Raw genomic sequence first — 68,929 nt, 5'->3', positions numbered from 1 at the left:
GCAGCTCGTGTCACCAGGGCAGCCATGAGGGAGGTCAAGTATTAGAACACGGGACTCTACGTTTTTTAAAAAAACTGTCGGAGGCAGCTGAATGTTCATTTGTTTTTTATTTATTTTTTTAAATTGAAATATAGTTGAATTACAGTACTGTATTAGTTTCTGGTATACAGCAACGTGATTCAGTTATATATGTGTATATCTTTTTCAGATTATTTTCCATTATAGGTTATTGGAAGATACTGAACATATCATGGTTTGGTTTACCACAATTTTCTAGAAGAGAACTCCCTGTGAGGCGAAACTGACAATAATTAAATAAAGAATTAAGACAATAATAGAGACTTCAATTTCTAACTTTCATAAATGGATAGGACCACTAGGCAGAAAAAGAAGGATATAACACTTGAATAACACTAAAAATCAACTAGACCTCAAAGACATCTATAGAACATGCTACTTAACAGAATACATAGTCTCCTCCATTCTGACATGCACATGAGACATTCTCCAAAAGAGACCATTTGCTAGGACATAAAACAAGCCTCAGTAGACTTCAGAGTAGAAAGCAACAACAGAAAAGAAACTGGGAAATTTACAAATATTTTAGAATTTTTTCTCATCATGGTTTATTACAAGCTATGAATATACTTTCCTATGCCATACAATACGACTGTGTTGCTTATCCATTCTATATATAAGAATCTGCATCTGCTAGTCACAGACTCCAGTCCACCCCCTCCTGCTCCTTGCCCCATCCCCTGGCCACCAGAAGTCAGTTCTCCATGTCTGTGAATCCAGAAAACTCACAAACTTATGGAAATTAAAGTACTCCTAAATCACCACAAGGAAAATTATAAAACACTTTGAGATAAATGAAAGAGAACACAACATACCAAAAGTTATGGGGAAAAGTCTTGCTTAGAAGGAAAATTATAGCAACACCTCTGAGCTGTCTTATTCACAACACCTCTGACACCAAATCCATGGGGGTTTTCCATACCATTTCTCCAACTCCAACTGGGTGTTTAAGGATTCAATTCAATTCTGACACCAGATATGTGGAATTAGCACCAGATCCCACAGGTTACAGGCTTGGTCTCACAAGACTGCCCCTACCTCAGGCATCAATTGAAGTCCCTTGCCTCCCATATTTCTGATAGCTGTAAATCTGGGATTCTCACAATTATTGATTCCTCTTCAGGTTCAATAAGTTGCTAGAACAGATCAGATAACTCAGGAAAAGAATTTACTTACTATTACCAATTTATTTTAAAGGCTATAACTCAGGAACAGCCCAGTGGAAGAAATGAAAAGGGTAGGGTATGCCAGGGGTGGAGGCTAAGGATGCAGAGGGTAAGAAGGATCCATGCCCTTGGTGGCACCATTCTCCTAGCATCTCAGATGTGTCCACTAACCCAGAAGCTCTCTGAACTGGTCATTTTGGAGTTTTTATGGATGTTTCCTCACATAGGCATGACTGACTGAATCACTGGCCATTGATGATTGGCCCAAACTCCAGCCCCCACCCCCCCGAAAAGTCAGGGTAGGGAAGTGAGAGGAGGAGGCTGGGAGTAACTGAAAATCCAACCTTCCAATCATCCCCTGATATTTCTGGTGACCAGCCCCTATTCTGAAGCTATCCAGGGGTCCCCAGCAACTGTCATTGTTCATCAGCATACATTAGCATCTCATTACTTCAGAGATTCCAAAAGTTTTAGGAGCTGCATGCCAAAGAATTGGGAACAAAGACAAAATACATATTTCTTATATTGTCACAACACACATAATAATAAAAAAGATCTCTATACATGTAACTGAATCACTCTGCTGTACCCCGAAACACTGTAAATCAACATTTCAATTATAAAATGAATTTTTTAAAAAAAGACCGTCAACCAATATCCTAACTTTATACTTCAAGGAACAAAAAGAAGAAAAGAAAACCCAAAAGTAGAAGGAAGACAATTAGAAAAAAAAGAGAGAGAGCAGAGATAAACTAACTGAAGAAGAAATAGAATAGCTGAAAAGACTTAAGAAAAAAAAAAAAAAACTTCCCCACAGGAAAAACAAAAAAAGCTAGGCTGAGATGGTGTCATAGGTTAATATTAACACAAAAATTAACGCCAATATTTCAGAAACTGTTCATAAAACAGAAGAGAAGAAGGGAACATTTCCCAATTCATCCATTGAAGCCAAAATTATCCTCATACTCAATCCAAATAAAGATACAAGAAAAGAAAATTGTACCACTGATAACTCATGAATATAGAAGATCAATTGCTGTAATACACCACATTAATAGAATAGAGGACAAATATCACATGTTCATTTCAATAGATATGGAAAAGCACTGTACAAAATCTAACAACTTTTCACAATAAATGCACTCAACAAGAGAACTTCCTCACCTGAATAGGGCATATGTAATAAACTTATAGCTAACATCATACTTATTAGTGAAAGACTGATGAGTGCTTTTCCTGTAAGAACTGGAACAAGGAAAGACGTCCACTCTTACAATTTATATCCAATAGCCAAGTTGGTTAGGCAAAGGAAGAAGTAAAAATATCTCTATTCACAGATGTCCTGACATCATAGAAAATACCAAACAAGCCACTGAAAGAGCTATTAGAACTAATAAATGAACTTGGCAAGGTTGCAGAGTACAAGATCTGTATAGGAAGATCAATTACATTTCTATACACTGCCGCTAAGTCGCTCCAGTCATGTCCGACTCTGTGCGACCCCAGAGACGGCAGCCCACCAGGCTCCCCCGTCCCTGGGATTCTCCAGGCAAGAACACTGGAGTGGGTTGCCATTTTCTTCTCCAGTGCATGAAAGTGAAAGTGAAGTTGCTCAGTCGTGTCTGACTCTTAGCGACCCCATGGACTGCAGCCTACCAGGCTCCTCCGTCCATGGGATTTTCCAGGCAAGAGTACTGGAGTAGGGTGCCATTGCCTTCTCCATTCTATACACTAGCAATGTATAATCTAAAATGAAATTAAGAAAAAATTCCATTTAAAAGAGCATTAAAAAAAAGATTAAAAGGGGGGGGAAGAGCATCAAAATGAATAAAATACTCAGAAATAAATTTAGCCTTGTATATTAAAAACACTGTTTAAAAAATTAGAGCTAGTGGGTTTCCCTGGTGGCTCAATGGTAAAAGAATCCATCTGCCAATGCAGGAGACAGGTTCAGTCTCTGGTCCGGGAAGATCCCACGTGCTATGGGGCAACTAAGCTCCTGAGCCGCAACTACTGAGCCTGTGCTCTAGAGCCTGGGAGCTGAAATTACTGAGCTCACTTGCTGCAACTTCTGAAGCCCATCTGCCCTACAGCCCACGCTCTGCGACGAGAGAAGCCACCTCAGTGCCTGCACATGGCAAGGAAGAGTGGCCCAACTGCCGCGACTAAAGAAAGCCCACCCGCAGCAACAAGATCCAGCACAGTCCAAAATAAATAAATACATAAAATTATTTTTAAAAAATATATGGAGCTAAATAAACAGAAATACATTCATGTTTATGGATTGAAAGATATTAAAGATGGCAGTCCTGGAATTTTCTGGAGATCTAGTGGTTAGGCCTTCACGCTTTCCCTGTCAAGGGCGCAGCTTCAATCCCTGATGGGTAACTAAAAGCCCACAAACCACTCAAAGCAGAAAAAAAAAAAAAAGTGGCTATCCTGCCCAAACTGATCTACTGATTTCAATTCATGGTTGACATCTGGCCCTATAAAATTTCTTTTGGAGGAGGAAGGCAAAACTCAGAGCACAGAGGGGCCAAAGCTTCAGCAAAGTCACACAGCCAGAAAGAGACAGAGCTGGGATTTGTTAGGCAAACTATAAACGTGTGAACCCCAAGCCCTACTCCAGGAGCCTGTGGGGCAACAGGTGTCAAAGCTGCCAATAGGGCTGCTCAGAGAGAGACAGGGAAGGGCACACAGACTCTGTGGGCTTTAGGATAAACAGAGCTTCCCATAGAGAAAAGGCAGAGGTGGTCTGTCTGCTGGGGAAAAGTGTGACTTACCTAGTGAGCCAATGAGTGCAAAGTTCTCCAGCATAACATCACGGTACAGGCTCCTCTGGGTCAAATTAAGGAGACCCCACTCCTCCCAGGAGAAATACACAGCTACATCCTCGAAAGTCACCGGGCCCTGTAATGATAAATTCCACTGAGTCTTAGGGTCAATAATGGGCAGAAAGACAACCAAAATATGGACAGAGAGGCACACCCACGCCCTTGACCCGTGCCTCAGGTCCCGCCACATCCCTCACTGCCGTCATGGTTCCCTGTGAGCCCCCACCACTCACAGGCCCTCATACCTCTCTCCTCTTAAGACCCCTGGCTCAGAGGATTCCCAGGGCCCCCAGTACCATTGGTGCCTCTCTCATCTTGTTGCTATTAAACTCTGCATCCAGCCCACAACAACAGGCTGCCATCGATGGACGCCTAGAAGCACACAGGTCCATCCTATTTCCTGCCAGTCAACTCCCTGTCTCCCAGGGATCACCATTCGGAAGCCACAAAACCCACGGTACCCTCTCTCTCTCAGGCCTGAGTACCATACTCCGAAGGCCCTCCACTTTGCCTTCCTGCACGCCTGGCACGTAACTGTACGGCAGCACGGTACAACCCCACACCCTCAGCACAGCCTCGCCAGTCCGCCCCACTGGCAGCTCTCGCATGCCACGGTGCACACTGGCGTCTCCCGGGTGCTACCACGGGGAGCAATTTCAAGTCCATCCTGCCTCGCCCCCCGCCCCGCCACACCTCCAACGGCCCACGGCCAAGGGTACCCCCCGGCTCTGCACAGAGGACCTCCTCACCCTGCAACCCTCTGTCGCCGGGAACCACACCACACACGTAGCTCCCAGATCCCCGTCCCTCCTCCGTCTCTGTCTCTGCAGACTGCCCTTCACCTGTCACAGCCTTCCTCACCTCTCACAGGCCATTCAGAGTCCAGGCCTGCTGGGTGGGGATTCGGGTGCTGAGAACTGGGGCGCACCTCCCACTCACCTGCGCCTCCTTGGCCATCGGAACCGAATGGCGGAGAGTTTCAGCAGGCTCAGCTGAGATCCGTACCCGCCAGCCCGCCCGAGCCCCCGGCCGACTGAAGACCAGGAGCCGCTTCAGGAGGTTCTCGGGGGACAACAGCAAGTCTCAGCGAAAGGGACTCCTGGCCGGGGTCACGGTGCGAGCAAAGGCGCGGTGACGGTCCCCGCGGTGAGAGCGCTGCCCTCAACGTGCCTCACAGCGCGGGGCCACGCCGGGAGCCCAGCCCCACTGCCCTCCCCGTGACGCAGGGACCGCCAGCGGAGGCAAAACGGACCCCCGACCCCAACGTCGCAAGGCCCGGCCGGCCGGCGCCGCCAGGTGGCACCTCCGTGTGCCTCCATTCGCTCGACCCCCGGGTCTCGCGTGGCCCGGCCTGGGGCGCGCGAACCACCTGTCGCGTAACTGACGTCGCCGGCTGCGTCTGGACCCGCGTAGCCGACGGAGCCCGACGAGGGGCGTTTCCGGGAGAGCGGCGGGGGCGGGCCCGGGACTTCCGGTTGGACGTTCGGACCTGGTCGCGGGCGGAGGACGGCTTTGTCCCACCCACCTGCCTTTCCGTTATTGGCAAATGTATTTGTTTGTTACAGACCAAAGAGTATAATTATACTGGTTTTGTCGCTTTTAAAGGAGGAAGTATGAATTTACGCTTTGTTGTACACGTCAGTCATTACAGGATACGACAGGATAGTTTGCTGCATGAAAAACCTCCTCGGATCCATCTGTTCACCCCTCCCTCCCCTCCCCTGAGACCTCGGCAATTTCACTCTCTCTAGTTGTGCCTTTCCCAAAATGTCATCAAGCTGGGATCATACAGCATGCACCTTTTTCAGCTGACTTTTTCACTTAGGAATACGCATTTAAGATTCCGCCATGCTTTCTTCGTGGCTCCAGAGCACAGTTCTTTTTACTGCTAAATAATACTCCATTGTGTGAATGTACCAATTTCCTTATTTATTTACCCATGGAAAAGCATCCGTTTGACTCCAGTTCTAAGCAATTACGGATAAATTGCTATAAACATTCCTGTTCCACTGTCTGTGTGGACATATTTTCAATACATTTGTGTAAATACCTAGGCGTGCGGTAGATGGATCACATAATAGGAGTGTATTTAAATTTATAAGAAACTACCAATTGTCTTCCTAGTTCAGTTCAGTTCAGTCACTCAGTCGTGTCCAACTCTTTGCGACCCCATGAATTGCCGCAGGCCAGGCCTCCCTGTCCATCACCAACTCCCGGAGCTCACTCGAACTCATGTTCATCGAGTCGGTGATGCTATCCAGCCATCTCATCCTCTGTCGTCCCCTTTTCCTCCTGCCCCCAATCCCTCCCAACATCAGAGTCTTTTCCAATGAGTCAACTCTTCGCATGAGGTGGCCAAAGTACTGGAGTTTCAGCTTCAGCATCATTCCTTGCAAAGAACACCCAGGGCTGATCTTTAAAATGGACTGGTTGGATCTCCTTGCAGTCCAAAGGACTCTCAAGAGTCTTCTCCAACAACACAGTTCAAAAGCATCAATTCTTCGGTGCTCAGCTTTCTTCACAGTCCAACTCTCATATCCATACATGACCACAGGAAAAACCATAGCCTTGACTAGACGGACCTTTGTTGGCAAAGTAATGTCTCTGCTTTTCAATATCTATCTAGGTTGGTCATAACTTTCCTTCCAAGGGCTATATAATTTTGCATTCTGGACAGCAGTAGAGTTCTGGTACAGCTTGTCAGTATTTTGGATTTTAGCCATTCTAATAGGTATGTAGTGATATTGTTTAAATTTGAAATTCCATAATGGCATATGATGTTCAGAATATTTTCATCTGCTTCTCTCTGCCATCTGTGCATCTTCTTTGGTGTAATATCCAAATCTCTTGTTTTCTCTTTCTTTGGCTGCACCATGTGGCATGTGGGAATCTTAGTTCCCAGCACCCAGTTCTAACCACTGGACCTCCAGGGAAGTTGATATTGCCCTTTGAAAATTGACATCAGAGCTTCCCTGGGGGTCTGTGCATGAGTGCTAAGTTGCTTCAGTTGCGTCCAACTCTGTGCAGCTGTATGGATTATAGCCTGCCAGGCTCCTCTGTCTATGGGATTCCCCAGGCAAGAATATGGGGTGGCTTGCCATGTCCTCTTCCAGGGGATCTTCCCAATCCAGGGATTGAACCCGTGTCTCTTATAGGTAAGTATGGTGTCATCTGCATATCTGAGGTTATTGATATTGCTCCTGGTAATCTTAATTCCAGCTTGTGCTTCATTCAGCCTGGCATTTCACATGATGTACTCTGCATATAAGTTAAATAAGCAGGGTGACAATCTACAGCCTTGATGTACTCTTTTCCCTATTTGGAACCAGTCTGTTGTCCTATGTCCAGTTCTAACTGTTGCTTCTTGACCTGCATACAGATTTCTCAGGAGGCAGGTCAGGTGGTCTGGTATTCCCATCTCTTTCAGAATTTTGCAGTTTGTTGTGATCTACACAGTCAAAGGCTTTGGCGTAGTCAATAAATCAGAAGTAGATGTTTTTCTGGAACTCTCTTGCTTTCTTGATGATCCAACAGATGTTGGCAATTTGATCTCTGATTCCTCTGCCTTTTCTAAATCCAGCTTGAACGTTTCATGTACTGTTCATGTACTCAGTTCACGTACTATTGAAGCCTGGCTTGGAGAATTTTCAGCACTACTTTGCTAGCATGTGAGATGAGTGCGATTGTGTGGTAGTTTGATCATTCTTTGGCATTGCCTTTCTTTGGGACTGGAATGAAAACTGACCTTTTCCAGTCCTGTGGCCACTGCTGAGTTTTGCAAATTTGCTGGCATATTGAGTGCAGCACTTCCACATCATCATCTTTTAGGATTTGAAACAGCTCAACTGGAATTCCATCACCTCCACTAGCTTTTTTCATAGTGATGCTTCCTAAGGCCCACTTGACTTTCCATTCCAGGATGTCTGGCTCTAGGTGAGTGATCACACCACTGGCATTACATGGGTCATGACGATCTTTTTTGCACAGTTCTTCTGTGTATTCTTGCCACCTCTTTTTAATATCTTCTGCTTCTTTTGGTCCATACGATTTCTGTCACTAATCGTGCCCATCTTTTCATGAAATGTTCCCTTGGTATCTCTAATTTTCTTGAAGAGATATCTAGTCTTTCCCATTCTATTGTTTTCCTCTATTTTTGCATTGATCACTGAGGAAGGCATTCTTCCTTCATTTTTTTCTTCCTCACTTTCTTCCTTCCACCACATGCTGGAGTCAAGATTGCTGGGAGAAATATCAATAACCTCAGATACGCAGATGACACCACCTTTATGGCAGAAAAAATGAAGAAAAACTAAAGAGCTTCTTGATGAAAGTGCAAGAGGAGAGTGAAAAAGTTGGCTTAAAGCTCAACATTCAGAAAACTAAGATTGTGGCATCTGGTCCCATCACTTTATGGCAAACAGATGGGGAAACAATGGAAACAGTGAGAGACCTTATTTTGGGGGGGCTCTAAAATCACTGCAGATGGTGACTGCAGCCATAAAATTAAAAGTCTTGTTCCTTGGAAGAAAAGCCATGGCCAAGCTAGATAGCATACTAGAAAAGCAGAGACATTACTTTGCCAACAAAGGTCCATCTAGTCTAAGCTATGTTTTTTCCAGTAGTCATGTATGGATGTGAGAGTTGGACTATAAAGAAAGCTGAACGCCAAAGAATTGATGCTTTTGAACTGTGGTTTTGGAGAAGACTCTTCAGAGTCCCTTGGTCTGCAAGGAGATCCAACCAATCCATCCTAAAGGAAATCAGTCCTGAATGTTCACTGGGAGGACTGATGCTGAGACTGACGTTCCAATACTTTGGCCACCTCATGCGAAGAACGGACTCACTGGAAAAGACCCTGATGCTGGGAGGGATTGAAGGTGGGAGGAGAAGGGGACACAGAGGATGAGATGGCTGGATGGCATCACCAATTTGATGGACATGAGTTTGAGCAAGCTCCTGGAGTTGGTGATGGACAGGGAAGCCTGGCGTGATGCAGTCCTTGGGGTAGCAAAGAGTCTGACACGACTGAGCTACTGGACTGCCTGCCTGCCTGACTCGTGGATCTTGCATTGGCAGGCATATTCTTTGCCACTAGCGCCACCTGGGAAGCAATGGTTTAGAATCCGCCTTGCAATGCAAGGAACACTGGTTTCATCCCCGGTCCAGGAAGATCCCATGTGCCTCAGGGCAGCTAAGCTCAAGTGCACCGCAATTACTGAGCCCAGGCACCTACAGCCTTGCTCTGCATCAAGAAGCCACCACAATGAGAAGCCTATGCACAACAGCAAAGTGTAGCCCCCGCTTACCACAACTAGAGAAAGCCCGCGTGCAGCAATGAAGAACCAACACAGCCAAAAAATAAAATAATCTTTTTTTTTTAGACCCAGCAGAGGCCCACAGTCCTCTCACAGCCCACGAGTACCCGAGAGCAGGGACCACAGCCTGTGTGAAGCCAGGCACACCCAAGGCCAAGTGTACCCCACCCCCACCATCCCCAAGTGAAGAGTGAGTTTCAGCAGGGCCAAGAGCAAGGCTATAATGGAAGCAGGATTCACACCCTCATCTCTTTGGCTCCAGAGTTCACATGCATGGCTGAGCTGGTTCCGCTGGCTGGGAAGAACAATCCACAGGCTGCTGTTCTAAAGGGTGGATTTCTGCTTATGTAGGATTTTATTCGTATGAAATGCCCACAATAGTAAATCCGTAGAGACAAAACAGTAGACATGGTTGCCAGGGATTACGGGGAAGGAGAAATGGGACATGACTTGAATCAGGATGGGGCTTCTTGAAAATGTTCTGGAATTAGTGGTGATGGTTGCATAACTATGTGATCATATTAACAACAAAATGAACTGCAGACTCTGGGCAAATTGTATGAATGTGTTTAGATTACATTTCAAGAAACCTATTATTAAAACTAAAAACAAGAAAATTTCTGGAAGATTCCTTGGAAAAGTCCCATATCCCATGTGGAGTTTAGCATGGCCACTAGAGTGGAAATACCCATGCCCAGTGAGCGGCACGCAGCTCTCAGGCCCCTCCTGGCTCCTCTGCCCCAGCCTCCGCAGAGACTGAGAGGGCAGAGAAAGCCACAGCGTAGGAGGACATGCCCAGCTGCCCTGCCAAGGAGTGTCCCTAGGGGAGACGCTCCCCATCCGAGCCTGCTTTCCCCTTGGGACGGAGGGTCCCAGCACTTCCCAGGTCGGCCAGGGGTTGGGGTTAGGGTTACGGAGAGCACATCTGAGTCACGCTCTTCCTTTATAATCTAATCTACCTGTGTTCGCATTAGTGTGCGTCAAAATTTATTAGATGAGCACTAGCTGAGCACCGAGGACCGCAAGGGCGGGGACGAGTCTGTCCAGAGCGCCGAGCCTCGCGCTCAGCGGAAGCGCCCCCGGTGTGATAAACCGGACCACTGCCTCCTCCAGCGGCCCCGCGGCCCCGCGGCCGGCTTGCCGAAAGCGCTCCGGAGGCCGTCTTGACAGCTTCGCTTCAGGTTCCCGCCCCTGACTGACGGCACAGCCGCCTCCCGCAGGCTCTCCCTCCTGAGCGCTGTGCGCGCTCGGGCCCGGGGGCGGGTAAAATCGCCAGCGACGGCCGCCGCGGGCGCCCCTCCGGCTGTCAGCGCGGGAGTGTCTCCTCCCTCCCACCGGCGCGGGGAGGCTGTGACGCACGCGCAGTCCCACGGAGCAGCGCGGCGAAGGCGGGCCAAGTTGCCAGGGCAACTGCGGTCACGCCCCCGGCCCGGAACGCGGCCTCCGATTGGTGCGCGTTGCTGACACCCCCTGAGCTTACCCCGCCTCGAACACCGCTGAGGTTCAGTTCAGTTCCATCGCTCAGTCCTTTCCGACTCTTTGCGACCCCAAGGACTGCAGCACGCCAGGCTTCCCTGTCCATCACCGGTTCCCGGAGCTTACTCAAACTCAAGGGAACATTTCATGCAAAGATGGGCTCGATAAAGGACAGAAATGGTATGGACCTAACAGAAGCAGAAGATATTAAGAACAGGTGGCAAGAATACACAGAAGAACTGTACAAAAAAGATCTTCACGACCCGGATAATCACGATGGTGTGATCACTCATCTAGAGCCAGACATCCTGGAATGTGAAGTCAAGTGGGCCTTAGAAAGCATCACTAGGAACAAAGCTAGTGGAGGTGATGGCATTCCAGTTGAGCTGTTTCAAATCCTGAAAGATGATGCTGTGAAAGTGCTTCACTCAATATGCCAGCACATTTGGAAAACTCAGCAGTGGCCACAGGACTGGAAAAGGTCAGTTTCCATTCCAATCCCAAAGAAAGGCAATGCCAAAGAATGCTCAAACTACCAAACAATTGCACTCATCTCACATGCTAGTAAAGTAATGCTCAAAATTCTCCAAGCCACGCTTCAGCAATACGTGAACCGTGAACTTCCAGTTGTTCAAGCTGGTTTTAGAAAAGGCAGAGGAATCAGAGATCAAATTGCCGACATCCACTGGATCATGGAAAAAGCAAGAGAATTCCAGAAAAACATATATTTCTGCTTTATTGACTATGCCAAAGCCTTTGACTGTGTGGATCACAATATACTGTGGAAAATTCTGAGAGAGATGGGAATACCAGACCACCTGACCTGCCTCTTGAGAAATCTGTATGCAGGTCAGGAAGCAACAGTTAGAACTGAACATGGAACAACAGACTGGTTCCAAATAGGAAAAGGAGTACATCAAGGCTGTATATTGTCACCTTACTTATTTAACTTCTATGCAGAGTACATCATGAGAAACGCTGGACTGGAAGAAACACAAGCTGGAATCAAGATTGCTGGGAGAAATATCAACAACCTCAGATATGTAGATAACACCACCCTTAGGGCAGAAAGTGAAGAGGAACTAAAAAGCCTTTTGATGAAAGTGAAAGAGGAAAGTGAAAAAGTTGGCTTAAAGCTCAACATTCAGAAAACGAAGATCATGGCATCCGGTCCCATCACTTCATGGGAAATAGATGGGGAAACTGGAAACAGTGTCAGACTTTATTTTGGGGGGGCTCCAAAATCACTGCAGATAATGATTGCAGCCATGAAATTAAAAGACGCTTACTCCTGGGAAGGAAAGTTATGACCAACCTAGACAGCATATTCAAAGAGACATTACTTTGCCAACAAAGGTCCGTCTAGTCAAGGCTATGGTTTTTCCAGTGGTCATGTATGGATGTGAGAGTTGGACTGTGAAGAAAGCTGAGCGCCAAAGAATTGATGCTTTTGAACTGTGGTGTTGGAGAAGACTCTTGAGAGTCCCTTGGACTGGGAAGAGATCCAAACAGTCCATCATAAAGGAGATCAGTCCTGGGTGTTCATTGGAAGGACTGATGCTAAAGCTGAAACTCCAGTACTTTGGCCACCTCATGTGAAGAGTTGACTCATTGGAAAAGACTCTGATGCTGGGAGGGATTGGGGGCAGGAGGAGAAGGGGACAACCGAGGATGAGATGGCTGGATGGCATCACGGACTCGAGGGACGTGAGTCTGAGTGAACTCCGGGAGTTGGTGATGAACAGGGAGGCCTGGGGTGCTGAGATTCATGGGGTCACAAGGAGTCGAACATGACTGAGCGACTGAACTGAACTGAACTCAAACTCAGGTCCATCAAGTGAGTGATGCCATCCAACCATCCTCCGTCGTCCCCTTCTCCTCCTGCCTTCAGTCTTTCCCAGCATCTGGGTCTTTTCCAATGAGTCCATTCTTCGCATCAGGTGGCTAAAGTACTGGAGCTTCAGCTTCAGCATCATTCCTTCCAAAGAAATCCCAGGGCTGATCTCCTCTAGAATGGACTGGTTGGATCTCCCTGCAGTCCAAGGGACTCTCAAGAGTCTTCTCCAACACCACAGTTCAAAAGCATCAATTCTTCGGCACTCAGCCTTCTTCACAGTCCAACTCTCACATCCATACAAGACCATTGGAAAAGCCATAGCTTTGACTAGATGGACCTTAGTCAGCAAAGTAATGTCTCTGCTTCCGATATGCAGTCTCGGTTGGTCATGGTGGCTCAGCTGGTAAAGAATCCGCCTGCAGTGAGGGAGACTTCCATCTCTGGGTTGCGAAGATCCTCTGGAGAAGGGAACAGCTACCCACTCCAATATTCTGGCCTGGAGAATTCCATGGACTACAGTCCATGGGGTCATAAAGCTTTGGACACAACTGAGCGGCTTCCACTTTCACTAGGTTGGTCGTAGCTTTTCTGCCGAGGATCAAGCATCCTCTAATTTCATGGCTGCAGTCACCATCTGCAGTGATTTTGGAGCCAAAGAAAATACAGTCTGTCACTATTTCCACTGTGTCCCCATCTATTTGCCATGATGTGATGGGACCGGATGCCATGATCTTCGTTTTCTGAATGTTGAGCTCTAAGCCAACTTTTCCACTCTCCTCTTGCACTTCCATCAAGAGGCTCTTTAGTTCTTCTTTGCTTTCTGCCATAATGGTGGTGTCATCTGCATATCTGAGGTAACTGATATTTCTTCTGGCAATCTGGATTCCAGCTTGTGTTTGTGTTTCATCCAGCCTGGCATTTCTCATGATGTGCTCTGCATATAAGTTAAATAAGCAGGGTGACAATATACAGCCTTGAGGTACTCCTTTCCATATTTTGAACCAGTCTGTTCCATGTCCTGTTCTAACTGTTGATTCTTGACCTGCATACAGATTTCTCAGGAGGCAGGTCAGGTGATCTGGTCCCATCTCTTGAAGAATTTTCCACAGTCTGTTTGATCCACCCAGTCAAAAGCTTTCATGTAGTCAATGAAGCAGAAGTAGATTTTTTTCTGGAATTCTCTTGCTTTTTCTATGATCCAACGGATGTTGGCAATTTGATCTCTGGTTCCTTTGCCTTTCCTAAATCCAGCTTGAACATCTGGAAGTTTTCAGTTCATGTACTGTGAGGCCTGGCTTGGAGAATTTTAAGCATTACTTTGCTAGCATGTGAGATGAGTGCAACTGTGCAATAGTGTGAGTATTCTTTGGCATTGCCCTTCTTTGGGATTGGAATGGAAACTGACCTTTTCCAGGCCTGTGGCCACTTAGGTCTGCGAGCAGGAAGGGTAAAGATGTTGGGAAACTGGCCTATGGAGGAGAGAGGTGCGGCTGCTGGGCCCCAGGAGGAAGGAAGAGTGAGGCTCTTCCTGGCGGAGCCAGGGAGTGGACTTGAAAGGAGCTGTTCTTCGGAAGGCTCTCTGGTCCCTGCTAGAGTCTATGCCCTGTCCTTCCCTCAGCCTGATTTCCCATCTCTAAGCTGGACACTTCTGCTCTCAGCGTACAGCGAGGGCCCCCCGTGGCCCTGTGCCCTCAACCTCAACATAAGAGGCTAACCCACAGCCGGAAACGGGTGTAGTGTGGCCAGAGGCCTCCTTGGCCCTCATGAAGAGAGGCCGGCTGGATCCTGGTGGTGTGGAGCGTCCTGCGCACCTTGTTTGCAAGGGGAGGAGACCTGGGAGGGCCTGGGAAAGGTTTGGGGAGTGGAGGGCCCAGTGGGCGTGCAGGGAGAGGTCGTGCGTCCAGGATGATGGCTGCCTCTCACCTTCTGGACACCAACTGCCCTGCCATGTCCCTAGTTCCGATGGCGCCTCCAGTGCGCCGGAAGTACAGAGCAGGCACTCAATAAACACTTGTGGAGAAATGAAAAATTCTTCCTGCAAGTTTACCATCTCCCGTTTTACAGAAGATAGAATAAAGTCTGATGGGTACAGGTCTCCCTGGCACCATGCCAGGCATTGAGATGCCCCCCCAACCATCACCCTCCACCCCGTGTTCACGGGCATCGGGACCATTAAGAGGAGGAGCAAGACTGGGGCAGGCGTGGAGGGTGCGCCCAGCAGGGATGGGGCGGGCCCGGGCAGGCCTGAAGAGCACAGCGCCAGGTGGCCACAGAGACTGCAGGTGTCCAGCAGTCCTGGCCCAGGTGGTGGTTTCAGGCAGTCCTTTTGTTCAAGAGGAGCGGGCGTGTGCACATCAAGGTAGTCATCAGCAAACAGGGCCGCTCAGCGACCCCTGAGCTCTGTCATCAGCTGCATTTACAGGAAGAGAGAACGAGGTTTCAGGCTCCCATCTGGGAGGGTAGAGAAGCAACCACTCCCCACCATTTGGAGGGGGAAGCAGGTTAGGACAAGTGTTACCAAAATGTGTGCGTGGGGGGTGTCTGGCTGCTCACCGCTCAAAAGCCAATAAGCAGGGCAGGTTGGTGGAAAGGAAAGTTTGCTTTATTTCAGATGCTGGCAAGTGGAGGAGAGGGTGGCAGCCATCTGTCCAAAGGCCAACTCAACCCTCTGACAAGCAGGCAGTGAGAGCTTTTATAGACAAAGTTGTCGGGGTGGGGGGACAACATGCAGAAACAGCACCATCATCTCTAACAGTCCGCTTCAAATTGGTCATCAGTGGTCTGACCAGCATCATCTTGGTTGTTTTAAGTACAGTTATTCCGTCCTGGGTGCACTTGTTCCCAATTCTTTGTGATCAATTCTCGGAACTGTGGCAGCTCAAGCCCTGGGTACAGTCTGGTCATCACGTACCTGGTGACCAACTTCTCCAGCTGGTGTGTTGGTGTCTGTAAGACAGCTCACAGGATATGGCTCAGAATGTTGTCTACAGCCCTTGAGAAAGAGCTGGAGGCCCTTGAATACACTTAATGACGGCATCACTATTATTTAGTCTCCTTAGACTGTTTTCCTTTGTTTCTCACTTCCCTGATTAAATTTCTTCTTGGACTAGACTTATCCACAGGCAAAGGGCAGGCAGATAACAAGGTCTGGGAGCAAGATCCTGCTCTGCTTCACAAGGAGGAGCCAGCCCTGCCAGCTGCCCTAAGCCACCAGCTCCCTCCCTCAGGTCCCCCTGCCTCAGTGCCAGATGACGCTCCCCTGAGCATTCTTTTTTTTTTTTAATTCATTTATTTGGCTGCACCAGGTCTTAGTTGCAGCATGTGGGATCTAGTTCCCTGACCAGGGATCGAACTTGGGCCCCCTGCATTGGGAGCTGAGAGTCTTAACCACCGGACCAGCAGGGAAGTCCCCTCCCCTGAGCATTCTTGAAGGTACTATTCCTCCAGGCAGCCTTCCTTGAGCACCTTCAGGCAGAAAGCATCATCTCTTTCTCTTCTGTGCACCTGACAGCCAAGGACCCCTTTCTGAGCACCCCCGGGGATGGGCCCACTTCTGCTCATTCTATGCCATCACCTCAACTCTTCCCAGCCTGTAGTGGAGGAGGTGAGGGATGAGGAGGTTGATATTTGAGACCCTATGAAAGCTGAATAATGGCCCCCGAATACCTAGAATGTGAATCTGTTACTTCACAGTAAAGATGGACTTTACAGAGGTGATGAAATGAAGGGTATGGAGTTGGAGATGTCCTCGCCTATCCGGGTGGGCTCACTGCAATCCTGGTGTCCTTTTCAGGAACAGTGCAGCAGGAAAGTGAGGAAGGGAACTACCATGTGCTGTTGGAAGGAACTGAGTCAGTGGTGATTTGTTGCAGCAGCTGGGCAAACCTATACAGACCACCAGTCAGCCCTGCTCCTGCCTGACCAGTCTCCTCCCTGTGGGCCTGCTGGGCCTGCTCTGTGACGCAGCACCCTGGCCCAGGCCCCTGCAGGCCTCATTGGCCCAGATGTTGGACAGGAACTGGTCCAGGGAGACACTCCCTCAGATGAAGCAGCAGATCCCATCGGAAGCAGCTCTGCTGACACACCTGGGTGAAGATGCCCAGAGCCAGGTGAACCGAGGTGCCCGCAGCAGTCCCTGCAGGGCTGTCCCTCCCTACAGGGCTATTCGGAACCCGTTGTGTGCCAGGTCCTGAGGACACACATGTAAACAATCAACCAGGCACCCCCATCCCCAAAGAAGTGACATTTCTCCCTGGAAAATGCTGGACGCCACTCTGCTGCACATCATGCCAGCGCTGGGTGATGTGAGGCAGACCGGGGCCCCAGGGCCTGCGGGGGAGACAGAAGGCCCTGGTCCAGTTTGTGTGGCGAGGGGCTGCCGTCTGCCCCACTGTGATAATTCAGGAAGGCTTCTGGGAGGAGGACCCCCTCCCTGCAAGCTGCCGTCCACAGGGAGGGCGGAGGCCCCTTGCCCTCTGTGCTGACGAGGTGCTGAAGGAGTCCTGGAGGAGGGCAGAGACTGACCCTGAGCATTCGGCGGGTGGAGATGCGGGGCTCATGGTGGAGAGAGGGGCCAGGAACTCTTGGGGCAGGCCAGGAATGTCGGGAGAGATCCCCACCGACACGGCCTGACCTGGAGGCAACCTTGGCTGCTCTGAGCCAGACCACAGCTGCCCTCACAAGAGGAGGCTTCTAGAGAACTCCAGAAGCCACCCCCCACAGGGGGAGCAAGGGCCCAGATGGGAGCCCATCTGGGAGGCCTGGGCCCCTCCCCGGCGGGCGCCAGCCCCAGCCCCAGCCAGGTGCCTAAGGCCGCCACGCAGGCCCTGCATGGAGACGGCTGGATCCCACCCAGGCCCAGCCTGCAGGCAGCAGAGTGGAAAACAAACTCCAGCCCAGGGACGAGCAGGGTGGTTGGTCCCAGCCACTCGCAGACGTGGCCAGGGACCCAGCGAAAGCCCAAAGGATGAGTCAAATCAGAGACCGCGGCCCCAGTGCCAGCCAGGGCTGAACATCCTCCTGGGGCGCTGATGACTCGGGGGACACTTCTGAGGCTCAGGGTTGGGGGGTGCCCCTAGCAGGGCCCTGAGGGATGCTGCCCAGGGGACTGGAGTCCCAGGAGAGATGGGGACCAAGGGCACCCCTGGCCGTTTCTGCCTCCCCGCGGGGCCTCGACACCCACGGGGCTTCTCCAGCAGTGGTCCATGGGGACTGCAGTCAGGGCTGCTCTTTGGGAGGGTCCCTGCCTTCTGAGGACGCCCGGAATGAGCCACTGGGCCTCGCTGGAGCAGGGCGCCCTTGCCCCGCGCCCGCCAAGGTCTCTGAGGGGATCAGGCGGAGCCTTGGGACTACCCCCGGGTCCCCACGCCCCGTGCCCGTGGAGTCCGGTCAGGGCCAGCCTCCGCCCCCCGCGCGCGCTCCGAGGGCCCAGCAAGTGTCTCTGTGTCCTTGGGGAGCCCCTCGGGCTCCAGCGCGTCCTCCGAAACCCCCGATGGGGCAGCGTCCGGGTCAGGACTCGAGTCCGGGTCGGGGGCCGCGGGGAGCGGCGTCCAGCCGGGGGTCCGGAGCGCCTGGGCGGTGGGCCGAGGCGGGAACCAGGAGAGGCCGGGGGCCGGAGCGAGCGCCACGAGCTGGGGCCGCGCGGGGTGGGAGGTGGTGGCGCGCGGGATGAGGAAGAAGATGTAGACGCCCGAAACCACGAGCCCCGCGGCCACCAGCACGGCCAGGACGACGGCCGCGTGGAAGAGCCAGGCCGAGCGCGCCAGCGACAGGCGGCGGGACAGCGGGCGGCCGAGGCGCAGCGGCGGCGGCGGCGGCGGCGCGCGGGCCTTGCGCGGCCCGGACCCGGGCGGCGGCGGCCGCAGGTAGAGCAGGCCGCGCCGGCGGTCGAAGCGCACGGAGCCCGGGGGCGCCGGCGGGGCGCGCGCGGGGCCGGGCAGCAGGCCAAGCTGCGTGGGCAGCGCGGGGAGCCCGCGGCGCGGGGCCAGGCGCGTGGGCGCGCGGCACACCGGGCAGGCCACCGCCGCGCCGCCGCCCGCCGTGGCCAGCGACAGGCGCGCCAGGCACTCGAGGCAGAAGACGTGGCCGCAGTCCAGGCTCTTGGGCAGCTTGAACACGCCGTCGAAGGGCGACACGCAGATGAGGCACTCCGCCGGGGAGGCGGGGGCCAGCATGGGGCCCGGGCTGCCGTCCGCTTCCTCCTCGCCGCCCTCGTCCTCATCCTGCCCCCTGCCGGGGGAGCGCGGGGTGCACGCGGAGCCCGCGGTGCTGGGGCCCGAGCCCCGGGGGGCCCGCGGGCGGCGGAGCCAGGGCGGCCGAGGGCAGGGCATCCGGGCCGGCCTGCGGGGAGAGGCGGTCAGCGGCCTGGCTCCGGAGGGACCACCGACACGGGGAAAGGCGGCAAGAGGATCAGAGCCGGGAGGAGGGTGCGGGGAGCGGCGGGGGATGTGGACCCGAGGCCGCCGGCGGGCGGGTGAGGTCTAGAGGCTGAGCACCGCGGCCTCAGAGCCACACTTGGGGACCCCCAGGCGCGAGCAGAGTGGACCTGAGGGACTTCAGAAAAGACCCGACGGGCTCCCAGGAGAGCTGGGCAGAGATAGACCCGGGGTGGGGGGACTACAGATCAAGGGAGGAGGGGAGGGAGAGGCCCCGAGCCTCAGGACGTCGGGCCGGCAGCCCACCAGGCCAGGAGGTTCCCCAAGCACAGACCCCAGCAGCCTCTTCCTGCCTACCTGGTGGCGCCTCCACCCTCGGGCTGACACTTCAGCGCGGGTTCTGACCCCATCCCTAGACCTGCCTGCAGGTGGACATTGCTCGCCCCGCCCTGTGGGCGGCGCCCGCCGTGGCGCCGCGCCCTCCAGGTTCCCACCAGACCTGTCCGACCGCCCCCAGGAAGGTCCCAACAGGACTGAGCGCACAGGCCTGACCTCAGCGGAGTGTCGCGGGTGGCTGGAGGCACAGGTTGACAAGGGCATGACAGTCCAGGGCCTGGGAGGGGGGCCCCTGCCACCTCCAGCCTTCCCCAGCTCCTGAACCTTCCACCCAGTCACTGTGGGATGAGAGCTATCAGGGGTACCAGTGCGTCCATGGGGGGAGACCTGGGTGGGGGACAGCATACCCAGAGCCACCTTCTGAGGTCCTGGGGGTTGAAGGCGGGCAGACCCCGCAGTGCACTGGACTGGGTCACTGCCATGCGGCCAGCAGACACGGGGAGACACTGTTGTAGTCCAGCACCCAGGCCCTGACCCTGGCTGCTCCCTGGCAACTCTCAGGGTGGGCTGCACCTCCCAAGTGCCAGCCCAGTGCCATCTCTGCCAGGACAACCCCACCCCTCTCATTTCCGACACCTGCCGGGACGGTCCAGGCAGCCAGGCCTGCAGCCCAGGGTGCCGCGGTTTCTGAGTCAGCGATGCTTCCCGAGCTGAGTCCTCCCTGGTGAATCCAGGTCCCCACAGGCCGAAGACACGCCAGGAATGAATGCGGCCAACTCCTCAGACACCAGGCTCAGCCCGCCCCTCACCCTCAGCTCCCACTTAGCTCCCGCCAAGGACAGACACGGGAGAAGGGGCCACCCCACAGGGCGAACACGTTTATTGTGGCCGCAGCCAGCGATCAGCGGTTGGACTTGGCCACGCGCTCCAGCTCGTCCTTCTTCTTGATGGCGTAGGAGTTGGAAGAGCCCTGAAGGGAGAGACGCTTGGCTCAACACGGACCCCCTTCCCCTTGGACCCCCGCCCCGCCCCCCTGCAGCGTCCTCGCCCACCTTAGCTGCGTTGATGAGTTCATCTGCCAGGCACTCGGCAATGGTCTTGATGTTCCGGAAGGCGGCCTCCCGGGCGCCAGTGCACAGCAGCCAGATGGCCTAGGGGCAGGGGGCCAGCTGAAAAGGTGCCCCCACACCAGGAGGGCCCACAGTTCTCGGGTACCGGGCCCCCTAACACACCCTGCCAACCACACTGCCACCCACAGGCCAACCAAGCACGGTAGTGGGAGCCCACGGTGCTGCCCAGAGCAGGCCGCTAGGGCTGGGATCAGAGAGAGGGCCACAGAAAAGGGTGTCAAAGGCTGAGGCCTGGGTCCCTGATGGCAGCAGATTTAAACCGGCTGAGACGGGGAAAGCAATGTGTGCTCCTGGCCCGGAAGCCTTGACTGGAAACAAACAACTACGAAGGGTGTGCTGGGGACAGCTCCACAAATTGGACCGGTGATGCAACGTAAACAGATTGCTGTTAAATTCCTTGCAGGTGACGGTGGGGACAGACTGAAGACACCCGCTGAAGTGGTAACAGAAAAACGGTCAGAACACCCGCAATGGGTGGGCTCCCACGCGGGCCAGGAAACTAGAAAACAACGTAAAATCAGACACCCAAATACAGCGGGCCCTTCAGCCACACGGTGACCAGAAGAGGCCGGGGCACGGGTGCACTCTGCGGGGAGGGAACCCTGGGAGGCTTCCTGGAGGAAATGACACTCAGGTAAAACATGCAGACAGAGGTGAACATCCCCAGTTGCTAGCCTCTGCCCCAGGCAGCATTCTGACCCAGCCTGGTGGCCGTTCCTGAGTGCCCACGTGTGCCCAAAGGCCCCAAGCCCACCTGATTCACACGGCGCAGTGGGGACACGTCCACGGCCTGCCGCCTCACTGTTCCAGCTCGCCCAATGCGGGTGGAGTCCTCCCGGGGGCCGCTGTTGATGATGGCATTCACCAGGACCTGCAGGGGGTTCTGGGGGGCGCAGGGGGACGTGCATGAGCCTGACGCCCAGCCCGCGTCCCTCCCCGTCCCTGGAGGGCCCCGGCATGCCTATGGCGGGGGTGCTGTTGGCGTCGGGTGCCTCAGGGTACTCTCCCCGCCTGGCCCTGGGCCCTACCTCGCCAGTGAGCAGGTGGATGATCTCGAAGGCGTGCTTGACGATGCGCACGGTCATGAGCTTCTTGCCATTGTTGCGGCCGTGCATCATCATGGAGTTGGTGAGGCGCTCCACGATGGGGCACTGCGCCTTGCGGAAGCGCTTGGCCGCATAGCGGCCCGCGCTGTGGGGCAGGTACTTGGCGTACTTCTCCTTGACAGCAATGTAATCCTGGGGCAGCGGAAGAGGGGACGGAGCGAGCTCACTCAAGAGCAGGAAGGACATCTGAGGGGAGCAGGAGGACCCAACACCCGCTTATGGGAGCCCCCACCCACCTGTGGGGCTTTGGAAGTGAGCCCCTGCCTGCCACAGAAATTAAAATCTAAGCAAGTGACCCTTGGAAGGAAAGCTGTGACAACCTAGACAGAGTATTAAAAAGAGACTTCACTTTGCCAACAAAGGCCTGTATAGTTAAAAGCTGTGGTTTCTCCAGTATGTACAGATGTGAGAGCTGGACCATAAAGAAGGCTGAGCGCTGAAGAACTGATGCTTTCGAACTGTGTGGTGCTGGAGAAGACTCTTGAGAGTCCCGTGGGCTGCAAGGAGAGCAAACCAGTCCATCCTAGAGGACGTCACCCCTGAATCTTCACTGGAAGGACTGATACTGAAACTCCAATCCTTTGGCCACCTGATGCGAAGAACCGACTAATTGGAAAAGACCCTGATGCTGGGAAAGATTGAAGGCGGGAGGAGAGGGGGAGGATAGAGGATGAGACAGCTGGATGGTATCACCGACTTAACGGACACGAATCTGAGCAAAGTCTGGGACACAGTGAAAGAGAGGGGAGCCTGGTGTGCTACAGTCCACGGAGTTGCCAAGAGTCAGATAAGAGTTAGCAACTGAACCACAAAGTGTCTTCACAAGGCCACCAGAAGAGTACTTTCCCGATAGTGGGAGGAAGGCCGTGGAGAACTAAGGAGATGGTAGCTCACAACTCCAGTTTTAAAAGTGCCTTCACTCTTCACGGACATTTGGTATCGAATGATTCTTCGCTGTGCTGTGCACTGTAGGGTATTTAGTAGCACTCACCACTGACACCCAAACATGTGCCCAGACATTGCCTAGTGTTCCCTAAGGGCTGATGGGGGATCCATCCCAGAGAACCACTGTTTTAAAAAAACCATTCAACAATCTCGCCTATGAATAGATACAGGCCCCAAGACAGTATCTAGTAAACACTAAATCACTGGCGGAGGGGCTGAGTCAGAGGACTCCATGTACCTGAAAAGGACTATTTCTGACCGATTTCCAGGGTGAACCCTACATTAAAAAGCCACTCTACCGCATACAAAGGAGAACATATACAAACAATGGTTTCTACAAAACCAAAGACTGACAGGAAAGAATAGGATTCCGACACAGGCATGACAGACTGGAGTCTCGTCTGGAGAACCATCTGCACAAACAAAACTATACAGAGGGGTGTGCAGGCAGGGACTTGTACAAACTGTGAATACCAAGCACCCCAGCAAGCAGCTGGTTAAGCTGCTGGGCCCCATGGTAGAGTCCAATACAGCTCTGTAGTGAGATTTTTTTTAAAAATATTTATTTATTTGGCTGCACAGGGTCGTAGTTGCAGCATGTGGCATCTAGTTCCCTGGCCAGGGATTGAACCTGGGCCCTCCACTGGGAGTGCAGTCTTAGCCACTGGACCACCAGGGAAGTCTGATAGTGAGAACTTTGATACCATGCTGACCTCTGCTTCCCCAGCCTCTTGGAGAACACCAGGGAAAAGTGGAAAATTGTTTTTACATTAGTAAAGTTTTGAACCAAAAAGGCAAGAAGGAAAAAAACAAACAAAGGCAAACACACGTGACAGGCCATCAAGCGACCCGCCAAGACTGAAACACGCACTGTCTGGCCATTTTAGGCTTGCAAACCTCCTCCCACAGACCCATGAAATAAAACAGCTCTAGAAGACACTCCGAGTAAAAAACAGGTTTGAATTTTCTGTTGGGCTCAGTGCCTAGGTACTGTAATATACATGAAAAGTGAAAGTTGCTCAGTTGTGTCAGACTTTTTGTGACGCCATGGAATTCTCCAGGCCAGAATACTGGAGTGAGTAACTTATCCCTTCTCCAGCAGATCTTCCCGATGCAGGAATCAAACCAGGGTTCCCTGCATTGCATAGAAGCAACAAATAGTAATGCTGGTTGGGTGGCATCACAGTGGACGTGAGTTTGAGGGAACTCCGAGAGACAGGGAAGGACAGGGAAGCCTGATATGCTGCAGTTCATGGGGTCACAAAGCATCAAACATGACTTAGCCCCTGAACAACAATACTAACGCAGTCACAAAACATAAATTTCTTTTTATAAAGGCCCCACAAATGTCCTAATGAGCCCAAGTGTAAAACAATGTGGGGGCCAACACTGCAGTGGAGAACTCACATTTACCAATTTCAAAACCTATTGCAAAGCTATAGTAATTAAAATTGTGATACTGGCAAAAAAAATAAAAGGCATAGAGACCAAGGAAAGAGTTCAGAACCCAGAAATAAACCCTTCCATCTCTGCTGAATCGATAGTCAACAACAGTGCCAAGACTATTCAATGTGATAAATAGTCCCTTCAACAAATGGTGCGGGATACATACATACACCATATAAATGAGACTCAAGTAACATTTTATGGCGTAAATTTGTTAAGATGCACAAAACTCCAAAAGACAAAAATCAAATGTGCTAGGACAACTGGATTTCCTCACACAAAATAATAATTTGGGGCTCGTACACTTAAAATACTTGTGCACATGGGGGGACGTGAGCACCTGAGGGTTTTGGTAAACTTAGGGCTCCTGGAACCAACATGCCCTCAGACACTGAGGGACAACTGGAAAGTGTTTAGATTTTCAGGCGTTTGAATCTTTGTAATGTGACTCTTCTCTCCAGGGCACAACTTCTGAACTTGATGAATAATGCCCATTTTTATTTAATTCTAAAATATATAATTCACATGTTATAGCCTGAACGAAATAGTATTGCCTTTGCCATTTTCAATACTTGAGTAAAATAAGAAGCACCTTTAAAAAACAAAACGTATAACACTGAAAACTAAGTTTTCTGTTTATTTCACTACAACACCAAAAAACTAAACCACCTGTGGGATGTGATAATTACTGTGGAAGAAACCATCTCCTGGGAAAAACTGTAGCAACCTCTAACAGGATACAAAGAAAAACAGATATGGTGGGTGTGGTGGTCCAGGAATCCCTCCTTTACCTGTCCCATCTTCAACTCTACTAGGGAGAAAGGCTACAAGTTTCAAGTGACCCCGCCCCCAGCTGGGGAACATAATCGTAACACCCTCCACACCTGCAGAGAAATGTCATTGATCTGCACGTCATCGGTGCTCCACTTTCCAAAGAGCTTGATGTCGGGGGTCTCTGCTACTGCAGGTGCAGCTGTTTCCCACTCCGTCATCCTAGGGATAAAAATCGTCAAAGCGCAGGCATACTTATCACTGACTCTGAGGCCAGCTTAGAGCACACCCTGAGAAGTGGGAAATTGCCAGCAACCAAATAACGCTGGGAATATCTGGGGCCACCGTGTTGAATCCTAGAAAAACCACTCATCTGTCAGCAAGCCACACCTGTCTCTTACCCAGAAATCCTGAGGCCCAGAGCTGACAGGCACCCCCTCAACAGTTGCAGGGCGGCCCAGGGATGGGCAGGTTGAGTCCAAATGCCCTGACGCTGCATCCGCTAGAATTCAAACCCCAACCATGTTCTTCCAGAGCTCTGTGAACCTACAGATCCACAACGCTCCTCTCGACTCAGCTCCCTCATCAGTCAAGCATAAGAGTTCCGTGTTTTACCCATACAAAAGTTGGAGTCCGACCCCGAGGGGATCATTAGGGGCTGTTATTTAGGAGGAAGCGTCGCCAAAGTGTTATTCTTGTATGTAAGGAATTTTATTACGTAAATAAAGTACAACTGCAGAGACCAAGGCAACCGCCAGCAACTTCTCCAGTACGCCGCGAGGCAAGGCTACGGCGGCGGCGGGGCTGAAGCGAGAGGGCGAGGGTAACTTTCCCCGCGCCTCCATCCGGTCACCCGCACGAGGAAAGCCCCCAGGCGCGGGGCGCACCCACAGCTTCCGGAAGACCCAGGATCGCCCCTCAGACCCCCTACTCCGCGGAAGCCTCACCTGAAGACACAGCCGAGGCGTCTCTAGCGCTCGGCGTTGACCACGCGCCGCTCAGGCACAGACAGGAAGAGGCCGCGCACCGCGGGCCGAGGCCTTTAACTGAGGCGAGAACTTCCGGGTCAGCGAAGGTGGCGCGTGCGCATACGGACACGGCCTAGTAATAGACCAATCCGGAACGAGCATGTAAACGCGCCCTTAAGGCCAGACGGAACACGTATACATTAGGCGCATGCGTTCTCGCAAAAGTGGGCCCAGAGCCAGTCTGGCGGAAGTCCTACTTCCAGCCCTTGAAAGCTCGTCGAGGAGCACTTGCACAGGCGCAGAGGTCTCTTTGAGGCCAACGCCGCCATGTCTAATGAGGTCAGAAGTCTGGCCCGCGGAGATCGCTACACCTACACGCACCCGTTGCAGGCCGGGTCGGCTGAGTGGTGCCGGGACGTCTCGACTGCGCTCCTCTGTGGTCCCGGCCCCGAGCGTGTGGCCAGGCTCCACTCGAGTGTCCGCCACCCCCACACTCCCGCGGGGTTGCTTGGGGCCTGAGCCTCCGAGAGGGGACCCCTCGCTTCACCCCCTGCCGGGGTCCTCCCCCCCGCCCCCACGGTGTCTCTCCTTAGTGCCCGCGTTTCCTGTCCCATTCCGCGTGCGGGAGGAGATCGGGGAGGGGTTCTGGGGGACAGCTCCCTCCCTTTCTGATTCAGCTAGGGCCTGTGCTGTTAAGGTCTCTAGTCGAGTGCATGGGCCGCACCGTGATGGGTGCCCTGTCCACTCTGCAGCTGCACTCAGTGACCCCGGCGATCGGCGTGGAGAGCACGTGCCAAGAGTCACACCCCCAGCCTAGACCCTGGAGCCGAGCTGGGAGGTGGACGCCTCCTCGGCGGGCTTCGCAGACGCAGCGACTACCAGTTGTACACCTGTGCTGGCTGCAGATGGCAGGAAGCGGCACCTGGCAGAACTGAGTCTCCTGAGCCTCCTCACCTCCAAGTGCCCATCTCAACCTCGAAGGGGCTCAGCCTCGTGACTCAGGCGGTCCTTCATTTATCTCCAGCAACCCCACTTGTCCACTGTTCCGGCATATGCATTGCGGGTGCTCAGTAGCTGCGATGTTTGTTGACTGACTGACTGACTACTGACTATAAAGACTCGCTCCCACCCCATCTCAATTCCTGAAGCTTTTCAGAAACTCTGGACTGTCTCAATCGCAGCTCATGTCTTTGTCCAGGGGGGACACAGGCCTTGAAGCTGGTCTGCGCAGGGAATCAGACCTCAGGCTCTGGGGGGTGGAAGTCTGGGAGCTGCGCCCAGAGGCCAAGCCCCCCCCCCCCACAACCCTGCAGCCTGTGGCCTTCCCCTGGCCTCTGCCCTGCTCTGTGCATAGCAGCAGTTGCGCTTCCCACCATGGTCTGTGGGGATGGGGAGGGGCTGAGTAGCCTCTGTCTGGTCCTGGGGGACGCAGCTGGGGAAGTGCTTCCCAGGGGAAAACAGGGAGCTAGGAGTAGGCACTGGGCACCCTCACTCAGCAGGATCCAGAGGCCCCCCCCCCAACCCTGCCTCTTTCTCCTCAAAAGCTGACAAGGGCCCACCCCTCTGAACCTGTTTCCCCTGTCTGTGAAAATGAGAACTAAATCAAACAAGGTGAGTGAGGAGTCTGTGGCCTGGCCATCAGTGGTCACTGATGATGGACATCTTTATAGCCCTGACAAGAGTGACCACCGTGCAGTGAAGAGCAGGTGGGAGGACCTGCAGTAAAGCCCTCTGTGGTGGGGGGTCGGGGGTCACCTTGCTTAGCTGAAGATCACACACTATTTGCCAGGGCTAGGGTAGTCCCCGGAGAAGGCATTGGCACCCCACTCCAGTACTCTTGCTTGGAAAATCCCATGGACGGAGGAGCCTGGTGGGCTGCATATCAGTCCATGGGATCTCGAAGTTGGACACAACTGAGCAACTTCACTTTCACTTTTCACTCTCGTGCATTGGAGAAGGAAATGGCAACCCACTCCAGTGTTCTTGCCTGGAGAATCCCAGGGACAGAACAGCCTGGTAGGCTGCCATCTCTGGGGTCGCACAGAGTCGGACACGACTGAAGCGACTTAGCAGCAGCAGCAGCAGGGTAGCCCCACCTCTCCAGGTCCCGACACAGGCACAAAGTCCGGAGTCTGATCCTGTAAGCCTCGGGATGCTGGTACTCTGTTCTCCAGGCTGGAGGGGGCAAGGCTCTGCAAACCCCACCCCGCCCCCAATTCCTGGTGCAGCATGTGCACTCTGGGCTGAGGAGCCCTGGCCATTCTCTGTGCCCTGGTCTTCCAGCTGCTCCGTGAGGGTGGAATGTAAGGCTTGTTCTCCGTGTATCCCGAGCTGGAAGTACAGCCTCTGCTCATAGTAACTGCTGGATAACGATGGATGGAAGGATGGGTGTGGCGCGTCCCCAGTCTCGCTGCTCCCACTGTGGGCAGACACCGAGTCACTGGGTCTCCTTCCTCCACGAGACACCAATTTCAGACCCACAGTCCTGTCCCCTGTGCAGAACACCGCCTCACCTGGTTCTGTCCCTCTTCCTGGCCACCTCTTTTAATTTTATGTGGCTACACCGGTTTCATTGTGGCATGTAGGATCTAGTTCCTTGGCCAGGGACCCAACCCTGGCCCCTGCCTTGGGAGCACAGAGTCTCAGCCACTGGAGCACCAGGGAAGCCCTCCTGGCCACCTCTTAATCGAGGTCGGCCTTGAGAAACCCCTTCCTAATCCCAGGTAGGCATTAGGAATCTAGGAATCAGACCATTTGCTCTTCAGAGCAACTTTATTAGGTAGTCATGGAGGCCCAGAGAGGTGCAGTAACTCACCCAGGGTCACACAGCAAAAGGGGGCAGAGCTGGAATTCTAAGATGGTTGCCCCAGAACCTGACCTCTCCTCCCTCAGCTGGCCTCTCCACTTCTCTGCATCGTGTCTCCCCCAGTGCCAGGGAGCTCAGTACCTACAAAGTGCCCAATAAATATGTGTCCAATGAACAAATGAGTCCAATCAACTCTAGGCCTTTCCACTGGATCTGGCATGATTCAGAGAGGGGCTCTTTCTGCCCCCTAAGCTCCTCCCTTATTAAAGAAAAGGTTCATGAACCAGTAACCGTATAATTACCAAGGAAGGATGGTCTCTGATTTCAAACGGGCTCAAAGGAACAAATGAATGTGAACAAACAAGCTTATTTATCCTTCCTGCCACCACCCCCCACCCCCGCACATACACAACAGCCACACCCATCTCCTTGGCAGAGAGCAAGTTGATCTTTCCCACTGCCCTGGCCACTGAGCATCAGTTTGGGCTCACAGGGATGGGTGGCTTGTCCAGGATGCTTGTTATAGGACTAGAGCTCAAGGCAAGGGAGGTGCCTGGGCCCGCTCACCTGCTAGGCGGGCTAGTCTAGGCCCATTCCCCGTCCTCAGTTTGCTTAGTTGTAAATCAGGACCACATGTTCAGGGTGGCTCTTCGGAATGAGGGCCAGAGGGGTCAACAGGACAGAAAATGCAGGGCTGGGGTAGCGATGCCGGAGCAGCTGCAGACCTGTCTCCTCACTTGGCAGCACTTAGGACAGGGTATTAATAGGGGCTCTCAGAGGCTTGGATTAAGGATAAATCCAGAAACACATTTCGAACTTCCAAATATCCAGGCTTAGAGGGTACAGGATCTCAAATTTTGGAGGCCAGATGTATGAATTCAGAAGTCTCACAGAGACAGACACTAGAGGCTGCGATCTGGAGATGCAGGGCACAAATTCGGAGAGAAAGGGGCACCGGGACTTCAGGAGGGGGAACCCAGCTCCTTAACTGGGTGAGAAACGGATACATGGATTTGGGGGGTGGGACCCAATGTTCAGGAACTGGGGTAGAATCTGGCATCCGGACTCGTCGGAACTAGAGGCGGGAACTTAAGTTAGGCCGGAGCAGGAGGACCCGACCGTGGGGATTTCGCAGGGTCGGGGGCGGGGGGGTCTAAGGGCACAGTTCAAACGTTCGGGGGAGCTCCGGCCTCCCTCTGTCCTGCTCATGGAACCGACTCACAGCTGGGACCCACACCGAAAGCCCCGCCCTCCCCTGGGCACGACCAATCACTAGCGTGGAAGTGATTGACAGCTGGGTGACGCCATGTGTCTCCAAGGCGATGGCGAATCGCAGGAAGGCTACAGCTTTACCCGGCCGCTGGAGTACCTACCGCCGCCTGCGGAGATGGGCTGGGGCGCGGAAAAGGTGGTGGTCGCCACGGTAACCCGGAGGCCTGGCCAAGCCCGGAGACGATCGCCGACTCCTCTCCCGCCGGGTGCTCAGCCGCTGAACGCCGAGAGGGAGGCGGTAGCGCGTGGGTGCTGCCCTGGGGTGGGGTGGGGGACGCGCCCTTACGCCCGCAGCGGATGGGGCGGGGCCACGGAGCTGGGGTGAGGGTTTGGGGCCGATCAGCCCCCGGTCGTGGGCCGTGGCTGCGTGTCTGGCTGCATGGGTCCAGCCCAGGATGCGTGGCTTTCTTGTCTGGGCCTCAGTTTTCCCATCTGTGAAGTGGGGATGTAACTGGTGATGGAAGTAAAATCCAATGCTGCAGAAAACAGTATTGCATAAGAACCTGGAATGTCAGGTCCATGAATCAAGGCAAATTGGAAGTGGTCAATGTTATACTCCGAGCCCGTATCTCCGAACCAACTGAGAGAACAAGTCCACCACAGTAATGCAAGGGCAAGAAGGGAGTTTATTTCTAGCGCGCTAGGGCCCAAGTCTCATCCAGCACACTGGAATCTGACAAGAGCCCCGAACAAAGGAGTATGGCGGCTTATATACAGGCAGCTCTTTGTCTGTTACAGGGGTAGCTGGCCTTACATGATTGGCCAGGCAGGATGAGCGCATGTCCTGTCTCTTTCTGGTTGGTGTGTACGGGAAGTCTTCCTAATTTGGTCAAGGAATGTTCTGTTAAGGAAACATAACTCAGGTCCTGGGCTTAGTGTACCTTGCTGAGCTTGTCATAGCCGGAATTTGGCCCCTAACATTCCCCCCGTCCTTAGATCATATCGAGGAATCTTCCTCTTGGTTTTGAGACACAGTTTGATATTGTTGCCGAAGCACCAACAGCTGTACTGTGTTTATACGTTCTTTTACAAAAGCTACAAGTCTATTGATAACACAGGAACCAAAAGCGAGCATCAGCAGAAGCACTAGCAGGGGCCCCAGCAACGTGGAGATTAGAGTGGTCAACCAAGGGGACCGTTGAAACCAGGACTTGAACCACCCTTGTTGGGCCTCACGTTCCCGTTTGCGTTGGGCTAGTCCCTCTCTCACTTTGGCCATAGATTCTCTGACTATTCCTGTGTGATCAGCATAGAAACAACATTCTTCTCCTAGGGCTGCACAGAGTCCCCCTTGTTGTAGAAAAAGCAGATCTAATCCTCTTCTATTTTGCAGAACTACTTCAGATAGGGAAGTTAAAGACGATTCCAAATGACTAATAGATTGCTCTATACAGGTGATGTCCTCATCTATGGCCGCTCTCAGGGAGTTGAATCCCTGGCTTTGCAGGGACAAGGCTGTTATTCCTGTTCTGGCCCCAGCTATTCCAAGACCGAACATAGTTGCTATGGTTATGGCAGTAATAGGCTCTCTCTTAACTCTGTAAGTTCTTTCCTGAGGACTTAAGGTCAGCCTTTGGGCCCAGTAATCATATATTGTTTCTTCTGGCCGGTACAGAATTTTTGGCACGACCGCTACCATAACACAGAATTCCTCTCTGGGGTCAAAGATTGAGCTGTGTAAGCATGGAGTCAGCCCCGTGTGTGAACAGACCCACCATCCTCCCATCCGTGGTATTAGCCACCTGGCTACGGGCAAGTCCGTAGGCTCAACGACATGCGCACACAGTGGAGACCTCCCTGATGATACCTTGCCCATACATAACCCTCTTCCCCACACCTCTCTCATTGTCAGGCCTACTTTTCGGTCTCCCCATCGACACTGGGGAGGATCGGTGCCGTTGGCCAGGTCGTAAGAGGCGTTGAGGCCTACTGCCTCGTAATAAGGGGGAATTAAGTTGTAACATAACCAACAGGATTTAGTTGCATTAGGATGGGTCTGATTTAAGGTAGCATAAGCTGCCTTTACCAATTTCCATAGTGGATCTGTATGTCCGAGTTTAACAAGGGGGCCCGCCTCTGGGTCTTTTGTTGGTCTCTGTAATGTAGGTAGGGAGGTTGTCGGGTAGGGAGTTACATGGACCTGTTCAACGGGGTTTGGACCGATACTATACATTTGTACTGGTTCTAAAACTTGACTCACAACAATGATCCCATTATAAGTAGTCAGGTCATTTCTGGTCTGAAGTCCCCATGATATCCTGTTGACCCAGGCCTTCTCTTTTTTTGCTTTGTCAATGTTAAACCTTATCTTTACCTGGGCAAAGTTATGATCCTTTTCCCAATCAGAGTACAGAGGTATGGGTCCAGCAAACGAGAAGTTAAGCAAGTCCCGATTTCCTACATCCCACCGTCTATACCCTGGAGCCTCCGACCCATCATTGGAAGTTACGCAGTCCCAAGATTTACAATAAGAGTCCTGTATCCCCCCACAGATCTTCCAGTTGTGCCTGGGTGCACCTGGACATGCCCAGAATGCATGATTCCGGAGGTAGCCCCTCTTCCAGGGTACATTTACCACCGGCTTAAGGTCAAAGTATAAGTCTGGCCACCAAGTATTTGGTGGATGTATTGTGGTGGTTGAGTTAAGCATCTCACGTGCTAGTCCATTTTGCAGTTTCCAGGTGATTCTGACGGGTTAGTGCGGGCTTACGTTAGCAGCTTCGGAGCAGAGTAACATGGTCATCCATAAGATGGTCCAGACGATTTGTCTTGGTCCTGTCAGTGACGGAGCTTCAGCTTCAGGGGGTTGGACGGGTGTAGAGATGCTTCCCATTCTTTCTTGGTGTTTTCTTGTTCTGCTGAGGTGGCTTGGCATACGTGGTTGCAATGCACCCAAGGCCCGATACCGTCGACCTTTAGGGCAGTTGGGGTGGTAAGAAGAACAACATAAGGACCCTTCCATCTGGGTTCTAGTGCCTTGGTTTGGTGCCTTTTGACCCATACCCAATCTCCTGGGCCAATGTTGTGTGAGGGGACAGTTCCCTTATTCTGACCCACATGTAGTTCCCGGAGCAGTTTCCAGACACGAGAGTGCCCCTTGCTTAAGGCCATCAAGGCCTCTTGGAATTGTCCCAACGTGGGAGGCAGTAGTTTTTTCCCTTCAAAGATTGGACATATAGGGGGAGGTCTCCCATACAGAATTTCAAATGGGGTCAGATTAAGTTGATAAGGAGTATTACGCGCACGGAAGAGGGCGAAGGGAAGGAGGGTCACCCAGTCCCCGCCAGTCTCTATAGCCAATTTAGTTAAAGTTTCTTTTAGGGTCCGATTCATTCTTTCAACTTGCCCTGAGCTCTGTGGACTGTATTCACAATGTAACTTCCATTTGGTCCCCAGGGCTAGGGCAAGGCTCTGAACTATTTGACTCACGAAAGCAGGTCCATTATCAGAGCCGATGGTCACTGGCAGGCCGAACCTGGGAACTATTTCTTCTAAAATCTTTTTCGCCACCATCATCGCGGTTTCTCCCTTTGTAGGAAAAGCCTCTGCCCACCCTGAGAAGGTATCCACCAACACTAACAAGTACCGGTAACCACACTTGCCTGGCCTTACCTCGGTGAAATCTATTTCCCAGTGTTGCCCTGGTCCTTCTCCCCGATACCTCAGTCCTGCGTGTTGTCCTTTCCCTGGTCTCATTTGTTGACATGCCTTACAAGCATGGACTATATTCTTCACAGTTGTCTGGTGCCGGGGGAATCGCAGGCGCGCAGTTTGAAAGAGCATCAGAGTCTTTTTTTCTCCCAGACGAGTAGTCAAGTGTAAATGTTCACATAGTTGCCGTCCCAAATGAGTGGGGAGTATCAAGTAGCCGTCTGAGTCTCGGTACCATCCATCTTCACCTTTTTGAGGGTTGGTGTTTTCCCGAATCCAAGCAAGATCTGAGGATGAATACTCAGGGGTCGGGGGCAAAGTTCCCATACCTGGAGGTGGAAGTCCGATTGCCAACACAGGGGTGATGAAATCTTCATCAGCTACCTTTCGAGCTGCCAGGTCTGCGGCATGATTTCCTCGTGCCGTAGGGCTGTCGCCCTTCTGGTGTCCAGGTACGTGTACTGTTGACACAGCCCAAGGCATCTGTACAGCCTCCAAAAGTCTACGGATTTCAGGCAAATTTTTAATTTCTTTCCCTTCAGCTGTCAAAAACCCCCGTTCCCGATATATCGGGCCCTGGATGTGTACCGTGCCAAAGGCATAGCAACTGTCAGTGAAAATGGTTATTCTTCTTCCTTCGGCCCTCTCTAGTGCTTGAATCAAGGCAATTAATTCTGCCTTTTGTGCGGAGGTATCTGGGGGAAGGGCCTCAGCCCATATGGTCTGTCCAGAGTCATCTACTACTGCGGCTCCCGCCCGTCTCTGTCCATCTTTTACATAACTGCTTCCATCTGTAAACCATATTAGCTCACTGTTATCCAGTGGCGTATCTGTTAAGTCTTTCCGTATTGCTGTTACCCCGGCCAGTATCTCATCACAATCGTGGAGGGGGCTATCTCCCTCCGGATTGGGCAAAAGAGTAGCCGGATTTAGAGCACAGGGTGTTTGGAAATGAATCCGTGGGGTGTCAGGTAGCAAGGCCTGGTAGTGCATCAAGCGGGCATTAGAAATCCATTTACCTGGGGGTTGCTTTAAAACTCTCTCTATGGCATGAGGAGTGTAGACCAAGAATCTCTGTCCATAAGTCAGTTTATCAGCATCGTGGACTAAGAGCGCGGTGGCCGCGATGATACGGAGGCAAGGTGGCCATCCAGCTGCCACTGGGTCCAGCCTCTTGGAAAGGTAAGCTACAGGTCGCTTCCATGGTCCCCATTTCTGTGTTAGTACCCCTTTTCCTATTCCCCGCTTTTCATCTACAAATAATTGGAAAGGCTTAGATGGATCAGGGAGGGCAAGGGCAGGAGCTTCCAGCAAGGCTCGCCTGAGCTCTTGGAAGCCCTTCTTCATTGGCTCAGTCCATTTCCAGTGCTTGTTTTCTTTGCTCCCTTCATATAGGGGCCTAGCCTTTTCTGCAAACCCCAAGACCCACAACCGGCAATATCCCACAGTTCCCAGAAATTCTCTCACTTGCCTAGGGTTAACTGGCTCAGGGATCTGGAGGATGGTTTCTTTCATGGCCTGTGTTAGCCACCTCTGGCCCTGTTTTATCTTATAACCGAGGTATGTAACCTCTTGTTTGGCGATCTGGGCCTTTTTGGCACTGGCCCTGTAACCCAAAGTCCCCAAGGTTTGGAGAAGGTCACCTGTTGCCTCTTGGCAATTTTTCTCTGTAGCTGCTGCCAGCATGAGGTCATCGACATATTGTAATAAAACAATGGTAGGGTGCTCAACCCGATACTCACGGAGGTCTTCGTCCAGGGCCTCATTAAATAACGTGGGTGAATTTTTGAAGCCCTGTGGTAAGCGAGTCCATGTCAGCTGCACAGGGGTCTGGCCACCGTCTTCCTGCCATTCGAAGGCAAAGCTCTCTTGGCTCGCGGGGGCAAGAGGCAAACTGAAAAAGGCATCTTTTAAATCTAAAGCAGTGTACCAAATGTAGTTTGGAGGCAAGTTGCTTAGTAGTGTATAAGGGTTAGGAACCGTAGGATGAATATTACTCACCCGTTTGTTGAATTCTCGTAGCTCTTGAACCGGTATAAAATCAATCCCCCCAGGCTTTTTTACAGGCAACAGAGGAGTGTTCCATGGGGACCGGCACCTTTTCAGGACCCCAGCGTCTATGAGGCGTTGTATATGAGGAGTAATTCCTTGTCGAGCCTCTTGACTCATGGGATACTGCCTTACCCTCACCGGGAAAGCACTGGCCTTTAGTTCCGCAGTGATAGGGGGCCTCTGTTTGGCTAGCCCCATTCCTGCTGTCTCAGCCCAGGCCTGAGGGTATTTTTGAACCCATGGTTGTACTTTGGGGCTTATTGTCGCTGGGGCCTCTGGCAAATATAGTCTGTATTCATCTTTTAATGCCAGAGACAGAACTTGAAGAGTATGTCCAGTCCCATCTGAGACCGACACTTGTCCGTGGTCGAAATGAATTTGGGCATTCACTTTAGACAGTAAATCTCTTCCTAGCAAGGGTGCTGGACACTCGGGTATCACCAGAAAAGAGTGGGTTACCTGGTGGGCCCCCAAGTTCACATGCCGTTTTGTGGTCCATCCATATCGTTTAGTCCCGGTTGCTCCCTGTACCCAGCTACTTTTTTTAGACATAGGTCCATCTTTTTGGTTCAAGACTGAGTATTGGGCTCCCATGTCTACCATGAAGCCAACCGGTTTCCCCTCCACATTTATGGTTACCCAGGACTCGGGGAGGGGCGTCGAGCCCTGACCCCCCTAGTTGCTATCCTCTCCCGCATAGAGGATATGACTTTCTGGAGAAGGGGTCTTGTTCTTGGGGGTTCTGGGCCTCTCTTTCAGATTTTTCTTGGGGCATTTATCTTTCCAATGTCCAAACTCTTTACAAAACGCACATTGGTTTTTCTCAAGCTTATGCCTTGTTGTTTTCTCTTCAATTTTTGAGTCCATCTTTTTTCCTTTTTGGAACCTGTTTTTGTTTTCAATCCCAGCAAAAAATATCTGGGCCAGTTCCTTTTGATTTTTACGGTTTTCTTCAGCTCTAAATTCTCTTTCTTCTCATCTAATGCGGTCCTCTCTCTCCTCTGGGGTCTCTCTATGATTAAAAACTCTCTCAGCTGCCCTCACTAGATCCTGCAGGGATTGTTCACTTAACCTCTCTATCTTTTGTAACTTTCTTCTAATATCGGGGGCTGCTTGATTTACAAATGTTAACATAACTGCCGCTCGCGACTCATCTGCCTGTGGGTCCATAGGGGTATACTGTCTAAAGGCTTCCATTATCCTTTCAAGGAAGGCTGCTGGGCTCTCATTTGGCTCCTGCCTCACTGAATTTATTTTGGCCAAATTTGTTGGCTTCCTGGCGGCCGCTCTAAGGCCGGCCATAAGAGTCTGGTGGTACACCCAGAGACACTCCCTACCTTCAGCGCGTTTGAAGTCCCAGCTGGGTCGCACCAAAGGGAACCCTTCCTCAATAAGGTTAGGCTGTATCATGGGCCTCCCATCCACCCCTGGCACATTTTTCCGGGCTTTTGACAGGATCCGTTCGCGTTCCTCTGTAGTAAAAAGCACCTGTAACAGTTGCTGACAATCATCCCAAGTGGGATTGTGAGTGAAAAGGATAGACTCTAAAAGATCAATAAGACCCTGCGGTTTTTCAGAAAATGAGGGAGTCTGGGTTTTCCAACTGTACAAATCACTAGTGGAGAAGGGCCAATACTGATATGTCCGCTCTCCATCCTCTCTGGCTGGCCCCGCCCGGACCGGAAACGCCTGAACGGTGGAGGAGGGAACTTCTGGGTCTTCTCCCTCTGCCACGCTGGCCATTCCCCTTGTCCTTCCCCAAGTTCCCCGGGCGGGGCCCCCTTCTCGGGGAGGAGCTGAAGGCTCGGTTCCCCTCCAGGCTTCTCCCGATGAAACCTGTGGAATCTGTGGAAGCAGGGGCGGATGTGGATCCGCATACGGGGGTGGGGACAATTCGGTCTCCAGGTCTATCAGATTAGGGTACAGAGAAGATTCCTGGAAGACCGATTTCGGTCGATTCTCGTCCTTTTTTTCTTCCTTTTCTTCGGAAGCCTTCATGACTAGCACCTGTGGGTTTGGCGAGGTTAGAGCTGGGGAAGAGGGATGGGGAGGTTTAGGAGGAGCGAGAACAAAGGGTTTAAGCCATTCCGGCAGGTTTCTCACTAGATCCTGCCAGGCCAGAATGTAGGGAGTCTGGTCTGGGTGCCTGGCAGGACCAGGAGTGAGCACCCTCTCTTTAACGGCCTGGATAATTTGTGGATTGAAGGTTCCTTCTCATGGCCACCCGATATCAAAGGTGGGCCACTCGGCGGAACAGAAAGTCACCAGTTGGCTCTTCTTCACTAGTAACGATAGATTCTGAGCTCTAGACTTGAAATCAGAGAAGTGGTCAGTCATCAGAGACAATGGAGTAGAAGCAGTTTGCCCCGTGGGTACAGAGAACACGAATAACAATGAGACTCATGACGACAGTGCTGGCACAGAGACACAGGAACGGCACAACAAACAGGTACCCAATCCCAGCATGCTTTGGTCCTCTTTACACCGCCAGAAACCCCTTCTCTACGTGCACGTGTCTTACCGTCAGGACGTCCTCAGTGCCAGCTGCCCTCCCGGTACGCCACCGGGGACTCGGCCTCACGCTGGACTTGCCTCTGCACCTATACCCAGATGCCTCCCCAGTACGATACTGGGCCCCGGACTTAGTCTGGGCCTTTACAGCGTTAACACTGGTGCTCAGAGCTCATACCTCCTAACGAGGTTACCCCCTTCTACCAGGAGAGTTGTTCTCCCCGGTTGGAGGGAGATCCCGGACGAGCCCCCAAATGTTATACTCCGAGCCCGTATCTCCTAACCGACCGAGAGAACAAGTCCACCACAGTAATGCAAGGGCAAGAAGGGAGTTTATTTCTAGCGCGCTAGGGCCCAAGTCTCATCCGGCACAGTGGAATCCGACAAGAGCCCCGAACAAAGGGGTATGGTGGCTTATATACAGGCAGCTCTTTGTCTGTTACAGGGGTAGCTGGCCTTACATGATTGGCCAGGCAGGATGAGCGCATGTCCTGTCTCTTTCTGGTGGGTGTGTACGGGAAGTCTTCCTAATTTGGTCAAGGAATGTTCTGTTAAGGAAACATAACTCAGGTCCTGGGCTTAGTGTACCTCGCTGAGCTTGTCATAGCCGGGGTTTGGCCCCTAACACATGGGTCCAGCCCAGGATGCATGGCTTTCTTGTCTGGGCCTCAGTTTTCCCATCTGTGAAGTGGGGATGTAACTGGTGATGGAAGTAAAATCCAATGCTGCAGAAAACAATATTGCATAGGAACCTGGAATGTCAGGTCCATGAATCAAGGCAAATTGGAAGTGGTCAAACAGGAGATGGCAAGCATGAACATCGACATTTTAGGGATCAGTGAACTAAAATGGACTGGAATGGACGACTTTAACTCAGATGACCATTATATCTACTACTGTGGGCAAGAATCCCTTAGACTCCCTTAGAAGAAATGGAGTAGCCATCATAGTCAACAATAGAGTCTGAAATGCAGTACTTGGGTACAATCTCAAAAGAGACAGAATGACCTCTGTTCGTTTACAAGGCAAACCATTCGATATCGTAGTAATCCAAGTCTATGCCCCAACCAGTAATGCTGAAGAAGCTGAAGTTGAGCGGCTCTATGAAGACCTACAAGACCTAAAACTAACACCCCCAAAAATGTCCTTTTCATGATAGGGGACTGGAATGCAAAAGTAGGAAGTAAGAGATACCTGGAGTAACAGGCAAATTTCGCCTTGGAGTACAGAATGAAGCAGGGCAAAGGCTAACAGAGTTTTGCCAAGAGAACACACTGACATCCTCTTCCAAAAACACAGGAGAAGACTCTGCACATGGGCATCACCAGATGGTCAATTCTGAAATCAGATTGATTCTATTCTTTGCAGCCAAAGATGGAGAAGCTCTACACATTCAGCAAAAACAAGACTGGGAGCTGACTGTGGCTCAGATCATGAACTCCTTATTGCCAAATTCAGACTTAAATTGAAGTAGGGAAACCCACTAGACCATTCAGGGATGACCTAAATCAAATCCCTTACAATTATACAGTAGAAGTGACAAATAGATTCTAGGGATTAGATCTGATAGAGTGCCTGAGGAACTATGGATGGAGGTTCATGACATTGTACAGGAGGCAGTGATCAAAACCATCCCCAAGAAAAAGAAATGGAAAAAGGCAAAATGGTTCTCTGAGGAGGCCTTACAAATAGCTGAGAAAAGAGAAGCTAAGGGCAAAGGAGAAAAGCAAAGATATAACCATTTGAATGCACAGTTCCAAAGAATAGCAAGGAGAGATAAGAACACCTTCCTCAGTGATCAATGCAAAGAAATAGAGGAAAACAACAGAATGGGAAAGACTAGAGATCTCTTCAAGAAAATTAATGATACCCGGGGAACATTTCATGCAAAGATAGGCAAAATAAAGGACAGATATGGTATGGACCTAACAGAAGCAGAAGATAGTAAAAGGAGGTGGCAAGAATACACAGAAGAACTATACAAAAAAGATCTTCACGACCCAGATAATCATGATGGTGTGATCACTCACCTAGAGCCAGACATCCTGGAATGGAAGTCAAGTGGGCCTCAGGAAGCATCACTACGAACAAAGCTAGTGGAGGTGATGGAATTCCTATTGAGTTATTTCAAATCCTGAAAGATGCTGAAAGATGATGCCAGCAAATTTGGAAGACTCAGCAGTGGCCACAGGAGTGGACAAGGTCAGTTTTCATTCCAATCCCAAAGAAAGGCAATGCCAAAGAATGCTCAAACTACCGCACAATTTCACGCATCTCACATGCTAGCAAAGTAATGCTCAAAACTCTCCAAGCAAGGCTTCAACAGTACGTGAACCATTAACTTCCAGATGTTCAAGCTGGATTTATAAAAGGCAGAGGAACCAGAAATAAAATTGCCAACATCCGTTGGATCATGGAAAAAGCAAGAGAGTTCCAGAAAAACATCTATTTCTGCTTTATTGACTATGCCAAAGCCTTTGACTGTGTGGATCACAATAAACTGTGGGAAATTCTTAAAGAGATGGAAATATCAGACCACCTCACCTGTCTCCTGAGAAATCTGAATGTAGGTCAAAAAGCAACAGTTAGAACTGGACATGGAACAACAGACTGGTTCCAAATAGGGCAAGGAGTACGTCAAGGCTGTGTATCGTCACCCTGCTTATTTCACTTATACGTGTGTGTTTCCTCCGTCACTTAGCTCACTGCAGAACAAATGGGGAATGAAGTTTTCCCTTTTTAACTTTCCTTAAAGGTGAAAATCCTCTTCAAAGATTTCTTTCATTTAGCAAAAATAGATTCTAATGTAGATCTTTCTTCACAGCAAAGTGCCATAAAGCAAACTGTTTAAGAGTGGAGGATACATACATTGGGGTGCTTTGTTACTCGATCGTAGATAATCGCCCAGATGTTGGGACAAGTGGGCCACTGAAATGTTGTAAAAGCAAAAAAGGGATGCCTTCCAATTTCCTAATACCTACTTATGGAGAAGAGATGGGAAAGTTATGATCACAGAGGTATAAAGAGATGGCCCACAGCCCCAGACCCACCCAGACGCAGCGACAGGGAGCTGAGTGCCAGAAATCCTTTCCTTGTGAGCTCTGTTTTGCATCCTTTGTTTCCACTGGGCAACCTCAGTGCGGAGTTTCAGGTCACTCAGGGGTCTGCATGGAGCTGAATGGGGAGGGACAGGCCAGAGGCCCCTACTCGTTCCTGCAGCTGCGTCACTCTGCCCTGTTTCCGTCATCACACCGCCTCTCCAGCCTCTCTCTTAAACGGAGCATCGTGACCACATTTAGGGCCCTCCTGGCTAATTCAGGACACTCTCTATCTCCTGATCGCTTCTCAGATCTGCAAACACTCACAGGCTCTGCAGATTAGGATGTGGATCTAGTTGGAGTCTGTTATTCCGCTGACCACACACACACATGGCACTTTACACGCTGGCAGTTCCACTGTGGGGCTGGCACAGCCACCAAATAACAAGCACTGAGTGTGACTTTCTAGGAGGATGTTCAGGACAGCTGGTGAAGAGGGTGGGTCTGAGGAAGGTGGAGGTCAGCACAGGGCTAGGTGTCACAGGGGTGAGAGAGGACAGTGGGGGGGAGGGGAGAAACCAAGCCTGGAGAGGCCAGGAGTTGCCTCCTGACCACATACTTCAATCCACTGAACCAGCTGCCTTCAGCTCCTGCTTTTTTCTTTTTTTTTTTGTTTGCTAATCTGAGCAGCTTGTGGATCTTAGTTCCCCAACCAGGGATTGAACCCATGCCTGCTGCCTGGAGTCCTAACCACTAGACTGCCAGGGAAGGCCCTGAAGCTCCTTTCTTTACGTCTTTCCCCTTTTTACTGCTTTCAAGACTCTTAAGGAAATCCGGCCAAGTCATCCAGAATCCCTGTCACTGAAGTTTGCTTCTCCCCTCTTCGGAACGGCCAGCCTCTCCACTCCTCAGCTCTTCCATGTCCTGCAAGGAGGACTCCTGAGTTGGAGGCTGGCCCCAGGGTGGATGCTCCAGCCAAGTGCCCTGAGCAGGCTGATGCCCCATGAGCTGTCCTGGGACCTCAGGCGAGGCCGAGGTGGAGCCTGGGCCCCCAGCAGACAGAGCTAAGAGACCCCCTCCTGTGTGTGTGTGGCGGGGGGGAGCGGTGCCAGGACAGCTGGCCCAGGGCACAGGCTCCCTGAGCACAGGCTCCCAGGGCTGGGGCCCGGTGTGAGCCCTGATCCAGGAGCCTGATATTTCAAGGGACCTCATGCGGGAACTCCCTCTTCAGTTCCCTGTGTGGCCAGGGGTCTTGCCCCTAAAAACCCCCCTGTAGCCCACCAGGGCACTCAAGTACTTCTTGGGTGCTGCTCCCAGCATAAGCCCTAGGGGGCAGGGGTGGGACAGGAGGTCATCTTAGGCAACCAGCTTCTGTCAAGCAGACCCTGCAGCCAACCCCAGCCAAACAAGTCCCTCACACGGGTGCCCAAGCCCACCCTCCCCGACTGCCCAAGAGCAACAGGGCCTTTGGGAGGCGGGCTTGAGGCAGCAGATAATTCACTCCAGGGAGTGGCCCTTTCTGTGCACCCAGAGCAGGAGGTCCTTTTGCAAGAAGAAGCTCCTTCAGCAGCGGTGCCCCCACAGGCTTGAGAGGTCCCAATTCTGTAAGCCTGTTGAGCCCTGGGAGACCGTGTCTTCAGCACAAGAGTCTTCAGCTAGTGCTGGGGCCTGCCCACACCCGGGGGGCACCCACGCACCTTCCCTCTGCAGCCACTCTGGCAAGGCCTTCCTGTTCCACCAGGGTAGGCGCCCGGGCAAGTGGCCCTCTGCGTGCTGGTCAGCCACCGCTCCAACCTCAGAGCGTGGTGAGCCCCACCAACAGCTTCAAGCAAGCCCTGGCACTGCCGCTGGGCAGGGAGACAGGCCTCACTGAAGCAGAGCATTCGATGTCCAGACACCCACAAGGCTGGAGAAGGGGACACCAGTGGGAGCAGACCGTCGGGGCCGCTGAGTGCCACCCGGGGGCCACATCGGCCATCATCACGTGTGTCCGTGTGGTTGTGGCGCAGGAGTCCCGGGAAGGGGGGGCACCGACGCGGGCTACATAATGGTTGGGGGCCCTAATCGGCACATTCCGCCCAGCAGAGAGAGCAGGCTCAGCGTCACCTGTGGGGCCCCGGGGGTCGCGGCTCTGGAACGCGGCTGCACATACTAGAATCTGCCTCGGAGCTCTGACACCCAGATGCCCGAGCCCCGCTCCGAGATTCTGATTTCACCTCTGGGAGCGACCCGCTCACCAGGACGTTTCAGAGCAGCCCGGGTGTTTCCACCCGCGACCCTTCCACGCCTTTCCCAGTCCGTATGTCCCAGAAGTCTGACAGGGGACAAGGACTATTAAGCATCGTCCTGGCCAGTCACCAGCTTCTCCCGGGCTAGGTGAGCCCGGGGGTGCCAGGTCCCGGACGCCATCTCCTTGGCGACGACGCAGGCTCACTCCTTGCAGACGCCCGTTACCACGGCAACGGGAGTCCTTGGGCGGACGGAGAGCCAAGTGCGGCAGGACTACACTTCCCAGCAGCCCCCGCGAGCGGGCGTACCAGACGGCTCAGTGGGTCAAGAATCAGCCTGCAGTGCCGGAGACTCAGAGAGCCGGGTTCGATCCCTGGGTCGGGAAGATCCCCTGGAGGAGAGCACGGCAGCCTGCTCCAGTGTTCTGGCCTGGAGAATCCTACGGACAGAGGAGGCTGCGGGCTGCGGCCCATGGGTCCGCAGAGTCGGACACCACTGAAGGTACTGAGAGCGCACCCGCGGGGGCGGGTCCCGCCCGTCCTCGCAGCCGCGCCCGGCTCCAGAGCCGCGGCCCGGAGCAGGAGGGTGGCAGGCTCCGCGCTGCGAGCGGGCGGGGACGCGGGGACCCGCGCCGGCCACCCCGGCGAGTAACGGGCATCTCGCGCGTTCCCGCGACCCCAGCCCGCAAGCGGGGCGCCCAGGGCGCCTTCACGGCCGCCACCCCGGCTCCCACCCCAGCGCCGCACGCGCGGTCCCGGCGGGGGCGGACCGGGGCACTTACGGTCCGCGGGCTCCGGCCCGCGCGGGCACCGCTGTCGGCCGTTCAGTTCCGGGCGGGCCTGTCCTTTGTGTTTCTGGCTCCGGCTCCCGCGTTCGGGTCGTGGAGGCCGAGGCCCGGGCGGCTGCAGCCCCGGGAGGACGGGCGTGGGAGGGAGTTTGGCCGCACGCAGGCGGCGCTCCTCCCGCCCTGCTGTGCGTCCTGCTCCGCCCTCCCGTGCAGGGACAGACGCCAGGGTTCTCCGGGGCCCTCGGTGGGGGTGCGGTTGGCTTAAGATAAGAGGTGGTGGAGCCGCCCCCGGCCTGCCCTCCGCGCTTCAAAGCTGGCTCTGTTGATTTCCAGGAAAATCTTATCAGCACTAGGGGTCGTGTCCAGGTGCTGAGGACGCTGAGCCTCGCTCACCTCTTTCCCACGGAAGCTGGCATGCGGTTCTGCAGGACGCGGCCCTGGAGACGTTGGCCCCCCAGCCTCCCTGCGGGCCCGAAGGTCCTTGAGCCCTAATCTCATTCACCGGCAGCCAGTTAGGAAGGCTGGGCCAGCCCGCAGCGTGGAGGCCGTGGTCTCCCAGGGCAGACCGGGAGGTTACTGTCAGACACCTGGAACAACTGCAGTTCGCGGTCAGGGACAGGCTCCCGGCTGCCCTCGCCAAGCGCAGCCCCAGATCCTGGGTCCGTGGCTGGCAGGTGGTCAAGTACAGGAGGGGTGGCTCGATGGTGCAGCCTCGGAGCAGGGCAAGAGAGGCAGACACAGCCAGGCTCTGCAGCTTCCATCTGCCAGCTCTAGTGCTGGGAGGCCAGTTTCTGGCCCAGCAGACGTGCAGAGGAGCCACCTGTGGGGGCAGGGTGTCTGGAGGCGTCCTCAGCCCTGCCTCCTGTGAGTACACGGCCCCTTCCTGCAAGACGGGGCTGCAGCTTCCAGGTACCGCTGCGTCACCCGCGACCCTCTGTCCGGCATTGAACAGTCATCTGAGGGCATCACTGGGGGTCAGGAGAGGCCGCCTCCCCATGCAACCCACCCATCCCGTCGAGGGTGCTGGGCTGGTCTCTGCATGTGTGGCTACAACTGACTGGGCAGCTTGAAACAACAAGACTTGACTCAGTTCTACAGGCCAGGCATCTGAAATCAAGGTGTTGGCAGGGCCACAGCCTCTGAAGGCTCGGCACTCCTGTGGGGTCCCCTTCTCTGTGAGGGGCCGGGTTCACGCCTGGGTTGCAGCTGTGCAAAGAGAAGGGGTGGAGGGGTCCCCACATCAGCACTCATGGCTCCCTTGTGCGTGGGGACCCCAGATCCTCGCCTGCTGGCGTCCCTGGGCTGGCCCCATGAGTAGAGGGTCCTGGCAGCCGCCCCAGCAGCTCTGCAGTTGGTCCCCTGCAGGGTCAACCTGGCTTCTTGGAGGCAGACCAAGGAAATCTGTGAAACCTGCAGAGGCAGAGACTCAAGCAAGGCTGGGGTGGTAGCAGCCTGGGCCTGCCCTGCAGACCACCCCCCTGCAGAGAGTAAGGCTGACCCGTGAGAGGCGGACACTGAATGAGGTGGGCAGTGGTGGGAGCCAGGGCTCCAGGGTCAGACAAATTGAGCCGCACGTCCTGCCGGAGTCAGGCCTCGTGGAGTCACAGCTCCTCATCTGTGGTGACTGAAGTGCCCCGCGCTTGGCCTCCACAGGGCATTGCCCTGCGCCCCAGCACGCTGCCCATTATTCCCAGCAGGTGTCTCCATCTACCCACAAAGCATTTTCTTCTTGAAGCGAGTGGATTGAGACACACCTGGTTGAAGAGAAGTCTGTGCCCCGGGGAGAATGCTGTCAACCCCGCATTAATCTTCTGATGTAACAGCTGCTTGGTGTGCAGTCAGCTTGACCATGGACAAGAAGCTGATGTTTTATTTTACCTAACAATTCCCAAGACCTTGTTCTCATTGTAAAAATATCACTCAGACACACATGCACTTGTCTCCTGCCGGCGCAGTACTGTCCCTCTGGCCGGGGCTCGGATGACTTCCGGATGTTGGTGGGTGGGCCGGCCCCCGCCACCTCAAGTGGACACCCCAGCACGCCAAAGGCAGGAACACCTTATGCTGAGCGCCTTCTGTTTCTGAGATGCAATTCACAAAACATAACTGAACCATTTCAAAGTGTGCAATTCAGGTTGGTTTTTGTTTTTGTTATATTTTTTAGTTCATGTACTTTCTGTGCTGTGCCATCGTCATCACCACTAATTCCAGTACATTTCCACACCCGAAAATGAAACTCTGCTTACTAAGCCATCACTCCCCTTTGCTCCTCCCTCAGCCCCTAGCAACCACTAATTCACTCTTTGGATCTGCTTGTCCTAGATTTTTCATATAAGTGGAATCATACAATGTATGGCCTTTTGGCGTCTGGCTTCTTCCCCTGACCGTGATATTTTCTGTGGGCTGACCACGTACCAGTATTTCATTCCTTTTTATTGCTGAGTAATATTCCATCCTGTGGGTAGACCACAATTCATTTAGCCATTCATCAGTTGATGGACACTTGGGTTGTTTCCACGTTTTGGCAGTTAGGGAAAATTCTGCACTGAACATTAGTGTACAAGTGTTTGCTTGAACGCCTGTTTTCATTTCTCTCACGTGGAAATGCAGGACTGGACATGTGATGTGCTGTTTGACCACTGGGGCACGTCTGGGCGGCCGTCCGCAGTGGCCGGCCGCACTGTTTTCCGTTCCCAGCTGCCACACGAGGGTGCCTTCTGCACTTGCCTTTCCCGGGACAGCCTTCCCGCCCATCTGTCCTCGGCAGGGCAGACTCTGTGTGGGCTGGGTGCTGGATGCCCCTGAGCAGTTAAGCCGCAGTGGGTGACACGACAGGGCCTGCCGCCCACCGCTCTGCCTGTCCTGGCGTATGAGGGACGCCTTTTGGAACCCGCGGCTGGTCTCCTTACTTGCACAACAGGCTTCAAATTCTAGAGAAACACTTCCCTTGACCTCCCTCAGGAGTCACGGCTGCTGACCCCAGCTCCGTCGGCCTCGGCTGGCATCCACTGTGGGTTAGGTTGTTCCCATCTGCTGCTGGGGCGGTGGGCAGGTGAGCCCCTGGCTGTCTGTCCCCCAGCGCACCGGCTCCCCACAGCCCCGTTCTCTGGGAGCCGCACGGACAGGCGGCATGGCAGCCGGCCCACCTCCCGCCTGGGACGAGCATCCTCAGACTCCAGCCCATGAGCTCTGGGGAAGCGGAGCTTCTCCATCACATCCTCCCACATGGCGACGGGCGACCATCAGGGCCCTGAGGACAGTTCGGCGTGGGGCGTGGCATGCCACTGTTCGCCGCCACCCGAACATCCTCACGCCTACTTGGAGAGGGGGCTCCCAGCACCCATCCTTCGGTCTCAGAGCGTGGGAGGCACTGGATTTCCACGGAATTACCCGATCAATGCCACCAGTGTGGGGAGAGGCCTTCAACTCCCTGGGCTGAAGGCCAGGCCCACACAGGCCCGGACGGGACGGGAGATTGCGCAATGGCCGCGCGTGTGTGTGATGTGTGACCTGTGTGAGAACCTCAGGTCCTGCCTGTCCACATGGCCTCCTTATTTTTCTGGGGAATGCCTCAGACCAGCAACTTGCCGAACGCAGGACCAGATGGGACGCTCTTACTCGGGGCTTTTAGCTTCCGGATTCTGACCAGCAGCCCCAGACGAGCGGTTGCAGCTGAGCGGTTGCAGCTCCTGTGGCCCCTCACTGTCCTCGGGACGCGCCTTCCTCTGCAATCTCACCTGTAACCAATTCACCGTGGCTGACTTCCACTCAAAACCTTTTCCCCAGAGCTCTGACCACTGCTTCATCTCTGCTGCTGTAGTTGAGATTGTTTTAGTTTAGTTGCTAAGTCGTGTTGGCTCTTTGGGACCCCATGGACTATAGCCCTCCAGGCTCCTCTGTCTGTGGAATTTCCCAGGTGAGAATACTGGAGTGGGTGACCATTCCCTTTTCCAGGGGAGCTTCCTGACTCAGGGATTGAACCAGTCTCTTGTTGGCAGGCAGGTTTTTTGTGGTTGGGATATCCAAGGGAAAAATAACCTGCCCGCGAGGGCTGCCAGCGGGATCCTAAAAAGAAGCCGTGTCCAGTCCTGACATGTCCGGGGCCGAAACGTGCATCCTGACTGCTGCTAGTCCCCATAACTGCGTGTGAGAGGTTTGCAAAACTGACCGGAAGGCAGCAAATCCATTCAGCGCGGTTATTGACTGTTGCTGTGGCTGAGCCTCTGGGGGTCAAGGTTCGCCCTTTGCCCCTGGAGCCCAGCTTTCCGGGAAGGACGTGGGGGTCAGCCCCGCCGCCCTGGCTGCACCTTATAACCCCACAGACAGCCCCGAGGCTGCAGGAGGTGGACCATGTCTGCTCGGGCAGCCCTCCTGCTGCTCTGGGGTGAGGCTGGGTCCTGGGGTGGCTGGGGGCGGGGGGAATGGCAGTGAGGCCTAACAGCCAGGTCTCTGCAGGTCTGGCCCTGAGCCCGGTGACTGAGCAGGCGACGTGTGAGTAGGCTGGCCTGGGCACGGGGGGCACTGCGGGGTGAGCCCCCAGGTGGGTACCCGGCTCTGATTGCCTCCCCCATGCAGTCTTCGACCCCAGGCCATCCCTGTGGGCTGAGGCCAGCTCACCGCTGGCACCCTGGGCCAACGTGACGCTGACCTGCCAGAGCCCGCTGCCAGCCCTGGAGTTCCAGCTTCTCAAGGATGGCGTGGGCCAGGAACCGGTGCACCTGGAGTCCCCTGCTCACGAGCACAGGTTCCCGCTGGGACCAGTGACCAGCACCACCCGGGGCCTCTACAGCTGCCGCTACAAGGGCAGCGACGATTGGATCAGCCCTAGCAACCCGGTGGACGTGACGGGAGCAGGTGAGTGTGGTCCACGGCCTGGAGGCAGGAGGCGGGCTGCTGGGGAGGCTCCTCTGCCCACACCTCAAGCCCCCTGCGCTCTTCCTGCCGTCCGGAGCAGCCGGTGGCCTCGGGCAGTTCAGGTCCTGTCTCTGAGCCCAGTGTCCCCATCTGTAGAATAAGGGAGACTGGGCTTCCCTGGTGGCTCAGTAGTAAAGACTCCAGCTGCCAGCGCAGGAGAGGCCAGTCCAATCCCTGGGTCAGGAAGACCCCCTGGAGGAGGGCATGGCAACCCGCTCCAGTGTCCTTGCCTGGGGAACCGCACGGTCAGAGGAGCCTGGCGGGCTACAGTCCGTGGGGTGCCAAACAATTGGACAGACTTAGTGACTGACCAAAAAGAGGGTGATGTTTTCACCAACCCTAGAAGGCTGTGAGGAATAGATGATTGAATCCCCAGGAAGCTGCGGGCAGACCGGCCCCATGCCTTCCACTTGTATTCCGGGCTCACGCCCCTATCAAGACGTCCACCTCCCGGCTCTCTCACACTGTCAGGAGCTTGGAGGTCCAGCTCGGGCTGGGCCCCCATGTCTCCCAGCTCAGGCAGAGCCACCCGAGACCCCTGCCCCGCTGTGACCCCTGCCCCATCCGCAGAGCCCCTGCCCCCACCCTCGCTCTCAACCAGTCCCGTGTCCTGGATCACACCTGGCCTGAACACCACGCTGCTGTGCCTCTCGGGACTTCGAGGCGTGACCTTCCTGCTGAGGCAGGAAGGCGAGGACCAGTTTGTGGAGGTGGCTGAGGCCCCAGAGGCCACGCAAGCCTCCTTCCCGGTCCACCGGGCTGGGAACTACAGCTGCAGCTACCGGACCCACGCGGCAGGCACCCCCTCGGAGCCCAGTGCCACAGTGACCGTAGAGGAGCTGGGTGAGTGGGTGGGCCATCCCAGAGGGCTCCTGGGGGAGGAGGCTCCTGGAGGACGAGAAACTACCCTGGACCCTGAGCAGCCCCACCCAGGACGGCTGTGGGAAGCAGCGGCCTGTCTGGGGAGCGGCGTCGGAACCCGCCACCGGCAGGCTGTTCTGGGACAGAGGTCTGGAGGCTGGGACCCCCAGCGGCCGCCCCAGTGACACACCCCTCCCTGCAGCCCCGCCGCCGGCGCCCAGGCTGACGGTGGACAGGGAGTCGGCCCAGGTCCTGAGGCCGGGCTCGCCTGCCTCGCTCACCTGCGTGGCGCCCCTGAGCGACGTGGACTTCCAGCTGCGGCGGGGCGCGGAGGAGCAGCTGGTACCCCGGGCCAGCACCAGTCCGGACCGCGTCTTCTTCCTGCTGAGCGCACTGGCCGCGGGCGACGGAGGCGGCTACACCTGCCGCTACCGGCTGCGCAGCGAGCTGGCGGCCTGGTCCCGAGACAGTGCGCCGGCCGAGCTGGTGCTGAGCGACGGTGAGCCTGCGGGACGAGACCGCGGGGCTGCGAGAGCCGGGACAGAGCCTGGACGCGGGCCTGCCCGTGCCCGGGGCGCGCGCTCCCTCGCGAGCCGAGGGCGAGGAGCGCAGGGCCAGCTCCGGCGGGCCCTGAGGCCGCTGTGGAGGGAGCCGGGGGAGCTGCAGGACCCTAAGGACTCGGGCCCGGGGCGTAAAGCTCAGGAGAGGACGCGGCCGTCGGGGGGCTCGGGAGTGCTCCCTCCACAAAATGCGCCCGCGCCCCGTTTTCCTGCGCTTATGGACTAGTGCGGAGAGCGTAGGAACGTCCGCGTCCGGCGAGGACCGGACCGGGTCGGGAGGAAGGCTCGGGGGTGGGCCCCGCCGGCCTCCCAGGAGGGAGCGGGGCGGATCTTTCCGGGGGAGGATCCGGTTTGTGCGCCAGCCTCCCGCGCGCTCCCCGCAGGGACGCTCCCCGCGCCGGAGCTGTCGGCCGAACCCGCGATCCTGAGTCCCACGCCGGGCGCGCTGGTGCAGCTGCGGTGCCGGGCACCCCGCGCCGGCGTGCGCTTCGCCCTGGTGCGCAAGGACGCGGGCGGGAGCCGGGTGCAGCGCGTCCTGAGCCCCGCGGGCCCCGAGGCCCAATTCGAGCTGCGCGGCGTCTCGGCGGTGGACTCGGGCAACTACAGCTGCGTCTACGTGGACACGTCGCCGCCCTTCGCGGGTTCCAAGCCTAGCGCGACCCTGGAGCTGCGCGTTGACGGTGAGCTGCGGGCGCGGCCGCCCGGAGCCCCCTTCTCCCCGGACGCCTGTCCCGGGGTCCGACGAGAGGCTCCCGGGGCCTGAGGGGGTCGGCCGCCAGGGCCCCGGGGCGCCCCGCCTGGTGACCGGTCTGCCGCCGCCTTGAGCGCCGGGCAGGTGGGGCGCGTTGTTGGAGATCGTGGGGGGCGGATCCAGCTTTTAGGGTTCAGACTTCTAGCCGCTCTGGCACCGGCTCGTGCCTTGGTTTCCCTGCGCCACGCGCCTGTCGGTGGTCGTCAGATTAGGACCCCAGCCCTCCTGGAGCCCAGGTGCCTATGCGGAGGGTCGAGGTGTAATTCTCGCCGAGCCCCCGCCGGCCTTGGGTCTGTGTGCTCCTTGGATTTCCGCGTCCGGGCCTCTTGGGGACACAGTTCCCACCTCCGGGTCGCTGCCCCGGCTGTGCCCTCCGCGGAAACCCCACTCCACTGGGCGGGTGGCGTTTTCCTCCTGGGCGCTGCGTGCCCGTGATGGGGACCCCTGGGGGGCTCAGACCTCATGGCAGGTCTAGGGGGTGGGGCGGGGAGGCCCGCCAGCTACAGCGCAGTGCCCAGGGTCGGAGGGGCCGAGGGGACTCACCTGACCTCCCGCCGCTCGCCCAGGACCGCTGCCCAGGCCGCAGCTCCGGGCCCTGTGGACTGGGGCCTTGACCCCGGGCCGCGATGCTGTCCTGCGCTGCGAGGCCCAGGTGCCCGACGTCTCCTTCCTGCTGCTGCGCGCGGGCGAAGAGGAGCCCTTGGTGGTGGCTTGGTCCACCAACCGCTCCGCGGACCTGGTGCTGACCCACGTGGGCCGCCAGCACGCCGGCACATACAGCTGCCGCTACCGCACCGGCGGGTCCCGCTCCTTGCTGTCTGAGCTCAGCGACCCGGTGGAGCTCCAGGTGGCAGGTGAATGGAAGGCCCAGGAAGAGGGGGTTGCGATCCAGGCCTTTGCCCAGATGGTACCCTCCTCCAGGGCTGCGCTTTCATGAGCCCCTCCAGCGCTGACATTGGCTGGTGGGCCTAGACTCCTGGGGGTGTGTGTGTGTGTGCGTGTGTGTGTGTGTGTGTGTGTGTGCGTGTGTGTGTGCATGTGTGTGTGTGTGCGTGCACGCACCTAGACTGCTGGGTGTGTGTGTGTGTGTGTGCGCGCGCGTGTGCGTGTGCGTGCGCGCACCTAGACTGCTGGGTGTGTGTGTGTGTGTGCGTGCGTGCGTGCGTGTGTGTGTGTGTGTACCTAGACTGCTGGGTGTGTGTGTGTGCTGTGTGTGTGTGTCGGGGGACTGCAAGGCAGGGCGGGGTGTGGTCACCAGCACCTGTAGGGGGCGGTGGGGGCCTGTTTCCTCGCGGGCAGCTGACCAGTCCCTGCCCTGCTGAGGCCTCAATGAGGCCCGCCCTGACTCATTAGGGAGGATGCAGGGAGCCTTCCTCCCCACCATCACTTTTGTCCACTTGGTCCAGGAAGCTGACCCAGGGGCCGAGCCGGGTGCTGATGGTATCCTCGGGAAGTCCTTTCTCCAGCCTGCCTCCGATGCCTTGTGCTGCAGCGGGAAGCTGGAGTTCTCCCTGGGGGCAGGGGGAGTGGCCGCCTTTCCCTGATCCATCCCAGGAACTAATAAATGTGCAGACAGCCTTTAAGACGTGTCTCTGGCCCATGGTGGTCCAGGTGCGGGGGGCGGGAGCCCCGGGGCTGGGATCTGGAGTCCTGAAAGTGGGTGGGCTCTGGGCTGGATCCTGAGGATGGAGGCCCCTTCTCCTGCCTTCTCCCATTAAGCTTCCTCCTGCTCCCCAGTCCCCTCCGTCCAGCCCCCGCAAGTGTGGGAGGCAGATGAGGCTCCGGACCTCCTTGACTGGACAGGAGGCGGTTCAGAGGCTGCATTTTGCAGCTCTCTCTTCCCGGCTCCGGGAGTTGGTGATGGACAGGGAGGCCTGGCGTGCTGCGATTCATGGGGTCGAAAAGAGACGGACACGACTGAGCGACTGAACTGAACTGAACTGAACTTCCCGGCTCAGCGGCCACCAGGTGGCGATGCGGGGCTGTGTCCCGCGCCGAGACCGGGCCACCCACCCCGCAGCCCAAGGCCGCGGGAGGGAGGAGTCCTCTTTGCTCTTCCCCGCGGTCCCCTAACCGGACCGCTCCTGGACCACTGACCCGCCCTAGCCTGGCCCTCCAGGTGCTGACACACATCAGTTGTGAGTAAGGCTAGCATCATCAGCTAATGCTTGGTGAACTGTTTCTGCGAGAAATGTGCCTGTTTCTTGACCGGAGAGGTCTGATTGTCTGGCACGGAGTTGCTCATCGCACAGCTGTAGTCTCCGCATGCCTGCAGGGTCTGTAGTGATGCCACCTCTTTCATGACTGATGCTGTGTCCCTTCTCCCTCTCTGTCTAGCTAGAGGTTTATCAATTGTAGTTATATTTATCAAAGACCAGATTGCCTTAGAGAGTGCTCATTTTGGTACTCTTTTCTATTTTGTGACTCTCTACTTGTATCATTCCCTTCCTTCTACTTAATTCTGAATTAATTTCTTCTTTTTCATTTTCCTCAGGTGGAAACTTAGACCATTCACTTTTGGGGGTAAACATTAGCAACAGCTTAATATCAGACTTAAAAAGCGTTATCTTAGCTTAAATCATGGGAAATTATTTCTGGATAAACAAAGTTTGACCTTTGGCAGCTTCATCCATTACATCCAGTTGGTTGATGACACTGGTCAGTTCTTTGGCATCCTTACTGGTTTTCTGTTTTGTTCTGTTGATTCTAGTGAGAGGGGTGTTGAAGTCTCCAATTATAATTGTGAATTTGTCTATGATTTTCTTTCAGTTCTATCAGTTTCTATTTCCTGTTATTTTAAGGCTTTGTTGTTAAATGCATACATTTTGGAACTGTTATGTCTTTTTGGTGAATTGTCTCTTTATCACTATGTAACTTCTCTCTCTGTTCCTAGTAATTTTCCTTGTTCTTAAGTCTACTTGGTTTGATATTAATATAGCCATTGCAGCATTTTTTGATGGAGATGTCATAATATATATCTTTCTCCACTTTTTTACCTTAAGCTTACCTATATAATTACATTTATTTTTAAAATATTTATTTCTTTGGCTGCATTGGGTCTTAGTTGAGGCCTGAGGATCTTCATTGAATCATGCAGGATCTTTCCCTGGGACACATGAAGTCTCTAGCTGTGGCTTGGCGGCTTCGGAGCACGTGGGCTCAGTAGTTGTGGTACTCAGTTTCTACACAGCATGTGGGATCTAGTTCCCTGAGCAGGGATCAAACACGTCCCCTGGATTGCAAGGTGGATTCTTAACCCCTGGACCACCAGGGAAGTCCCTATATCATCATACTGAAAAGAGTTTCTTATTTTCTTTTTTAAAGAAATTCATTCTGGCAAGTTCTTCTAGTTGGCATGTTCAGATCACTTATATGTAATGATGTATAAGCCTATGGTTTGGTCTGCCTCTTGGTTCCTTTTGTTACCTGTCAGCTTCCCCTTTCCTGCTTTCTTTTGGGTTGGTTCTCAGCTTCCTTTTTAACTCATCTGAGTTCTGATCATCTGTCAGTTCATTTCAGTCACTCAGTCGTGTTGACTCTGCGAGCCCCATGGACTGCAGTATGCCAGGCTGCCCTGTCCATCACCAACTCCCAGAGCTTGCTCAAACTCATGTCCATCGAATGGCGATGCCATCCAGCCCTCTCATCCTCTCTCATCCCCTTCTCCTGTCTTCACTCTTTCCCAGCATCAGGGTCTTTCCCAATGAGTCAGTTTGCATCAGGTGGCCAAAGTATTGGAGCTTCAGCCTCAGTCATTCTAATGAATTCTCTTTGTATAGTCCTTTTAAAAGATTTCTCTTGGGATCACAATATGCATACTTAACTCTTTACAGTCTTCTTAGAATTAATATTTTACCATTTAAATGGGATGTAAGACCTTAATAAAGATTCCTTTCTTCCCCTGAACTCCTTCTCCTTTGGATAAACAAAGTAGATACACATCTCACGACAAAGAGGGTGTGGTAGGTGCTCTGAGTGCCGGGGTGGGGAGGAGATTCAGTTCCTCAGTGAAAGAGAGCAGGAGGGTGGGGCGGAAAGGGGGAGTCAGATGCCAGCAGTCAGGGCCAGTGCCCAGAGCCTGCATCAGGTGCTGCAGACGCGGGTCTCTTCATCCCCTCTCCTGACCGAGCCGGTCACTGAGGCTCAGGGGAGTCACTGACCTGCGGCCCCCACGGCGGCCTTTCCGCTCCCTGCAGCCTGCGGGGGCCTAAGGGCAGGGGGACGCGCATCTCTCCCCTCGCAGCCTCTCTCACCTCCTGTCAGTTGCTCAGCGTCGGAGCCTCAGCCATGCTGTGTACATCTGGGGCCCTCTGAGACACTGGCAAGATCTCCACCTCCCTGGGTCTCTCTCAGCTTTCTGCTCGGAACCTCACTCCTCAGAGGTCTCTGTTTACTCATGACACAGAAGGAATGAATTCGAGACAGAGGGAGAAACACAGGGAGAGACGGTGTCGATGACCAGGGCACAATACACAACTGTGTGGTGGGGGGTCAGGTTCACACGCCAGAGTCATCAGAGAAACAGGGAAGAAGGCTGATGCCTTGACGGGAACAGAGGCACAGAGGCTGCCACGCTGGTTCCAGGCACGGAGCCTGCAAGCAGGTCGGGGGCACAGGGCCGAGAGGGAAGGCAGAGCGCTTCCGGCCGCGGCAGCCGTGCAGCTGTGGGGCCACGGAGAGGGCTGGCTCGGCACACGGTAAGGGAGCCACGGATGCCGGCTTGTCTGGGCGCGGGGGCCCTGGAGGAATCGGGCAGTCTGTCCTGGAGGGCCCACAGCCGGGGGAGACAGCAACGTAAACGTCTGAGGACGACTCAGGCTGGAGCGTGGCGACCGCCCGTGGAAAGGCGTCGGTCACGCACTCAGCAGCTGTCGCTCAGCGCCTCCGGCCCGCGTGCTGGGGACACTCAGTGAGGCGCAGCCCTGCTCCTGGACGCTCAGTGTCCTCAGGAAAGACAAACTCCAAGCTCTGTGAGGAGTAGCTATGACATGCAGGAGGCTCAGGAGGCTCAGGAGGAGGCCCTCGGGGAGCAGAGAGCGCAGGTGGGGACATGGGGGAGGGACGGGGAGACATCCCGGGGGAGAGAGCGGAGGGTTCCAGGCACAGAGGCAAAGGCATGTCCCTGGGAGAAAGGATGGCTCCTCCAGGGAGTGCGTGTTCTGCAAGCAGGTGTGTGGGAGGCAGGGCCACAGGGGACGAGGCTGAGGGCCCGGCACCGCCAAGCCGTGAATGGCAGCTGACGGAGCCTCAGGTTCATCTCACGGGGCCGCGATCTGAATTATGTTCCCTCCACTGCACACACAGCAATATGAGTGTCCGTAAACACATAGGTAACTGGAGAGACAGCCTGGTACCCAAAGCCACTTATGTCTCGGCAAACTTGTAAACCATTCAGGAAGCTTTGCTGTAGAAGGTGACGCAGTGGAGAGCTTCCCGTGACTGTGGAGACACGATCAGATTCGGGTTGTGGAAAGAGCCTGCTGGAGGCCCGTGTGGAGAAGGAAACAACTGTGTGTGTGTATGTGGGGAAGTGTATGTAAGTGGCATGTGTGTGTGGTGTGTGTTGGTTTGTGTGTAGTGTATGTGGTGTGGGAGAAATGTGTATGTATGCAATGTGCTTGTGTGCTGTATGTCTGTGGTGTGTGTGATATAGGTATGTGCTGTGTATGTATGTATGTGGTGTGTGTGTATGTGGTGTGATATATGTGTGTGGTGTGTGTATATGTGTGTGGTGTGTGTGTGCATGTGGTGTGTGTATGTGGTATGTGTGATATGTGTGTGTGCTGTGTGTGTATATGTGTGGTGTGTATGATATATATGTGTGTGTATGCATGTGGTGTGTGTGATGTGTATGTGTGTAGTGTATATGGTATATGTATGTGGTGTGTGTGTATGCATGTGGTGTGTGGTGTGTGTATGCATGTGGTGTGTGTGATGTGTGTGTGTGCTGTGTGTGTGGTGTGTGTGATATATGTATGTGGTGTGTGTGTGGTGTGTGTGTGTGGTGTGTGTGTGTGTGTGGTGTGTGTGCATGTGGTGTGTGTGATACATGCATGCGCTGTGTGTGTGCATGTGCTGTGTGTGATATATGTATGTGGTGTGTGTGTGTATGTGGTGTGTGTGTATGTGGTGTGTGTATATATGTGGTGTGTGCATGCATGTGGTGTGTGATATATGTATGTGGCGTGTGTGTGGTGTGTGTATGCATGTGGTGTGTGTGTGTGTGGTGTGTGTATGCATGTGGTTTGTGTGATATGTGTGTGTGCTCTGTGTATGCGTGTGGTGTGTATGATATATGTATGCATGTGTGTGTGTGTGGTGTGTGTGTGTGGTGTGTGTGTGTGTGTGGTGTGTGTGCATGTGGTGTGTGTGATACATGCATGCGTTGTGTGTGTGCATGTGCTGTGTGTGATATATGTATGTGGTGTGTGTGTGTATGTGGTGTGTGTGTATGTGGTGTGTGTATATATGTGGTGTGTGCATGCATGTGGTGTGTGATATATGTATGTGGCGTGTGTGTGGTGTGTGTATGCATGTGGTGTGTGTGTGTGTGGTGTGTGTATGCATGTGGTTTGTGTGATATGTGTGTGTGCTCTGTGTATGCGTGTGGTGTGTATGATATATGTATGCATGTGTGTGTGTGTGGTGAGTGTGTGTGGTGTGTGTGCATGTGGTGTGTGTGATACATGCATGCGCTGTGTGTGTGCATGTGGTGTGTGTGATATATGTATGCGCTGTGTGTGTGGTGTGTGTGTGTGTGTGGTGTGTGTGCATGTGGTGTGTGTGATACATGCATGCGCTGTGTGTGTATGCATGTGGTGTATGTGTGTGTGATGAAGGCAGGAAGGTGTCAGGAGGGAGACCCCCTGCTGGAATCCCCGGGACAGGGGATGTGGGCCTGCAGGCGGTGATGACGGTGAAGGTGGAGTAGTGGAGGTAAAATCAACAGCCTGACGTCGGGTGGGCCGTGCTCGGAGTGGGCAGGGAGAAATGGATGCTGTGCAGGGACAAGAGCCCCCTCAGGACAGGGAAAGTGCCAGAGAGGCTGAGGGTCGGAGAGGGCCTCGTGGAAAAGGCAGCCCCCAGGCTGGCCTCGGAGTTGGGCTGGAGCAGGCGGAGAGAACAGTGTGTGTGAAGAGGTAGGTGGGCGCGGGCAGGCCCCAGTTACACAGGAGAGGGGCGGGCAAGGCGGGCAGCCACGCGGGCGTGTGAAGGCGAGCCTCCCGCCTGAGCACCTGGGGGCCCCTGAGTCCTGGCCTCAAGGACCAGCTCCCCCCTCGGATTCAGCTGTCCTGAGATGGCCCTGAGTGGGCAGCGGAGGGCGGCCGGGGGCTTCTGGGAGCTTCGCGGGCTGGCCTGGAGAGCCTCCTTCCACAGCCCTGAAGGAAGCGCTGTCCCCCAGCAGCCCCACATTCTGCCCGGAAGCCCCTGTCGTTTCAGGGACGCACCAGTCCCCAGTCCAGCTGTCCTGGCTCTTCTGGAATTCAGGTTCCTCGCCAGCGCTGCGACGCGGCGGGAGGCGCGCCGGTCACTGGAGGACGCTGGCGTGGAGGCGCAGGTGACCCAGGCGGGCCGAGCTGCGGCTGAAGGCCTTCCCGCCGCCGTTGCACCGGCAGGGCTCGCCGGTGTGCATGCGTGGCGCCCCAGGAGGGAGGAGCTCTGCGCCAAGGCCTTGCGGCCCTCCCGGCCCTGGCAGGGCTTCTCCCGCAGCGCGCCCGCAGGTGCCGCACCGCGCGGCGCAGTCGCTGAAGGCACGGCCGCAGGCGCTGCCCTCAGGGCTTCTCGGCTGTGTGCACGCACTGGTGCTGGGTCAGATGCGTGCTCTGGCTGAAGGCCTGGCCGCACGCGTCGCACGTGCAGGGCCGCTCGCCCGTGTGCGTCCACCCGCGCTGGCTGAGGTGGGTGCTGCGGCGGGAGGCCTTGCCGCACTCTCCGCAGGCGTAGGGCTTCTCACCGGTGTGCACCCTCCGGTGTTGGCTCAGGTGGGTGAGCCGACCGAAGGCCTTGCCACACTCCATGCACGCGTGGGGCTTGGCCCCCGTGTGCACCCCCCAGTGCTGGGCCAGGTGCGCGCTCCAGCCGAAGGCTTTCCCACACTCGCTGCCCGTGTAGGGCGTCCTGCGGGCCTGGCTCTTCTGGTGGGCCTCCGAGGGGCTCTGGAGGGTCTTCCCCCACTCTCCACACGGGGGGGGGGGGCTTCCTCCCTGAGCACGTGCCTGGAGGCTCTGTCCCACAGCCATCCGGTGGATCCCATCTCTCCTCAGAAGGAGTCTTCTCTCGGGAGGTGAGGTCTGGCCGCATGTGGGGGCTGTCCCCCAAGGCACCAGCTTCACAGCTGGGCTGGGCTGGGGGCCCCTCCTTGTAAGGCCCTGACGTTTTCCTGACATCCATCTGGTGGGGGCAGACTGGGCCCACGTTTCCCCTGAGAGGCTGGCCTGCCTCTCTGGGCCACCCTGGGATTCACAGTCACCACCAAAGGTGGCTCGCGGGGGAGTCCCTCCTCCCAGGGTTTCGGCAGCCCTGTCCCAGGGCTCCGACTCCTCCGAACCGCTCTGCTTACAGCTGGTGTCTGTGAGCTCAGATCCCAGCACCCAGCCTGCAACAGTTCGAACCACAGAGTCACCGCTTTTCCCATACCAGGCCTCCCCAACTCTGCTGAGCCCTGGCCTCACTCTGAAAGGGAAGGTGTGGGCCACTCCTAACATGTAGTCCCCTTTCCAAAGAAAAGTTTCTCACTTGGTGTCTTGGATGACAAAAGGGTACAGGGCTGTCCTCCAACACCATCAACCACCTGCGTCACACACATAGACGGCCAATGGGCACATGAAAGGGTGCTCATCATCGCTAATTACAAGAGAAATGCAAATCAGAAGTGAGACACCACTTCATACTGCTCAGAAGGGCATCATCAAAAAAGTCTACAAACAATAAATGTTGGAGAGGCTGTGTAGTGATAATGTAAATCGACTTGTCCACTATGGAGAACAGTACGACAGTTCCTCAAAACACCAAAAACAGTGTTGCCATATGACCCAGCAATCCCACTCCTAGGCCTATAACCAGACAAAACTCTAATTTGAAAAGGCACCCCTGTGTTCATATTGTATTTACAACAGCCAAGACATGGAAGCAACCTAAATAAATGTCCACTGGCAGATGAATGGATAAAGGTGCAGTATATATACACAATGGAATATTACTCAGCCATGGAAAGAATGAAAGAAAACCATCTGGAGCAACATGGATGGGACTAGAGATTATCATACGAAGTGAAGTAAGTCAAAAAGAGAAAAATAAGTATCAGATGATATCACTTACATGTTGAATCTAAAGTAGACACAGGGACTTCCCTGGTGGTCCAGGGGTTAAGACTCCCTGGTTCCACTGCAGGGGGCATGGGTTCAATCCCCGGCCAGGGAACTGAGATCCTGCATGGCACATGTCGCAGCCAAAAAAAAAAAAAAGATACAAATGAACTTATCTACAAAACAGAAACAGACTCACAGACCACAGACGTAGAGAACAGACTTGTGGTGGCCACAGGGGAGGAGGGGTAGGGATGGACTGAGTTTGGGGTTAGCAGATGCAAACTAGTATACACAGGATGGATACACAACAAGGTCCTACTGTGCAGCGCAGGGACGACATTCAAGGTCCGTGAATAAAACATAATGGAAAAGACTATTAAAAAGGATGTATATGTGTGTATAGCTGAATCATTTTGCTAAACAGCAGAAATTAACACAGCATTGTAAACCAACATATTAAAAACCCTGTGTTATAGGTTTCTAGTCACCCCTCACTCACTACCTCCTTCTCAAACCCTCCATTCTTTAAGGCTCCTGATTTTGTCTCAAATATCAGAAGGAAATCCCCGGTGTTGAACTGATCTGACAGAGCCAGGCGCCTGAGGACATGCTTCCGGGACCGGCTCAAGCTCCATCCCACCCCCTCATTCCCTGCTGCTTGGACCTGGACGAGTCTGCAGAGGCTCAGTAGAGATGGTTGGATGAGGGAATCAATCCAAGCTGCAGGAGACTTGCCCTTGAAGCCCAGGCAGACACCTGGGGCTGTGGGTGGTGGGTGATGCCCACCTGGCCTCCCTGAGCCACCTGGGAACCCAAGGCCCACTCTTCATAATCTGCTGGGAAGGCAGCGCACACCTAAGGGGCAGCTGCAAGCTGGCCTGTGAACAGGGCAGGAGCGTGCCTGAACTGACCTGCTCTTGACGGGTACATACGGCACCCAAGGATGCTTGACTGGGCATTGTTTGCTGGACATATTCCAGGAAGGGCGTGGCTGGAATAACTGCCAGTTAGGTCCACAGTGGTGCTCTAACTCTGCCACTGGCCAGCTCCAAGGGTTGGGCAGTCGTGCCCTCACTTGGGCCTCAGTTTCCTCATCTGGAAGACGGGATACTATACTGCTTGCCTCTCAGGGCTGCTGGCCATCATCAGGCTCTTGTTCTACGCTAGGCTCCAACAATGGTGGGTAACTTCCATTGCCTCCTGTAAGCTTCATTCTGCTCTCAGAAAGAGGCAATGTGACCACTGTGTTCCAGGCAAGGAAATGCACACCCCGCCGAGGGGAAGTCTTGAGTAACTGGTACAAGACCACATGATTAACTCTGAGAGGTTGAGTAACTTTTACGAGATCACACAGCTAGCTAGTGGCCAAGTTGGGATTTCAGCTCTAGAATCTTCTCCTCCTCTAAGCCCACTGTGCGTGCGTGCTAAGTTGCTTCAGCTCTGTGCAACTTTTTTGCAACCCTATGGACTGTAGCCCACCAGGCTCCTCCATCCATGGGATTATTCCAGGCAAGAACACTGGAGTGGCTAGCCATGCCGTCCTCCAGGGCATCTTCCCAACCCAGGGATAGAACCCTGCCTCTCATTTTTCCTGCTTTGACAGGTGAGTTCTTTACCACTAGCGCCACCTGGGAAATCCCTAAGCCCACTGGTGTTCCACTAATTCCCCCAACCCCTCCAGCCTTACCCTTTTTTCCCTCTATTCCAGAAACACTGCACCACCTGCTCTTCCTAGAATGCAATAGTTCACGTCGTACCACAGGGTCTCTGCGTCCCACCATCCCTCTGCCTGGACTATGTTCTTTTCTGCTGTTTCAGAGCCATTTTGCAGTTTCTCTGAAGACTCTCCTGACCCTACAGGAGGATGTGGCCTCACACAGCCAGGAGGTGGCAGAGCAGGGGTTGGATGCACCAAGCCTCGAGGATTCTCTGAGCTCAAATTCCATGCTCTCCCTGTCCACGGCCCCCGCCCTGGTTCCTGGCATGCCCACCCCACCAAATGCTACCATCAAGAGGGGCCAGGCCCTTCCGGGACAGAGTCTTCCTCCCTGCCCTGGACTGTCTCAGGACTGGGTCTTCCCGGGGTCCCATGACACCTCCCTGGGCTGCAACATGAGTGAGTCCCTGAGCGACGGGGCCCCTCCTCTGACCTGGGGCAGGTCTGTCTCGACCCTGGAGGTCAGCACGGAGTGCGCCAAGCCAGAGCATCTGGACACATGGCATTTCTGCCCCCTCATCTGGCAGCAGCCTCCTGGTCTTTCTCTGGGGAACTCCCTTGCTTACATCAGTCCCTGGGGCTTTGGTCAGCCAAACACAAGCACGAGACCCCAGCCAGTTCAGTGAGGCTCAGCTTGGGGATGGTTCACTGTTGTACCTATGGGGTTTCCACATGGGTAAGATACAAGCATGAGACTGCTGGACCAACTATGTCTTAGGTAGCTTAAGAAGCTACTTAAGAATGAAGCTAACATAGGAAAACTCAACCGAGAAAGGAGAACCAGAGTCCTGAGGATGTCACCTGAGCTCCCCATACACAGCCATGAAACCTCCCTCCTTGGCTTCTGTCAGTTGGAGCTTGGCTTTTGGTCGCTGGCAACCTAAACAGAACTGCTTACCGAAACATGTGAGGGTTTTGGTGAGTGACCCCAAGTCCAAATCTGCACCCTTACATTCCAGCGCAGGCTTCGTCCCCAGTGCCCTGCGAGCCAGTCGCCCCCTCCCCCCCTTACCTCTCTTGTCCAGTGCCCGAGTCAGATCCTCCACCAGCACAGCAGCCCCCTCACCACTCTTGGGGCACTGAGCGCCCACCCAAGACTGGATCTCGGGGGGCCGCGTGCCCAGGAACTGCTCCAGCACCAGCAGCTCCAGCATCTGCTCCTTGGAGTGTATCTCGGGCTGCAGCCACTGGCGGCAGAGCTCCCGGAGCCCGGCCAGTGCCTCGGGAGGGCTGGACGCCTCCTCAAAGCAGAAGTGCTGGAAGCGCAGGCGTGCAGCCTCAGGGTGGACGGTGTGGCCAAAGCTAGATTCCTGGACCTGGGAGAGACTGGCCTCCTCCTCCTCCTCCATCTTCACCAGGAGAAAGCCATCCTGTTCCCAGGGCACTGGGCTCAGGCAGATCTTGGGCATGGCCATTGGGCAACAGACCTTCAGTGAGACACAGGATGGCTGGAGCCTTGGAACTGGGTTTGCAGGAAGATCAAAACTTGGTCATCCCATGACCTTGGGTCCTGCCGCAACACAGATGATCAAAATACTCAGGACAATGCCCACTGGGTGCTGAGAACTTTTCTAAATGCTTGCAGAGAGTAATTTGTTCAAAACTCACAACAAACTCAGGAGGTGGAAGCTTTCTTTCCATATTATAGGTATGAAAACAGACAGAAGAGAAAAGATTTACCCAAAGTTTCCCAGACAGTGAAAGGGAAGGCAGTTGCTGAGCTGCAGACTCCTGCAGCCTGACCCCTCAGACCGTCTGCTTAAGGCATACGCTCCTTTCACATATGGAGGGTCTGTCTCCTACCTCACACACACTCCAGTCCCCAGGGAGCCACCGGAGCATTCCTTTACTTTAATTGTTAATTATTTTGTAGCTTCTGAGATTAATACTTCGGTAACTAACATTCAGCCTTTCTTTGCTAATATATGTATCTCAGGCTATAAATTTCCCTATAAGCATAGCTTTAGCTGTTTACCCATAAGTTTGGTTTTGCATCTTCATTATCATTTAGTTAAAAATATTGTCTAATTTTTTCTTCTGGTTTCTTCCTGAACCATGGGCTGCTTAGAACTCTGCTGCTTCATTTCCAAACAATCCAGAGTTTTCTTTTTTTATTTCTTTAATTTTTATTTTTACTTTATTTTGGTTTACAATACTGTATTGGTTTTGCCACACATTGACATGAATCAGCCATGGGTGTACATGAGTTCCCAATCCTGAACCCCCCTCCCACCCCATATCAGAGTTTTCTAATTGTCCTTTTATTACCGATTTCCAGATTAACTCTAGTGTGCTCAGAAAATGTGTTTTGGTCAATTTTAATCCTTTGATATGTGCTGAGACTTGGTTTGTGTTCTGGTGCATGGTTAATTGTGGTCAATGCTCCACATACACTTAAAAATAATGATAAGCCATGTTAGGTAAGTGACAACAGAGAAAACTGGACTTCATCAAAATTAAAAACCTTTGTTATTTGAAGCACATCAAGAAGGTGGAAAGGGGAATTCCCTGGCAGTCCAGGACTCAGTGCCTTCACTGCCCAGGCAGAGGTTCAATCCCTGGTCGGGGAACTAAGATCCTACAAGCCATGCAGCAAGGCAAAAAAGAGTAAGAAAAGGCAACCCCAGAATGGGAGAAAATACCTGCACATCATATGTCTGATTAGGGACCTGTACCTAGAACAACTCCACAATAAAAAGACAAATGGTCCAAACTTAAAGAATGAGCAAGTGATTTGACCAGACATTTCTCCAAAGACATGCAAGTGGCTAAAAAGCACATGCTGCTGCTGCTGCTGCCGCTGCTGCTGCTAAGTCGCTTCAGTCGTGTCCGACTCTGTGCGACCCCATAGACAGCAGCCCACCAGGCTCCCCCTTCCCTGGGATTCTCCAGGTAAGAACACTGGAGTGGGTTGCCATTTCCTTCTCCAATGGATGAAAGTGAAAAGTGAAAGTGAAGTTGCTCAGTCATGTCCGACTCTTAGCAAACCCCATGGACTGCAGCCTACCAGGCTCCTCCATCCACGGGAGTTTCCAGGCAGGAGTACTGGAGTGGGGTGCCAGTTCCTTCTCCAAAAAAGGACATGAAGAGAAGCTCAAGATTATCAGCTACCAGAAAAGTACAAATCAACACCAAAATGAGATACCATTTTATACCTGCTAGGATGTAATACTCAAAATGACAGATAAAAACTGTTGACACTTAAGATATGACCTTGGGCACAAGGAGAATTGGACATTAATAAAACAGGACCTCAATCCTGACACTTTTCAGTGGGAGCTGGTGATTTCTGGCAAAGCTATGCTTAGCCCCTAACTCCACTGGAAAGCTCACTTCGTTCTCTTGTAACCTTGTCCTTGTCGTTATCCCAATTTCTCAATTCCGCTGTCCCTGTTAATCTCTTGTTCTAAAGTCCCCCTTAGTCCTGCAGGACCCACTTTAGCTGTCGTCTTCTCCAAGAGCCGGCCCAGCACCTGGGAGCAGGCTAAGTAGTCCCTTGTGTGCCCCGGGGCTCTGTGCTCTAACCATGTTTCCCCAGAGAGTCTGGGCATGCTGGAGACACAGTGCCCACAGCAAGTGCACAGGTAACAGGTGCTGAGCAAACGGAGGGAACAGGGAAGGTGGAATCTGATACAGGGAATCATTGCTGGGGGTCGGGGGTTGGTGCGCAGAGTGGGCAGGATTAACAATAAATGCAGTGACAATTTCCAACCTCCCTTTCGTATCCCTGAAACCACTTCAGGAAAATCCCTGATGACGGTATGAGATACATGGACACAGATCGTGCTCACTCCACCTCCAACTTTCTGACCTCATATACAGTTGAGAGCCTCTGTCCACAGCTGCTTGACCAACTCAGGGGAGCAGTTCTTTCACTTCTTGTAATTACGTTATCAGTACTTCTTAGTACCTGGCCTGACAACAGGCCAGGCACGCGGCAGACACGCAGCCGATGCACAATCTCATGACTCCATAGCCATCTGCTGGATTTAAACCCATAGAAGGTGCTAGGAGAGCATCCCAGCTGGGTGACTGCAGGTCGCAGAATTCCAGCTGCAGACAAGGCCAAGTGCAAAGCCTGTCACACGCCTGGTGAACTCCCAAGCAAATCATCCAGGCGTAGTCCCCCTGACAAAATCCCAGTCAAGCCCATAGTTATATGCATATGCCCTACCTCCGGCAGAGTCCCTCAGTCGCACCCCAAAATACGCCCAGGGACCCAAGGGTTCCTAGTCACTCACTCAGTCAAACACACGCCTTCGCACCATCATTCCCACAGTTACTCATAATCAACCTGCTTCAGGCAGTCAGATACACACTCTCAGTCACGCCTAAACTTATACAGTCATAGACACACCCTCTTACTCACAGCAGCACACAACCCAACGACAAAATCTCAAACAACTTCTTGGTCAGTTGCAAACTTGATCGGGTCAGTCAGACATCCTATCAGCTGACCAAATGCTCCTAGTCTTGTCAGTCAGAAACACGAGTCAAGACGAGTCAGACACAAACTGGCCAGTCAGCCTTCGTCGCAAGCAGCTGGCCCCGCACCTGACCAGTGAGTTCCACACTGCGTCTTTCCGTCCGTCGGTTCACGCGCGGCTCGGGGTCGGCCCCTCGCTCCCCGCTCGCGCGTGCCGGTCCCCTACATCTCAGGGCCACCTCGGGCGTTCGCGACTCCAGGGCCTCCAGTAGTTCCCCTCCAGCAGCAACCAGGTCGGGACCCCAACCCGACCCACCTCACCCGCAGGCGGGAGCACGCTTCCGGGAAGCGACGGGCAGGCGCTGCCGTGAGGAGCTCGCGCGCTCCAGCCGGGACCACAGCTCCCGGACTACAATTCCCAGAAGGCGCTACGTCGCCCGCCCCAGCAGCCCGAGCCACGCCGGGAGTTGTAGTCCAACTGGGTTCGTGAAGCGAGGGAACAGCGGCTGTGACTTTGTGGGGCAGTGCTGGCGGTGTGTGCATGGTCCCGCCCGAGGGTGTGCGGAAGGCGGCAGCGTGCATGGTATGAGAGGTGTGTGTGAGGAGGTGAGGGGCGGGAGAGGAGATGACCGGTGTGAGGGCCGGGGTGTGGATAGAGGGCGGAGGCTATGCATCATGCAAGTACTGCATGTGGGCCTCTGTGACCGTGTGGTCACAGCCTCTATACTTGCTTCGCTTTCCGTTTTCTTTCGCCTTTGAAATGTTTTAACGTTCTGTGGAGCTATAATTCACCTCCCCTCGGTTCACCATTCTGCTGCTGCTGCTGCTGCTGCTGCTGCTGCTGCTGCTGCCAAGTCACTTCAGTCGTGCCCGACCCTGTGCGACCCCATAGACAGCAGCCCACCAGGCTCTGCGGTCCCTGGGATTCTCCAGGCAAGCACACTGGAGTGGGTTGCCATTACCTTCTACATGGGTACAATTAAATGGTTTTTAGTTTACTTACAAGCCTGTGGAAGGATCACCACTTTGATCGCCCCCCAAAAATGTGAAAAGCAGAGAAGTGAAAAGCAAAGGAGAAAAGGAAAGATATAAGCATCTGAATGCAGAGTTCTAAAGAATATCAAGGAGAGATAAGAAAGGCTTCTTCAGCGATCAATGCAAAGAAATAGAGGAAAGCAACAGAATGGGTAAGACTAGAGATCTCTTCAAGAAAATTAAAGATGGGCTCGATAAAGGATGGAAATGGTATGGACCTAACAGAAGCAGAAGATATTAAGAACAGGTGGCAAGAATACACAGAACTGTACAAAAAAGATCTTCACGACCCAGATAATCACGATGGTGTGATCACTCAGCTAGAGCCAGACATCCTGGAATGTGAAGTCAAGTGGGCCTTAAAAAGCATCACTAAGAACAAAGCTAGTGGAGGTGATGGCATTCCAGTTGAGCTGTTTCAAATCCTGAAAGATGATGCTGTGAAAGTGCTTCACTCAATATGCCAGCACATTTGGAAAACTCAGCAGTGGCCACAGGACTGGAAAAGGTCAGTTTTCATTCCAATCCCAAAGAAAGGCAATGCCAAAGAATGCTCAAAGTACTGCACAATTGCACTCATCTCACATGCTAGTAAAGTAATGCTCAAAATTCTCCAAGCCAGGCTTCAGCAATACGTGAACCGTGAAACTCCAGTTGTTCAAGCTGGTTTTCAAAAAGGCAGAGGAATCAGAGATCAAATTGCCAACATCTGCTGGATCTGGAAAAAGGAAGAGAGTTCCAGAAAAACATCTATTTCTGCTTTATTGACTATGCCAAAGCCTTTGACTGTGTGGATCACCAGAAACTGTGGAAAATTCTGAAAGAGATGGGAATACCATCATGTATTCCAGAGTCATGTCCGACTCTGTGACCCCATGAATCACAGCACACCAGGCCTCCTTGTCCATCACCAACTCCCAGAGTTCACTCAAACTCATGTCCGTCGAGTCGGTGATGCCATCCACCCATCTCATCCTCTGTCGTCCCCTTCTCCTAACCCTCCTGCCCCAATCCCTCCCAGCATCAGAGTCTTTTCCAATGAGTCAACTCTTCACATGAGGTGGCCAAAGTACTGGAGTTTCAGCTTTATCATCAGTCCTTCCAATGAACACCCAGGACTGATCTCCTTTATGATGGACTGTTTGGATCTCTTCCCAGTCCAAGGGACTCTCAAGAGTCTTCTCCAACACCACAGTTCAAAAGCATCAATTCTTTGGCGCTCAGCTTTC

The 68,929-nt window shown here is 53.9% G+C and overlaps 6 protein-coding genes across 6 annotated transcripts in view; 1 reads left to right on the top strand and 5 right to left on the bottom strand.

Moving 5' to 3' along the window:
- The window catches only part of ZNF584 (zinc finger protein 584), a 7,804-nt gene extending 2,324 nt beyond the window's left edge, over positions 1 to 5,480 (bottom strand). The window contains 2 exon segments of the mRNA XM_018063262.1: positions 4,025 to 4,154; positions 5,018 to 5,480. Coding sequence (XP_017918751.1) covers positions 4,025 to 4,154; positions 5,018 to 5,035 — 148 coding nt within the window. The 5' untranslated portion in view covers positions 5,036 to 5,480.
- On the bottom strand, positions 15,296 to 19,035 carry RNF225 (ring finger protein 225). The gene has a single exon (XM_018063551.1). The coding sequence runs from the start codon at positions 19,033 to 19,035 to the stop codon at positions 18,055 to 18,057; it is 981 nt and encodes a 326-aa protein (XP_017919040.1). The 3' UTR covers positions 15,296 to 18,054.
- On the bottom strand, positions 20,267 to 25,886 carry RPS5 (ribosomal protein S5). Its single transcript, XM_005693032.3, has 6 exons — positions 25,762 to 25,886; positions 24,928 to 25,036; positions 21,575 to 21,784; positions 21,301 to 21,429; positions 20,469 to 20,567; positions 20,267 to 20,386 (listed from the first exon to the last, which is right to left on the bottom strand). The coding sequence occupies exons 2-6, from the start codon at positions 25,033 to 25,035 to the stop codon at positions 20,318 to 20,320; spliced, it is 615 nt and encodes a 204-aa protein (XP_005693089.1). The 5' UTR covers position 25,036; positions 25,762 to 25,886; the 3' UTR covers positions 20,267 to 20,317.
- LOC102172005 (retrovirus-related Env polyprotein from Fv-4 locus) lies at positions 30,491 to 48,030 on the bottom strand. Its single transcript, XM_018063539.1, has 2 exons — positions 44,123 to 48,030; positions 30,491 to 32,773 (listed from the first exon to the last, which is right to left on the bottom strand). Exon 2 carries the CDS (start codon positions 32,508 to 32,510, stop codon positions 30,798 to 30,800), a length of 1,713 nt encoding a protein of 570 aa, XP_017919028.1. The 5' UTR covers positions 32,511 to 32,773; positions 44,123 to 48,030; the 3' UTR covers positions 30,491 to 30,797.
- On the top strand, positions 48,130 to 52,797 carry A1BG (alpha-1-B glycoprotein). Its single transcript, XM_018063545.1, has 8 exons — positions 48,130 to 48,512; positions 48,584 to 48,619; positions 48,704 to 48,982; positions 49,613 to 49,885; positions 50,106 to 50,402; positions 50,847 to 51,143; positions 51,781 to 52,068; positions 52,621 to 52,797. Exons 1-8 carry the CDS (start codon positions 48,479 to 48,481, stop codon positions 52,626 to 52,628), a joined length of 1,512 nt encoding a protein of 503 aa, XP_017919034.1. The 5' UTR covers positions 48,130 to 48,478; the 3' UTR covers positions 52,629 to 52,797.
- ZSCAN22 (zinc finger and SCAN domain containing 22) lies at positions 57,962 to 64,188 on the bottom strand. The gene is given in 8 exon segments (XM_018063556.1): positions 57,962 to 58,852; positions 58,855 to 58,917; positions 58,920 to 58,946; positions 58,949 to 58,989; positions 58,991 to 59,409; positions 59,411 to 59,613; positions 59,616 to 59,810; positions 63,252 to 64,188. Coding segments are annotated over 8 exon segments (1,461 nt in total). The 5' UTR covers positions 63,655 to 64,188; the 3' UTR covers positions 57,962 to 58,742.

This window comes from Capra hircus, chromosome 18 (assembly GCF_001704415.2).
Source record: "Capra hircus breed San Clemente chromosome 18, ASM170441v1, whole genome shotgun sequence".
NCBI lineage: Eukaryota > Metazoa > Chordata > Mammalia > Artiodactyla > Bovidae > Capra > Capra hircus.
Note: the sequence above shows the minus strand (reverse complement) of the source record. Positions and strands in the feature narration are given on the sequence as shown.

Bases quoted from the DNA above. Each gene is read 5' to 3' on its own strand.
- LOC102172005 (XM_018063539.1), bottom strand. From the start codon at position 32,510: ATGCTTAACTCAACCACCACAATACATCCACCAAATACTTGGTGGCCA.
- RNF225 (XM_018063551.1), bottom strand. From the start codon at position 19,035: ATGCCCTGCCCTCGGCCGCCCTGGCTCCGCCGCCCGCGGGCCCCCCGG.
- A1BG (XM_018063545.1), top strand. From the start codon at position 48,479: ATGTCTGCTCGGGCAGCCCTCCTGCTGCTCTGGG. The intron at 48,513-48,583 runs GTGAGGCTGGGT...AGGTCTCTGCAG, and splicing joins AGCCCTCCTGCTGCTCTGGG to GTCTGGCCCTGAGCCCGGTG. The intron at 51,144-51,780 runs GTGAGCTGCGGG...CCGCTCGCCCAG, and splicing joins CCTGGAGCTGCGCGTTGACG to GACCGCTGCCCAGGCCGCAG.
- RPS5 (XM_005693032.3), bottom strand. From the start codon at position 25,035: ATGACGGAGTGGGAAACAGCTGCACCTGCAGTAGCAGAGACCCCCGAC. The intron at 20,568-21,300 runs GTGGGCTTGGGG...CCCTGCCCCTAG, and splicing joins CACTGCGCCGTGTGAATCAG to GCCATCTGGCTGCTGTGCAC. The intron at 20,387-20,468 runs GTGGGCGAGGAC...CTCTCCCTTCAG, and splicing joins AACTCATCAACGCAGCTAAG to GGCTCTTCCAACTCCTACGC.